Genomic DNA, 72,089 nt, shown 5'->3' with positions numbered 1-72,089 from the left:
AGAGCAAAGCACAGAGATATCCTTAATGAAAAACTGTCACAGAGTGCTCTGGATCTCAGACTGGGCTGAAGGTTCACCTTCCAACATGTGTTTCTTGATGAGGGAAAAAATTATCATAAATAATTTTAGCGCAAGGTTGAAACATAAAATTTGGAAAAGTGAGGGGGCCTGATGCCGTTCTGAATCCAATGTAGATATAAGTGGATATACTGTACAGTGCATCCGGAAAGTATTCACTTTTTCCACATTTTGTTATGTTACAGCCTTATTCCAAAATGGATTAAATTCATTTTTTTCCTCAGAATTCTACACACAACACCCCATAATGACAACGTGAAAAAAGTTTACTTGAGGTTTTTGCAAATTTATTAAAAATAAAAAAACTGAGAAATCCCATGTACATAAGTATTCACAGCCTTTGCTCAATACTTTGTCGATGCATCTTTGGCAGCAATTACAGCCTCAAGTCTTTTTGAATATGATGCCACAAGCTTGGCACACCTATCCTTGGCCAGTTTCGCCCATTCCTCTTTGCAGCACCTCTCAAGCTCGATCAGGTTGGATGGGAAGCGTCGGTGCACAGCCATTTTAAGATCTCTCCAGAGATGTTCAATCGGATTCAAGTCTGGGCTCTGGCTGGGCCACTCAAGGACATTCACAGAGTTGTCCTGAAGCCACTCCTTTGATATCTTGGCTGTGTGCTAAGGGTCGTTGTCCTGCTGAAAGATGAACCGTCGCCCCAGTTTAAGGTCAAGAGCGCTCTGGAGCAGGTTTTCATCCAGGATGTCTCTGTACATTGCTGCAGTCATCTTTCCCTTTATCCTGACTAGTCTCCCAGTTCCTGCCGCTGAAAAACATCCCCACAGCATGATGCTGCCACCACCATGCTTCACTGTAGGGATGGTGCCAGGTTTCCTCCAAACATGACTCCTGGCATTCACACCAAAGAGTTGAATCTTTGTCTCATCAGACCAGAGAATTTTCTTTCTCATGGTCTGAGAGTCCTTCAGGTGCCTTTTGGCAAACTCCAGGCGGCCTGCCATGTGCCTTTTACCTAAGGAGTGGCTTCCATCTGGTCACTCTACCATACAGGCCTGATTGGTGGATTGCTGCAGAGATGGTTGTCCTTCTGGAAGGTTCTCCTCTCTCCACAGAGGACCTCTGGAGCTCTGACAGAGTGACCATCAGGTTCTCAGTTTAGATGGCCGGCCAGCTCTAGGAAGAGTCCTGGTGGTTTCGAACTTCTTCCACTTACAGATGATGGAGGCCACTGTGCTCATTGGGGCCTTCAAAGTATCAGAAATTTTTTTGTAACCTTCCCCAGATTTGTGCCTCAAGACAATCCTGTCTCGGAGGTCTACAGACAATTCCTTTGACTTCATGCTTGGTTTGTGCTCTGACATGAACTGTCAACTGTGGGACCTTATATAGACAGGTGTGTGCCTTTCCAAATCATGTCCAGTCAACTGAATTTACCACAGGTGGACTCCAATTAAGCTGCAGAAACATCTCAAAGGATGATCAGTGGAAACAGGATGCACCTGAGCTCAATTTTGAGCTTCATTGCAAAAGCTGTGAATACTTATGTACATGTGCTTTCTCAATTTTTTTATTTTTAATAAATTTTCAAAAATCTCAAGTAAACTTTTTTCATGTTGTCATTATGGGGCGTTGTGTGTAGAATTCTGAGGAAAAAAATGAATTTAATCCATTTTGGAATAAGGCTGTAACATAACAAAATGTGAAAAAAGTGATGTGCTGTTAATACTTTCCGGATGCACTGTATATGTAGATATGAGTTTGCAAACTGTTGAATTTGCCACCATGCTGTCTTCATGGCTATGTAGTTAGCTAACTTTAAAGGTCTGATGCCCAAGTCTGATGGGACCCAAAACAGTATCAGATTTTGGTTTTCATGTACAATTTCAACCTTAAAATGGATTTGGGTTTGTTTCCTAATAAGCAAAACTAAAGTATAATTCATTTCTGCTTTACATTTATCTTTATCAGAAGAAATGTGTAATTAATTGTATGCTTGCTTGCTCCTTTGTTCCTCTTATGTAACAAACAGAGCTGTTTATAGTGGATGAAATAAAATGCACTCATGGTCTTCTGTACCTTGTTAGGATGTAGGTTGGCTACTGTTTAGTATCTCATATGAGAATATTATCATTTTTGTTTTGTTTTCGCTCTTGATAAACCTTAATACACAACACATAATATATTATCACATATGGGTGTCTGGGGACCACCTTCCTGGCTCTGACAAGGTAAGCAATACCTAAGAAATAGCTAACACTATCTTCTCCTTTCATCCCCACAGACAAGAAAAAGAGCCCAAGAGGACTGACTGACTCCACCACCCTGCCGAAAAACTCCGCCCCCTTCGGTCCTCAGAGAATAAAAACGGCTCATTCCCAGAAGGTGGCGTCAGGAGCTAACCTGACAAACACAGAAGACAAAGCTCCTATGATTCAATAGCACAGCTATTCTAGACCCTCAGACTTTTTTGTTTCGGCCGTTGTCTTTTTAGTTTTCGATTAAATGGGACTACCAGGGTGGTACCCAAACCTTTTTTCTGCATCTCTATCTTGTCTACCTACCTGGTCGCTTCTTACAATATAAGCATAACAGCATGTCCTTGTGTCCATTGGTATTAAAGCTGTAATAATGGATGGGTGCACAGCGCTTACATTGCGTAAACACAACAGATGGATGAGAAAATGGATAAAATCTTGAAATCTAACACTCTTCCATGCATATTTGAAACTTGTATGCTTAAATGCTTGTTATATATATGAGGGAAGACTCAAAATTGCCTGGAAAAGCATGGAAATAGGGTGTAGTTATTGAATAGGTTACTATGTGTGGTATGCCTACAGTTTAATCAGTGCACCGAGTAGGCACATGCGGATTTGATCTTTGACACTAGCATGTTGTTTAAAGCACATATTACAAAACTATCTAAAACGTGTTTTTTTCCAATCTTAAAAATGTTGGAAGATTAAGGCCTTATCTAAATATGACAGATACTGAGAAATTAATTCATGCATTTACTTCTAGTAAGATTGACTACTACAATGCAGTAGTCAATGGATGTTCAAATTGTTCTTTCAGTTCATTCTAAATGCCACTGAATTATTACAAGAACAAGAAAATATGACCACATAACTCCATTTCTTAAGTCCTTACACTGGCTCCCAGTTATGTTTAGGGCTGATTTCAAAATACTCCTTTTAACATGTAAAGCTTTAAATGGCCAAAGCCATATTTACCTCTCTGAACTTACCATTATATACAAACCTGAGCGTACATTAAGGTCTCAAGATGCTGGTCTGCTTATGATTCCAGGGATTAATAAAACAAAACTGGAAGGTCAAGCTTTTAGTTACAGGACCCCAAAGTTGTGGAATTATCTGCCTGTTTATAGAAGACATGCCTCATCAGTCTCATGCTGAAAACTCACTTTAGTCTAGCATACCCTGACTAGAGCTACTGAGTATCCATGTTAGTCATTTGCACAAAAACATAAGTAATATAATATTGAAAAATCATTAGTAACCCTCCTCTATTCTGTTTTTTTTTCTTGGTGCCCCGCTGTGGTGCCACTGCTCTACTGCTTTGCTGTTCTCCTTCACCTGAAATACTGGGAGCCATAGAAACATCATATTGAAAGATTCGGCCATCAGATTGGATGGCCAGCGCAGGCTCCACCACAGAATATTGGTGGAGATGGGTGGCCAGTTGGCCGAGGTCTCCAGGATTGTGACTGTGCGTAACTTTGTCTATTATAACTGACCATGGAACCCAGCAGTTTATTTTTCTCCAGGGATGTTGTCGACTGGGGAGTTTTTGTTTTAGTCCAACAATTAATTAATGGATGGGTACTGCTGGTTTCCATTTCCATTTATCAGTTTCAAATTACTTAGTTTTCCTGTGTGTTTAAGCAAATTTCTATTTTTACATGTATTTGTAATTAATAATTTGTAACATTTACACTTATAGTTTTCTTGAGAACTTGTCACATCGCCTTGTTTTTGGGCAGCAGTAAATTTTATTGGCATAAGTTAACCAATCAGGTTTCAGAATTGTAGCTATGCATTTTTTTTCCTTAATTTTCATTTTTTACACTGAAGAGACCCCCATCCACCCCAACCCCCAATTACTATATCACATAGCCATTCTCTAGTCACATTTTGGGTAAGCATATAGGGAGAGGCATTCGGCTTTATTTAGAAATTTTGTAATACATTTGATCATAAGGCAGTATATGCATATGAATTCAAATGAGGCTTGATAATGTTGCAAATCTGTAGGATATACTAAGAAAAATAAATACAAAATCATTCATTGATTAACATATTCTGGGGGTCCAAAGGCTATTCTGACAATTGATGAAAGGCAGAAATCGGATATAATTTCCCTTAAAACTGTGACATAAATAGCCACACTTTTTAAATTGGACATTAATTCTTTTTTTTTCTTTCCTTAAAAAAGTACTCAATTTATTTTATAATAGTATAATGACATTCACTGTATACAGATTTATAACTGAATCAAACTCACAACTGTAATTTGAAAATAGATGTATTTAAATATTTACATGTTCCAAATCACTTTGGTTTAGGAGATGTTGCATGGTATGACCACCAGAGGGTAGCATTGCTCCATCAGTTCAATCCATCAGCACTCACAAAGATGAGTGGTTTTTTTTTTTAGCAAGGTGATTGAGGAAGACTTTCATTTGTCTAAAGCAACTGGTTATCGACCCTTTATTTATTCTGCCTTACAAGTTTGCATCGATAAATAATATTTAAACATTTTCAACCAGCGACACAAATTGAAAAAATAAACCACAGAAAACAATTTTAAACATTTTTGCCCGTCAACACCTTTCATCACCTGAAACACTCAGGGAGCCGGCAGAGAGCAGTAGCACAACGTTGCAGAAATAATTCAGTAATAAAGAAAAAGAAACATTCTCCATAAGGCATCAAAAAGATGTATCTGCTGTGCTTATATTAGTCAGGGGTTCAAATGCATTTTGTGTCTCGAGTGTGGTTCACTATGGTAACATCTGCTCCAGATCACAAATGCCTCAGGGAGATGACTGGGTGTTTACAAGCACCAGTGATTGAGACAGGGAGACACAGAGACAGTACAGCTAGAGTCAGTGAAGTTGGGGAGCTGAAACAAATGGATACAAATAAAATATAGATAATTAAATATTAAATGCCATTGTTTTACTACTACTTTTTAAAGCCAATGCCAATGAGTGGATTTCTGGTGTCCTAAATGACTGAAGTGTCACTATGTCTCTTTTTACAAGTACACTGTTATCAGGGCAATGCCAGGTAGGCGATAAACAACATCCTGTAGAGCCAACGGCCAGCTTGAGTCAGGATACGCCACATGTGTCACATCACATACATTTGACAGCTCAGCACTGCTCTTGGACCAACATCACTCTGGCATTTACATTTGATTGGCAACACGGTGGCCCCCTAGTGGTTCAAGTGCTGTACAGCATAAAGTTGCCAGGTCAATTTCTGCACCAGATTCCCTGGATTACCCTGAGAAAAAAAATAATTTAATCATCCTGCACTCAATCTGTAGAAATAAAAGATGACATTTTACTTACAGTATGCATTCATCTATCTAATCATTTTCTGGGCCTGCTTTCTCCACTATATTATTGCAGGATGTTTCGTATCTTGATAGCTGAAGGCTGAATGGGATGTCAGTCCACTGCATAACATATTCACTCACATACACACAATATTTACAGCCAATGTTCACAATTTTTGGAATATGGAAGGTAACCAAAATACCCATTTAAACTGTGGATATGTGTACCAGCAAGCAAATCCACTACATTGGAATTCTTTTTTATGCCTGTTCACTCAGTAGAAATGAAGTTCCAGCTCTCATTCTCACCCATGGTGGAAATGTTCAAGTTGGCAAAGTGCGGGGTAATAGTGATGTTCAGAGACTCTAATGATGACCTGGGGATAACAATGAGAGCAGGCCGCCAGTGGTCAGTGACACTATGGTGACATATGAGAAATTAATTCATGCATTTATCTCTAGTAGGATTGACTACTGCAATGCGGTGTTCACTGGATGTTCAAACTGTTCTTTATACAGCCTCCAGTTAATCCAAAATGCTGCTGCAAGAATTATTACAAGAACAAGAAAATATGAACACATAACTCCAGTTCTTAAATCCTTACACTGGCTCCCATTTAAGTTTAGGGCAGATTTCAAAATCCTCCTTTTAACATATAAACCATTAAATGGCCAAGGTCCGGCTTACTTGTCTGAACTTATCATAACTTACAAACCAGAGCGCACATTAAGATCTCAAGATGCCGGTCTGCTTATGATTCCAAGGATTAATAAAATAACAGTGGGAGGTCAAGCTTTTAGTTACAGGGCCCCTAAACTGTGGAATGGTCTGCCTGCTACTATAAGAGATGCCCCTTCGGTCTCAGCTTTTAAATCCCGGCTGAAGACTCACTACTTCAGTTTAGCACACCCTGACTAGAGCTGCTGATTAACTGTACAGACTGCATCTCTGTTGTTAGTCATTAGCACTAAAACATAAGTAACATGATAGTTAGAATTTGTTACTAACCCTCACCTATTCTGTTTCTCTTCTTGGTACTCAAATGTGGTACTTAGTGCCATGGCCCACCTGTCAAGTTGTTTTGCCTGCCTAAGGTAAAGTCATCCCTGATGGAGGATCACAGGAATCGTGGGGTAGAGGGGTCCTTTCATCGGATTGGCTGGCCCAACACTGTTTCAGCTGTGGAATGGCCAAATGGGGGAGGCAGCTTGATGGCTGAGGTCTCCAGGACTCTAAACAAATCCAAATCTTATTACTTGATATCATCTACTGTTAAATTCTGCTCTGTACTTGTAAAATTTTTATTTTTATACTGAATTGAGGATTTGTTCTGTTCTGTGTATTGTATTGTATTGACCCCCTTTTTTTGACACCCACTTCCTACCTGGAAAGGAGTCTCTTTGTGAACTGCCTTTCCCAAGGTTTCTTCCATTTTTTTCCCTACAAGGGTTTTTCTTTGGGAGTTTTTTCTTGTCTTCTTAAAGAGTCAAGGCTGGGGGGCTGTCAAGAGGCAGGGCCTGTTAGAGCCCATTGTGGCACTTCTTGTGTGATTTTGGGGTATACAAAAATAAATTGTATTGTATTGTATTGTATATGCTAAAAATGCACTGAAGTTAAAGTACATCATGCATGGGAAGAGAATGGCTTGGAACCTCCTGCAATGGGGGAAAGCAGATGCAGGTGAAAGATGAGACATGGTCCAGGCCAAAATACAACACTTGGAAGAGGAAGCCCAGAGAACAACAGCAGCTGAGCTGGCATCCCAGGGAGCATGGATCAAGACGGATCTCTGGAAGAGGAAAGTCTCATCAGCTGGACTGTGGAGTCTGGAGCTGTTTCAGATTGCCTTTCTGTTAACGTCAGTGTATGATATACTTCCATCAACAGCAAACCTGCAATGTTGGGGCACTTAGTGAAAACCCACTGTGCAAGGTATGTGGGATGAAAGGCAGCCTAGCACATATCATGGCAGGCCGTGATGCTGCAAGTGCTCTCAAAGGAGATACAGGTGGTGGCACCACCAAATGCTCGTAATTCTAGCAGGCATTGTGCAGCAGGTGAGAAGGAAGCCTCAGTGAACCCTTAGGGCACAAGTATGATGAATCTAATTCAACAGCGTAAGGCAAAAGCCATCTACTGCAGGAGAGACAAAAATCAACATCCTCCAGAAGGCACAAGGTTGGCAGATGATAATGGACCTGTGAAGGATGCTGCAGTTGTCCCTGTTTTCCTAAATTCACTAAAGCATGATATTGTGTATTTGGTCAGAGCAGGTGAAGAAGGCCATCATGGTCAAACTAACTGTCCTGTGTGAAAATGGGAGTAATGAAACCCAATGAGAAAAAAGCCCCAAGTAACAGGACTTGGTCTAGAAGTGCAGGGATAAAGGGTGGCAAGCATGGCTGTTCAGTGTAGAGGGTACCCTCTCTAGGTGGGCTATAGAGGTGGGTGAAAAATATTGTGTTTTTTTCCTACCACAGCAAAACTCACAGGATAAGATGGAGTCATTTCTTGAGTACTTAAGGCCTGTTTTGATCAACTTTGTGATGTCCTCTGTCACCTGTTCAGTCTGTCAGTAAAGTTCCAGAAAGTGCCACCGCTGTTGAAAACATCCTGCATTGTTTATGTCTGAAAGAAGGCAGGTGCCTCTTCACTTATTGACTACAGACCAGTGATCCATGAAGACTTTCCAGATGATGGTTCCACCATAGTTTGCCTATCAGACAAATATTGGAGTTGAAGATACAATTATATATCTACTCCACAAAGCTTACTCTCACCAACACTGACGTTTTTCGATTTCTCCGGGGTCTTCAATACCATCCTTTAGATAAGGTAAGTTCGGGGATGTGCAGATGGATGAGCCTATGGTGTCATTGATAACGAACTATCTGTCAAGCAGTTTCTGAGACTCGAGGACTGTGTGAGTAACACCGGAGCACCACAAGGAACAGGCCTGTCACTGTTTCTCTTCACTCTCTACACCTCTGACTACAAATACAACACCAGATAATGTCACTTGAAGAAATTCTCTGATGATTCTGCACTAATTTGATGTATTGAATGGAATGATGGGATAGAACAGATAAGTCATGTGGAGAACTTTGAGATCTGTCTGCAACATAACCTCAAGCAAACCAACTATTTTCTTATTGATTTTCATACCACCAAAGAGCCTCTAAGTCTGGTTACTATTAAGGACAGGGGAGGGCAATGTTGGTCCTGGAGGGCTGTGGTGGCTGTAGATTTTTATTAATTTAACCCAATTGCTTAAATAGAAACCAATCCTTACTAATCTCTGACGTTGTTTAATTTTATGGCTTGTTAGTCAGTAAATGCTAGGTTCTTATATCGTAGATTTTTTCCTTTCCAAGGATATAATTCAAATGATTTGAAGTCTAAAACAGATAATTATCAGTGTGTCACATTTTTCTCTTAAGTGTTTTATTAAGCCAAATAGTGCATGATGAATCCACAGAGGTGTAGACGAGAGCAAGTTAGATGAGAGCTGCTGGCTCCTTTATCATTTGCATCATATTGCTAACATGGAGTCATTAAAAACAATGAATGCAGCTGTTTAAGATTAAAATAAGCAACTAAGGGTGTGGAACCTTAATTAGCGAGACCACTAAAATGAAGCATCGTAAGTAATAATTGACTTCTCATTAAGAAACTGGGTTGGAATAAAAACCAGCAGCCACTGCGGCCCTCCAGGACCGATGTTGTCCACCCCTGATTTATGGAGTGGATGTGCAGCGGTGCATTATCACAAGCACTTGGAGTTTCTACATTATGGACATCACTTCAAGAGAAGCCCACTGAATCCACAAGCTAATTTAAAAGGCAAGCTCAGTTATGGGACACACTTTGGACCCCCTGGGGTTAGTCGCTGACGAGAGAAACTTGATGAACAATATGGAACATACAGTACTCTGACTATCACACTGCAATGGAAAGTTGAATTTCAACTTGGTCATTTAATTAATTATAGCTTTACCTTCAGCAATATTGGTAATTAATTAAATAATTCAGACCTTTTTCTGTTGTAGGAGGAAGTCTCTGGCCTTTAGACTTATATCAAAGTAACTGAAGCAAGCTCATTTTAAGAAACAGAATGATACAATTGATTGATAAGCACAAGGATTACAGTATAGAAATATGAAAATTGCATATCTATATTGACATGAAAGACTAAACACAGACACACGAGACAGACAAATATACAGTTAGGTCCATAAATATTTGGACAGAGACAACTTTTTTCTACTTCAACTTTTTTCTTTTGTACATCACCACAATGAATTTTAAATGAAACAACTCTGATGCAGTTGAAGTGCAGACTTTCAGCTTTAATTCAGTGGGGTGAACAAAACAATTGCATAAAAATGTGAGGCAACTAAAGCATTTTTTTCACACAATCCCTTCATTTCAGGAGCTCAAAATTAATTGGACAATTGACTCAAAGGCTATTTCATGGGCAGGTGTGTGCAAGTCCGTCTTTATGTCCTTATCAATTAAGCAGATAAAAGGCCTGGAGTTGATTTGAGGTGTGGTGCTTGCATGTGGAAGATTTTGCTGTGAACAGACAACATGCGGTCAAAGGAGCTCTCCATGCAGGTGAAAGAAGCCATCCTTAAGCTGAGAAAACAGAAAAAACCCATCCGAGAAATTGCTACAATATTACAAGTGGCAAAATCTACAGTTTGGTACATCCTGAGAAAGAAAGCAAGCACTGGTGAACTCAGGAATGCAAAAAGACCTGGACGTCAATGGAAGACAACATTGGTGGATGATTGCAGAATCATTTCCATGGTGAAGAGAAACCCCTTCACAACAGCCAACCAAGTGAACAACACTCTCCAGGGGGTAGGCGTATCGATATCCAAGTCTACCATAAAGAGAAGACTGCATGAAAGTAAATACAGAGGGTGCACTGCAAGGTGCAAGGCACTCATAAGCCTCAAGAATAGAAAGGCTAGATCGGACTTTGCTAAAGAACATCTAAAAAAGCCAGCACAGTTCTGGAAAAAAACATTCTTTGGACAGATGAAACCAAGATCACCCTCTACCAGAATGATGGCAAGAAAAAAGTATGGAGAAGGCGTGGGAACAGCTCATTATCCAAAGCATAGCACATCATCTGTAAAACACGGTGGAGGCAGTGTGATGGCTTGGGCGTGCATGGCTGCCAGTGGCACTGGGACACTAGTGTTTATTGATGATGTGACACAGGACAGAAGCAGCTGAATGAATTCTGAGGTGTTCAGAGACATAGTGTCTGCTCAAATCCAGCTAAATGCAGTCAAATTGATTGGGCGGCGTTTCACGATACAGATGGACAATGACCCAATACATACAGCCAAAGCAACCCAGGAGTTTATTAAAGCAAAGAAGTGGAAAATTGTTGAACAGCCAAGTTAGTGACCTGATCTTAACCCAATTGAGCAGGCATTTCACTTGTTGAAGACTAAACTTCAGACAGAAAGGCCCACAAACAAACAGCAACTGAAAGCCGCTGCAGTAAAGGCCTGGCAGAGCATTGAAAAGAAGGAAACCCAACATCTGGTGATGTCCAGGAGGTCAAGAATTCAGGCTGTCATTACCAGCAAAGGGTTTTCAACCAAGTAATAGAAATGAACATTTGATTTCCAGTTATTTAATTTGTCCAATTACTTTTGAGCCCCTGAAATGAAGGGATTGTGTTCAAGAAATGCTTTAGTTGCCTCACATTTTTATGCAATCGTTTTGTTCACCCCACTGAATTAAAGCTGAAAGTCTGCACTTCAACTGCACCTGAGTTGTTTCATTTAAAATTCATTGTGGTAATGTCCATCCATCCATTGTCCAACCCACTGAATCCGAACACAGGGTCACGGAGGTCTGCTGGAGCCAATCCCAGCCAACACTGGGCACAAGGCAGGAACCAATCCCAGGCAGGGTGCCAACACAATTGTGGTAATGTACAGAACCAAAATGAGAAAAAAGTTGTCTCTGTCCAAATATTTATGGACCTAACTGTATAACATGGAAACAGCTGGCTGTTTACTGGATATTTAGAGTTCTGCTTTATCTTGGCACTGGCCTTTAAAAGTGATGTCCAATGTTATGTGGAGACTGATGTTATTGTTGCTTTGTTCTTGTTCCAGGTTCAAGTGGAGGATTATCCAAAATATCCATGAGAAGTTTCAGTATATTTCTTTACGGGGTGTTTGCCATGGCTATAACAATGTTGATTCTTGTGAAAGTATGGCTGTGGATCATATAATGTTAAATAAATGTGTCTGTTATCTGGATTAACTTCCATTCAGTTTGTGTGTCTCGGTCGTTCCATCTTGGTAATGTATGATTCTTCTATGAATTGGCAACAACAGGTTAGTGCAATATCCTACTTTATTGTATTTTCTTCTTCTTCTCCTACAATTTTGAATATTATTATTAATATTATCTTTACAGAAAAGCCTTGGCGATGGTATTAGAAAACTACAAAACATTGTCATGAATGCCAAATTCCAGCTCAATGGATGTAAAATCGTGACATCATTCATTCTCAAATGTGGCCTCCTACATTTCACTGGGAGTGAGAGTAGGATACTGCATAGCTACTGTACTTCTCATGTCCTGCTATGGGGAAGGACAAATTCTTATCTTTAGTCAGACTTTTAGTCCAATTCCTAGGAGTAATTCTAAGACGGTTGATGAATACGAACACAGCGCCGTCATTTTACTATCCTAGCCTAGAGCTTTCACATTGCATCTGATTAATTACTTACAATGAAAAAGGCAATTTGGTATTTCTTGGTTTTACTGGCAACCCAGATGGTCACAACTGATTTATTATTAATTGTCAAATCATTTACATCCTTTGTATCCTAAAAGTTTACTTCTGTGTGTTTTACATTGTTACCTTGAAATGAACTTTGGTTTGTTTTGAGGAGTGCCTGGTGATGGTTTGCTTTCTTAAAGGGGCTATATAAAGAATCCTTGTTAATTGAATTCTATTGCCATTACAAATGAGATCATTCATTATATCACGATTAAAATGAAGTAATTTATGGCGATAGTTTACTCTTTATGCATCAGTCAGATAAGCCGATGCATTCCAAACAACAAAGAACGGAAATAATTCAAAATGAAAAGTTACAGATTCTACCTTTTGGCAGTGGAAACTGCCAGGATTAATAATAAAATGTGATTTACTCAAACTGGCAGGCACCTGTGTAAAACTGTCACGTTTAGGGAAAACAAATTGAACATCCTGAACATTATTGTGCTTTGGCACTCTTTCTTTCACTCCTGGCAATATGACATACATATTGATAGCTTTCTGATTAAGCAAATCAAATTTTTCAGTTGTGTTATTTGTGAAACATAATCATAATAATGTTTACAGGCAATACAAAGGCAGATGATGAAACCTACAATGTTTTATATTAAAGCATCAAAAAATATTATGAGAAACATTGCTACTATATCGACAATCACTGTAGACAGTGAAACAAAGTGATCAGAATCTGACAAACTTTGAAATAAAATGGCTTTCTTGATTCTATCGAGGTTTATGCTAAGGCAGAAAGCACAAAGAAGGGTAGCCAGAAAATGGAGTGTCCATTTCCTCCATGAGGTGCCGGTCAAGCTACTACACAAAAAGGAAACGAATTGTGTGAATATATATGTATATATATATAGTGGTTTGGTTGTAAATATTCATCCTCTATTCTTTACAAAAAAGAAAAGTTCAAAATGGGCAAGTAGGAACACCACTGCTGGACCCACTAGGCAGATCATTTCAGTTCTTGTTAGGTGCAGATTCACTTACATTGGGCAACAAAGATTGAGTTTCCTGATCATTTTTGGGTATGAATCTTGACCTGCTGATCACAAATGTCACCTTTAATTTTTTTATTATGTACCAATTTTTTGCAAACACCTGTTTTTATGATTTCCTCTCATATGCATTACAGAGTACTGAGACCCCTTCACTGTTTGCACATTTTGTTATGTTGCACCCTTGTGCTAAAATCACTTAAATACATTTTTTCCCTCATCAGGTTACATCTACTTCCTCATAATAACAAAGTAAAATTTTGGTAATTTTTGCAAATGTTCACAAATATTCAAACGCTTTACTCACTTCTTCTTTTGACTGCTCCCGTTATGGGTTGCCAAAGCAGATCATCTTCTTCCATATCTTTCTGTCCTCTGCCTCTTGTTCTGTTACACCCATCACTTGCATGTCCCCACTCACCACATTCATAAACCTTATCTTAGGCCTTCCTCTTTTCCTCTTCCCTGGCAGCTCTATTCTTAACATCCTTCTCCCAATATACCCAGCATCTCTCCTCTGCACTTGTCCAAACTAACACAATCTCGCCTCTCTGACTTTGTCTCCCAAAGCCTCTCTAACTTGAGCTGACCCTCTAATGTCCTCATTTCTAATCCTGTCCATCCTCATCACTCCCAGTGCAAATCTTAGCATCTTTAACTCTGCCACCTCCAGCTCTGTCTCCTGCTTTCTGGTCAGTGCCACGGTCTCCAACCCATATAACATAGCTGGTCTCACTACCATCCTGTAGACCTTCCCTTTCACTCTTGCTGATACCTGTCTGTCACAAATCACTCCTGACACTCTTCTCCACCCACTCCACCCTGCCTGCACTCTCTTCTTCATGTCTCTTCCACAATCCCCATTACTCTGTACCATTGATCACCAAGTATTTAAACTCATCCACCTTCGCCAGCTCTACTCCTTGCATCCTCACCATTCCACTGACCTCCCTCTCATTCACACACGTGTTCTGTCTTGTTCCTACTGACCTTCATTCCTTTCCTCTCTAGAGCATATCTCCACCTCTCCAGGGTCTCCTCAACCTGCTCCCTACTCTCACTACAGATCATAATGTCATCAGCAAACATCATAGTCCATGGGGACTCCTGTCTAATCTTGTCTGTCAACCTTTGCAAATAAGAAAGGGCTCATGGTGATGGAAGTATGCAGGCACTTTACTCACTACTTATTTGAAACCCATTTGGCAGAGATCACAGTCTGGACTCTTCTTGGGTTTGATGGAACAACCATCACACACCTGGATATGGATGTCAAGATTAAGGATGGCATTTTTGTTGGTCCACACATAATATACATTATCAATTACAGGCAGTTCAAAAGATCTGCTAGTGTGGTTGGAGGCATTCAAGAATATTACGAAAATTTTTCTTGACAACTACAGAGCACCAAAGTAAGTCCAGCTGGTTGACAACATGCTTCAAGAGTACAAAACCATGAAGTGCAGCATGTCGCTAAAGATTAATATTCTGAATTTACACTGGGACTTCCTGTGACGGTGAGTGTCTGGCTCCATGCTCCCTGTTCTCATTTTGGGAGCCTTTTGAACCCGACACTGTCGATAACGTAAACTGATGAACATGGCAGATGGGGACAAAACACTCCAGGCAATGGGATGGTGCAAGTGTCCAAGTGCTTTTATTAAACAATAAACAAAATCATAGTAGTTTGCATCCAAAAATAGTGTGCTTCTAATAAAGGTTCAATAAATAATCCATAAAAACAGTAAAAAAAAAGAGTTTCAAAAGAAGACTAAAATCAATGTCACAGCAGGCGGGTTTTTATTTTTCTCCCGACTTGGACAAGTCCAACACTACACTCTCTTCATCTCCCCAGCTCACCCATAACTCACATAACTGGTGGAGACTTCAGCAGCCACAGTCCTCTCCATCCGGACCTCTGTCTTGGCTGCCTCCGTTGGCATCTATCAGACCGCTCAAGGTTGGTTGTCCTTCCGTCTTCCTTCACGCACGCACGTCCCTCGGATCCCTTGGGAGGATGGCACCTCGATTGTATTTGTTCTTCAAAGAACAGTCAGTGGGCATGATCCACTCCTAGAGCACCAAATCCTTGCTACTACATGGGGCAAATGACCATGCTACCTTTCACCATACTGGCTGGCTGCTGTTCTCACAACTCTTTTGCCCCGTTTCTTCCCTGTTCTTCCTTTTTTCCTGTGCTGGCCCATACATGTACGGCTCCGTGGGTGCAGCGTCTCAATCACTCACCACAGGAAGCCGATGAAGCAATTGAGAAAGATTGCACCCTCACATGCAGGTGCCTCTCGTCCCAATTACTTCACCAACTCCCTACAGCTGTGTGAGTGTGTCCATGGAGACTGACACGGCCAATGGATTATTTAAGAAAATAGCCGTAAACATGCTATACCACACTTCCTCCATGCTAATCTTGGTGCAGTCAATGACAAACACAGTGAAAGGTTTCATCAAGACATTGCAATGATGGAAAAGTGGAGTCAGGGCAAGTGGGATCCATGAATGCTGGTCAACTATTTTTGGACACTGAAACAAGATGCAAAATAAATACAAATGAAAATTAACAGCAAAACATTTTAGCCTGCAGTGGCCTTGCGCCCTGTGTTAGCTGGGATTGGCTCCAGCAGACCCCCGTGACCTTGTGTTAGGATATTGCGGGTTGGATAATGACTGACTGACTGACATTTTTAGCTTAACTGAGTTATTGTGATTTGTTAGACTCCTTAGCAATCAGATAGATAGATAGATAGATAGATAGATAGATAGATAGATAGATAGATAGATAGATAGATAGATAGATAGATAGATAGATAGACTTCATGGTGAGTAATTTGTTGGCTGGAAGTCCTCAGTGTTGGTATGTCAGAGAGAGGATGTGCACCATTGTTCATAATGGCACTCAGTTTTGTTTTAATTCTCCCCATTGGTGTGGTGAAAGTCAATAACCGGCTCCTTAGTTTTGCTGATGTTAAGATGCAGACAATTCTCTTTGCACCAAAAAGCAAAGTTCTCCTCCTTACTCCTCTCCTCTGTCTCATCCCCTTCATCAGTACGCACCAGAAGAGCAGAATCATCTGATAATTTCTGCAAGTGACATGACAGCTGCCAGCTTTGTCCAGGTGAGAATAAGCCTTGTGGAGCAGACAGTTAATTGCCTCCACCACTCCAATCTTTGTCCGACAGGCAAACTGCAGTGGGTCTAGGTGGTCATATAGTCCAGGACCAGCCTATCAAAGCTTCTCTCTTCACGAAGTGTCACTGGTCTGATGTCATTAGGTGAAGAGGCGCGCCAGCCTTCTTTGGAATAGAAACAAAGCAGGATGTATTGAACAGCAGTAGCACTTTTTGAAGTCCTACAAATTAAACACACTAAATTCAATAAACGTTAACTTCATGTTTCTCCAAATTCCCTTGTGATATAGTCAATCTGGAATTATATTTATGTTCAGCTTGAAGCTATCTATCATAATCACAAAACATTTTTTACAGGAATCAAAAAAATTGTTCTCCAGTGTTATGAGCTCAGCATGTTATGCAATAATTATAAAAATAGTATGAAAAAAGGGACATAATGTTGAATCTTAAAGAGAGAAACAGCAAGAATAACATACAAAAATAGACACATACAAAAATCAAGTAATGGCTATTTCCAGACTGGAAAAAAAATCAGAAAAGAAGGTTACATGCCTAAACATTTGTCTTTAAACCTTTTGCAGTGGCTCGTTGAGGGAGTCCTTCGCAAATACCAATGGAGTAGATGCAGAAACTATTCAGACCCCTTAACTTTGTGCACACTTTTTTGTAAAAGGCTTTTGTGTTCACGTTGGACCTTTTACCTTCACTTAAACGTGTAAGAATAGAATGGGTATTTTTTTACAATTTATAAAAACTGCTTCACTTTAGAATACAATTTAATGTAGCAAATTGATATAGGCCAAAATCGTAAAAAAATAAGTTTGACTTGAAAAATACAGAATTTATCTTTTAATTTTCTCGACCTGCTTATTCCAAACATGATAACTGGAGTTTATTGCATGTCATGCATGCACATCTGAGGTCTGTCTTCCAGGCTCATCTGAGGTAAGCACTACCACTCCAAGACATGAGGGGGTGCGGTCACTGTACGTAAAATCTCCTTTTTCTCTCACACACCTCAGAACCTGCCTATGGCCTAACCCTAATCCTAATCCTACCCATAACCTTAATTTCTAATTCTGCCTCCCCGGCTCTCCCTCCACTGTAAAAGTGAGACACCCTCGGCAATGTATCTCATTGTCTCTGGTCTTCCTTTCTTCTACCACTTAAGTGCTTCTCCACTGTCATCTTAATTCTAGACTCTGGAGTCCAACATGGCATGACTTTAAGCCCATCAAGCAATTGCCTATGGTGTCAGGGTTAGTTACAACATTTCCCTAGGCCACTAAGCTACAGTGCCCACTGGTAGACCCTCAAAGCTGTGCATTGCCATGTTTTCCTCAGCTGTTAAACACCCAGGTCTCCTAGGCAGCTCTGATGCTGACATTGTTTAAGGAGGGTCCTCCTAGGACTGTGTGCCCACAGCAGCTCAGAGTTGTCCGTATCACCTAATACTCTTCAAGGGCTCCCAGCACAATTGAAGAGCATAATGTGCCTGGTGGTGTCTTTTCTTGTTTCCTTACAATAACAATGCCATGGCCTTCTTCACCCATGCTTTTAGCACTTTGCAGGACTCTCTTGTCCCTCTCCTACCATTTCAATCCCCTTGGGAATCCCCTTCTATAGGGGACAATCACAAATGTCCACACTCACTCATACTGGAATGGGCCAATTAAGTGCTGTCAATCAAAAAAAACATCTTATAGGGATTTAGGAAGTAAACCTGAGCACCTAGAGAAAATCCTGGAAAATATGCAACCTCTGCAGTGAGACTCTAGAGCTATGATGCCACTTACTGAAGTCCCATTCAGTGGTTATTTAACTGTGTTTCATTTCCCATTTCCTTGCTCATTTAAACACTTTGACGTGTGTAAAATTCTGAGCCAAGTGTGAAGAAGCAGATGCTAGCTGTTGCCAGAAGCACAGCTGTATCTAAGTGGAGGTGATAATCAAAAATTCCATTTCTGCGTTGATGTGTTCAGGCCAACATTCCAACAGAAGCCTGGCACTCCTGTGTAGGAAGCCAAACTTTGAATTACTTACTTACTTATGAAATATTTAACTAGAGTTATATATATATATAAATTTAAATAGAGTTAAATATATATATATTTAATGTGGCAGGCAGCTGGCGTTCATGCCCAGCCGGTACGCCCCTGCACACTATATTCAGGGGGAGCAGCCCTGGACAGTGCAATACCTCCCCCTGGATGCTAGATGGCCGCCCCCCTGGGGTGGAGCAGTGCCTCGGTTTCCAAAAGGGCTCCCTGGGAATTGGAGTTGGGTGCAGCCCTGTTGGGTCCCACAGGCACCGCCAGGGGGTGCTGTGTTTGGGACTCCTGAGTCCGTGTGGGCAGCAGATTCATCACACCCGGAAGTGCAGCCGGAACTCGGTGTTCAAGCACCTGGAGCACTTCCGGGTGAACTATAAAAGGAGCCAGCGGCCACCATTCTGTGGCCAGAGTCGGGTGGAGGAGGACAAGGTTGCCTGGGAGGAGTGGTGGTGCCAGACGAAGGGTTGGTTGTTTTGATTAAGTGCTTGGGACTGTGTATTGCCTGTGGGGTTCACGGGGAAGATGTGCCCCACGGGTGAAGAAAATTAAAAGTCTTGTGGGTTTGACACGTGCCTCTGTGTGAATCTGTGCTGGGTCGGGTGCCTATATAGCACCTTAATTAACTATATATATATATATATATATATATATATATATATATATATATATATATACACAGTATAAATTAATAATTTGGAAATCTTTTAAATTCAACTTTAGAATATTTTATAAATAAGGTGAAAAGGATGGGTGAGCTTGTTGGACTGAATAGTCTGTTTTTGCTAAAGTTGTAATGTTCTTATAAACATCTATAATGAATTGAACTCTGCTACAATAAAACTTTTATCATGATTATATACAGTATGACTATCATATTAGTTATTTTAATTTTGTTAAATTAACTTAATTAAAAGGACAAATTCCCCGCTGAGAACAAATACACTTCTATCTATCTATCTATCTATCTATCTATCTATCTATCTATCTATCTATCTATCTATCTATCTATCTATCTATCTATCTATCTATCTATCTATCTATCTATCTATCTATCTATCCTGCTGACTATACTAAAATTAATATCTATCTATCTATCTATCTATCTATCTATCTATCTATCTATCTATCTATCTATCTATCTATCTATCTATCTATCTATCTATCTATCTATCTATCTATTTGGCTTTTGTTATTCACTTTCCATTCATAAATTCGTTTAGTAAACAGACATTTCTTATTACTTTATACAGACTGTTTTTTTATTTAATTTAAGCTGTGCTATTAACATATGCAATTTCATAGGTAATAGTGATTGTGAAGGGCAGACTACCCGTAAATTCCTGACATGTCACACAAATCCAGTCAACTGAGACAAAAAATTAAAAAATAAAACAATGCAGAGTTCATAATCGGATTTATTTGGAACAAAATGACTGGATGTGAGTTATGTCAGCTATCACTTACACTCTTGTAATCCTCAATATCCACCTGAGCGAGTACCAAGAGTACTTTCCTGATTGAGTTACTCAGGAACAGAAGAGCACTAATAGGCACTCCATACATCATAAGTAGTGTTCTAAACAACTATAGAGTTTAGGGTTATAAAAAGGTTTAAAATATTGAAATATCCTAATCAGCAGAAAAAAGCTGAAATATGGTCGATAACCTGCTCTATCAGTTACAGAGTAGCTGGTATATCTCTCTATAATAAATGAAAATTGTGAGACAAGACGAGACTATTTCCAAGAGATTTTATCAAGTCCCGCCCTCCTCTCAACCATTTCCGGTTAACGGCCCACGCCCGCGGTCCTCTCCCCTCTTATTCATGTGAATGCTTTTGTCAGACACAGTTCTGCGCTCTCAGCTCTTATAAATTTTTAACATTTTCCTCACCTTAAGTTCCCAATAAAAGAAGACCAATTATGTCCAAATCTTATTGAAGAAGGGTTATCAACAGAAGAAATGAGTACACGGGCAATCCTAGCACTGAGAAATGATGAAGCCAGACGAATTAATGTGAAAATTGTCGTTCGGTTACATGGCAAATTGATTAAATGCGTATCAATACACTATGTTGAAACAGTTGGTGGTGATGGTGCGCAAGATGAAAACATCAACTTACAATATCTCGTAGACTATCTACAACCGTCGGGTCTTCCACTGGCCGAATTACTGTTGAAAGAAGAATTTATCATAATTTTATTGCATAATTTATGTATGAATGATGGGCTATGCAATAGAACAAGGTTAGCTGTATTCAAAATTGGTCAAACAATTCTAACAAGTAAAATTTTAACAAGCGACAAGAAAGGTAATGTAGTACATCTTCTACAGATAACATTAGACACCAAAGAGGATCTTGATATGCCATTCGTATTAAAATGTTTACAGTTTCCCGTTAGTATAGCTTTTGCTATGACAATTAATAAAGTCACAGGGACAAACATTCGAAAAAGTCAGTTTATTTATTAGAGAGGAACAAACAATATTCACTCATGGGCAGTTATATGTTGTGTTGTCACGATGTAAGTCCAAACACAGAATCAAAATTCAATGCAATATTAATGAAAAGTTAATTCCAAATCTTGTTTGTACTGAAGTTTTACAGTAAAAGTATAAGTTTAAAAAGTATTTGCGTGTTAATTTCAAAGCCAAACAGAACGAAAACATATAAGGAAACGAATACCTCTGATGCAACATGAAACAATTTTCTTTCAATTTATTACATTTTACTAGTTTTTGCTATTGTTAATTACTCAATGTAATGTAAAATAGTTAGTTCTATTAGGCATATGCAACAATTCCCATGAAAATAAAAATCTGTTTAAATTGCACATCCGCATCCCCATATGCAGAGACTGCGAAGTGGCTAGTGCATAGCGCCCGCACGGGAGTTGGAAAGCAAAGCGAGCGGTCTTTAAGTCTTTAAAAATATTGTGCAAAACATTGTCCAAGCTGAAACAATAAAATGCACTAACAATGATAGAAACGTTGCTTTATGCTTTGTTGTGATGTGCTGGGCCCTGATAACATCATTTCAGGAGAGGTCCACCGAATTAACAAGCTTATTAAACGGGCAGAATCAGTTACAGGACACACTCTGGACTTCCTGGAGATCGTAGTGAAGGAGAGAATAAAGTCAAAACTGAGTGCCATTATGAACACTGCTGCACATCCTCTCTCTGACACACCAACACTGAGGACTTCCAGCCAACAAATTACTTACCATGAAGTGTGTCAAGCTGCACTACTCGGGATCCTTTATACCAACAGCAATAGGCCTGTATAATGTCTCACTGGGACTGGCAAGTCAGACGTTTCCTTTCTTTTTCAATTTTTTCCCTTTCTAATCTTTCCAATGTGTGTAGAGCAAATACTGTGTGTATGTATATATATATTTACTTATCTCTTTATGTATTTATTTATTTAAAGAGCTCCTGTAAAATGGCAAATTTATCCCTGGGGATAAATAAAGTTCTGTCATCATCATCATCATCCTTATCATTTAAAGATGTATACCAGTTAATTTAAAGCTTTGTCAGATTAAATATTTTGTGATGTGACTTTTGCTTCCAAGTCATTTTTGGGTTTAAACCTGCTGAGACTCACCAGGTTATGTCACTTACAGAAATTCTTAGATGATTCTGCATTAATTAGGATAAATTGACAAGAGGTTTGAGACAGAGGAGAGGAGTCAGGGGGAGAACTTTGAGAACTGTCTGCAAATCAACATCAGCAAAACCAAAGAACTTGTTAGAGACTTTTGCTGCTCCAAAGATGCTGTTATTTAGTGAGTGGATGTAGAGGTGGTGCATTTCTACAAGTACTTGGGGGTCCACAGCAATGACAGGCTGGTCTGATCTAATAACACAGAGGAACTAGAGAAGAAAGGGCAGAGTAGGCTCTTTTTCCTTAAGGGACTGTGTTCCTTTTAATGTGAGAAGTGACATCCTTCACATGTTCTAACATTCTGTGATAGTTAGTGCGAATGTTCTGGCAAGATCACTTCAAGAGAGACCCACCAAATCAACAGTCTAATTAAAAAGGGATGCATTTTGGACTCCCTGAAGGTTGTAGCAAAGAAGAGAATTAAAACAAACCTCAGTGCCATTATGAACCATGCTGCACATCCTTTCTCTGTGACACACAAACACTGAGAACTTTCAGCCAACAAATTATTCATCAGATGTGTGTCAAGAAACGCAACTGGAGGTCCTTTATACCAACAGCAATACGTCTACAAAATGCCTCACTGGGGCTGCTAAGTCAGAAGTTTTTCTTACCTCTCTTTGCTACATTAATAGTGAGAACTTTCTGCCAATAAAGTGTGTAATGAAGTGCTACTGACAGTATTTATCTTTCTAATGCATTTTCTATCTATCTAACTATCTGTCCTCATATGTGAACAAAATGACAGCATTAGAAGATCAGTTCTCTTGAGCAAACTGATTTGTCTGATCAGGTCCAAAGTTTTGTGTCTGCATTGACAGCACTTTTATTACAAATACTGATGAGCGAAACAGACAAGTTTTAATTGGCAAACAGTTTTGCAAAACTGACACTAACATTTGTTAAATGCAAAACTCTATAAAGAGTATTTTTGGGGATTTAAGGGTTATTTTTGGGATGGTAACCAATAAATAGCACTCCCTGAAGACTTGTTCACACTTCCGTGGGTATCTGTTTTCTTTTCTGTATCTGCGTAAAGCATACAATCTGGTAAACTACACTGGAAAATTAGTTCTTCTTGTGTTTCTGCCTCTGGTAAACATCTCCAAGAGTGCTGTACATTTTTAAAAAAATGTGATATATTGCATATTTTCTACATGACGATGTACTAAAACACACCATTATGCACATTACAGTCTTTTCTCAACAGAAAAATTCACTACATAGAAAGTTGAATTCCCATTAACTGTTACCCAGCAACTGCCTTATTCTAGCTCTGGATATACACACCTCCAGTAAATTTTTTCATCTTTGTCAAGGAGATGTTTATTTGAATAGTGATGAAAGGCAAACTTATGTGGAATTAATGCATGAAAATGATTCCAGACAGGCACTTAATGCTTTTCTTCATTTGTGAATGGCTCAGTTGTCACTGGAAGCAAAACAAAAATGCATTTTTTGAGGTTTTTTTTCTGTCATCAATAATTCTGGGTAATTCCCATACAATCCCAATCTAGCTGAAGCTTATATAGGGAACAAGGCTATAACTATGTACCACATCTGAGCGCTCAACACATTTCTGATGGTGTGAATATCATGTGCAAGGCAAACAAAATGTTGAGTTTCATTGCAAATTCAATTTCATGTTAATTGTTTTCCTTAAAATTTGTTAGAAACAACACTCATATTGTAAGGTTTCTAAACTCTTTTTGGACTCCCACAAAATGGGATGACACGCAGAAGAGCGTCCTGAAGCGCGATCGCCAATTATGAATCAGTGGTTGCTTGTACTGTAAAGCTGTCCCTCTGTATCCATAGAGGATTGGTAATACCAAAATTCATGGTTGCTCAAGTCCCTTATATAAAATGTTGAATTATTTGCATACTAGTCATTTAGCCCGTTACAATAACGGGCGCTAGAACAGTACTGCATAAACATTAGCAGGAACAGTCTATATTAAATGGCAAGGGACTTTGACCTCATTCTTTTTGTTGGTCGTATTTTTCTTTGTCTTTCAGCCTTTCTTTTGTTGATGTTTACTTGCTGAGCTGACCGTTCTTCGTGGGCTGCTGCCGTGTATTGTGTGTCTTTAATTTTCTGTGACAGTAATACTGTCTTGTACGTCCGCTGGCTTGAACATCCATAATATACCTTTAATTTTCTCTGCCGGTAATACAAGCGTACGTGTCGGTAATGTGCCTTTAATCTCCTCTGACAGTAATACTGGCTTGTATGTGGCTGTAATATGCGTCACTGTATTGTGTACCTTTAATTTCCTCTCGCAGTAATACTGGTTTGTATTTCCGTAAAATGCTTGTAACTTTCTCTGACAGTAATATCGCGCATCGCACCGTGCCCCACGCATGCGCACTTCACCAGAAGACACACACGGACACCTGGACGCACACAGGGATTTTATTAAAGAGGATAAACTTACTGCTTCTCCCCGTATCTCCATGGGTTTCCTCTGGGTGCTCCGGTTTCCTCCCACAGTCCAAAGACATGCAGGTTAGGTGCATTGGTGATTCTAAATTGTCCCTAGTGTGCTTGGTGTGTGGGTGTGTGCGTATGTATGTGTGTCTGCGTGCATGCCCTGCGGTGGGCTGTCGCCCTGCCCAGGGTTTGTTTCCTGCCTTGCGCTTTGCGTTTACTGGGATTGGTTCCAGCAGACCCCCGTGACCTTGTAGTTAGGATATAGTGGGTTGGATAATGGATGGTTAAACTTACGCATATCGTCCCATATCATATCAATACTTACAATACTGTGAGGTTTCTGAACTCTAGCACCCCCGCCAACGGGACGACATGCCAAAGCGTGATTGCTGTGTCTGTAGAAGACAGTTTATCCTTTGCCGGGGCAACCACAGGCTCCCAGCGCGGCAGCGGCTTGCCACAAAAGCAAATCCGAGCCGACTGTGGTCATGCTATAATAAGCGGCTGTAGCCGATGGGTGATGCAAGGAACATTATAAATGCAGGGAACAGGATTACCTGGCCACTAACCTGGTCACGACCCTGCCTGATTGCTGTGTCAGTGTATCAGAGAGTGGTAGATCACACTCCAATAAATAACCGTGCTGTTCCTGTTTCATGCCGAATAAAGCTAGTTGTGCTAAAGTACTGAGACTCAGTCTCGTGTTTTGGGGTGCAAGACAGGGACACATGCGACACAATATAAACAAACAGAAATGCACATAAGGAAACTATACAGCACCCACAGATTCTAAAATGAATTCTAGTATGAAAAGACAATTAATTTACATGTATTTCTAAGCATGGCCGCTTCATGTCTGCTCAGAAATATGGATGACTTTAGTCTGGTAGTTTTGGTGCCATGAATTGCTGACCTTTACTGCTAGTGTGTGAGCTGCCTCGGAGGTATGAAGATGACTAGTTTGCACTAGCGAAAAACAGAGAAGTGCTGTGTGACTTGTGCTGAAGGTGCCTGGACTTCACACCTACTCAAATGCTGTCTATGTGGAAAATGCTTTACCTTGGAAAAAATGTCTATATAAATGGATAGAGATGTTCAAAAATAGTGGGAGAAGTGTAACAGAATCCAAATGCTCAAGGCAGCTGTCAACATCACGGTGTTGTGTTTATTCTGTGCATGATATGCATGTGTTTTAATTGTTTGCTCAGTCCTTTCCATGGCTATTAATTAGGTTCACCAAACCCTTTAAAACAACAGAGAGAATATTCAGAATTTGACTTTAGCCTGTTTTATATGGAGATGTTATCATCAGTTACCTACAGCCAGCACAACCAGCATTACTCCACTGGGAACTACAGGACAAAGACAGCTGGGAAACAGGGCTGAAGGGAGGTGTACATGTCAGGATAGGACCCCACAGTCCTGGCCAATGGTCATTTGCTGGATGATAAACTTGATCACATTAGAGCAAGACTGCCTTCACTTCTTCTTCTTCTTTTGGCTGCTCCCGTTAGGAGTTGCCACAGCGGATCATCTTCTTCCATACCTTTCTGTCCTCTGCATCTTGTTCTGTTACACCCATCACCTGCATGTCCTCTCTCCCATTCTCTTTACTTTCCTCCTCTCCTCCTGCCTTCCGGACACGTCTCCCCCCCTCGTCTTCTCCTTCTTCAACCCAATTTCCGCCAGCACCCTGTTGGCTAACAGTACTGGTGGCGGTCGTTGTTAACCTGGGACTCGACCAATCCGGTATGGAAATTTGTATTGTTGTCTGCATATTGATTTGGCAAAATTTTACACCGGATGCCCTTCCTGACGTAACCCTCCCCATTTATCTGGGCTTGGGACTGGCACAAAGAAACACACTGGTTTGTGCATCCCCTGTGGCTGGGTTTACTAGGAGACATCAAATACTGCCATGTTTTATGTTTCTCAGCAACTGCTGACATTATCAAAAGTGAGATCTCCTTCATATCTGTTTGGTTTTCTTCTAGACAACAATGCGATCAGAAAGACATGAAACAGAGACATTTTCTTTTGTCTCGTGCTTCTCAGATTTTTCTCCAGAGGAAAAAATCCCCTGATATTCTCATAAGTGTATCGTTTTGAGTTTCAGTGAAGAACTCAGCAAAGTCACACAATGGGCTTAAGATTATCCAAGTCGTGCCTTGATATTCATTTGAATTTGAAAAGTATTTGCATTGTGTGCTCAGTGATATATGGTGAAATGTATGGACAGTTGTTTCTGGTAATAAAAGACTGTATTATGATTACAAAACTGTAGTATTTCCTTCTGAAAAATACTGTTTGTCTATAGAAGAAAAGATGGGCAGTGTGGCATAGTATTTAAGACTCCAGACTTCAAACCCTGCAGTTGTAGGTTCAAATCCCACTTCTAACACCACTGTGTCATCACAAGCAAGTCACTTGGAACCACTAGAAAAATAAACGAAATGTAACATATGTTAAATGTTATAAGCCACCTTGGATAAAAGCATCAGTCTAATAATAAGTAAAAAAAAATGAAGCGTTGAAAGAGATTAAAATAAGACTATAAAGAGACCTCACAAAATACACCTTACTTTTCACACCAAATTCTCAATTTTGTCTTATTTTTACCTTAGTTGTATCTCATGTCTCCTTTTCTGTCTACAGCATTTTCTCCTAAGGAATTTTAAGAGAAACATCTGTGACAAAGCTGATTCCTAACTGAAACATAAAGGAGAATCTCATTTCTCAGTCACCAAAGATCAAAGGTTCAGCAGTAAAATTGTCCTATTGGTGGACCCAGTAAGACGGCTGGTCTGTTTACTGTTTGAACTGGAGAGAGTCGGCAGAAATAACAAGAAGATGTGGGGGGTATTTTTCGTATATGGATTACTCGTTTAGCCGGATGTAATTGTTGACGATTTGGCCTGATCCTGGATCTGTCGGTTTTTCAAAACTCTTGCTGGATGTGTTATCATAGCAACACATCCTAATCCTCAAACCTGCTCGGAGCAGGTTTGTTTGATGTAAACAAGGATTAGCTCACACACTTAATCAGTGTCCGTGCGTGGACTTCATTCAGTCATGACTTCGCCGTTCATGAATGAGCGACCAATTGATATCGGTACACAAAACATAAGAAGAGAATTTTATATAGAGAGGGGTTTGCGCGATCGGCAAGATCCTTTATTGCTCCCGGAGGAAATTCTTTTCAAAAGATACCGCTTTAGCTGAGGGGGAATATTGTACCTCAAAAATTTATTAGGACCTTATATTCGAAGTCAAACTCGGGCTCTCACAACCACACAGACAGTAGGCATTGCTTTGAGGTTTTTTGCAAGCTGCACTTTTTTATATACTATAGGTGATGCAAAAAATCTAACTAAAAGTGCAGTTTGCCAGGCAATTTGTAAAGTCTGCTTGGCACTGAAATAATTCCTTCGGGTTTTCATAGTGTTTCCTGGACACCTGCATGTGCAGACAAAAGAGGCGTTTCATGCCATTGCAGGTAGGTAATACACAGGCTAAAACACCCACAGTTCCATGAAGAATCTCACAATCAGCCTAACATTCTCATTACCAGGATTTCCAAATGTGATTGGGGCACATGGGACTGATCAGAGTGGAGTATGATCAATTATTATTTGGAAAATGTACCTCTCCTCCTGATGAATAATCAGACACAGTGTCTTCATCAAATATTTGACCTTTGTCAATATCTCGTTGGTCAGACACAGGTTCTAGGGATATGACATTCCCTGCAACTGACCAGAAAAAGAGGGCTATATGGAACATACCTATGGCACACATGGAGGACAAATTTATGCAATGACCATCCTTTACCTGAAATCAAGTGAGCACTGCATCCTGCCACTGGTTCTGAGGAGGAGCTTCCCCCTGGAATGCCCTCAAAAACAGGGTGATGGGCATTTTGCTAGAGAGCCAACTCTTCTGCAGGGGTTAGGTCTGGACCGCGTGGGCCTCCACCTGTTTTTTGCTTGTCTGCCTTCTTATTAGCTTTAAAATTAATGTTTTTTATATTATATATGATTCTTTATGTCAACAATTCTTTAAATAGTTATATACCAATATTTACCAGTTTGAAGTATATTCTTGTACTTCACTTTAACCTGTTCCCATGTTCTCCTTGTGCTCATGTTTGATCTGGAATTATGACATATTAAATAATAATTAATCTGACACATAGGAAATGAAACGCTGCTTTCAGTAAGTACAATGCACAGTACTTAGTGTTTAATTTGTCGGCCACTTTTTGCCAGCCGTCTTTTCTGGTTTGGGCTGCTTTTGCAGTGTTACCCCTTGTGCATATTAAATCTTGAAATTCTTCATGTCCTTCGAATAAAAGGTCTTGCTCCACTTGTGTGAAAAAAATGCGCCTGTTCTTTTGTCATTTTGTTGCAGCCAATCAAAGACTTGCTGATCGTGTTTTCTAGACTCAATATATATGGGCTTTTCACTCAGTGCGGGCACGCGCATTCATCTCGGATGATTAGATCCAGCTCGATTAATCTAATACACCACTGCGTTTGAAAAACCGACCTATCCCGGATGAGTGTCACCGGCATTAACTCATCCAAGATGAGGCATCTGATCTCGGATGATTTAAGCGACATACGGAAAATACCCCCATGGTGTGAATTTTATGTTAAACAAAGCCTGGCACACAAATGTTAAACTTAGTTTTAAAAAACTGCACTAAACTTATCAGGAATATATAACTTATAATAATACTTATAAAAACTTTTAATAATTTTTAATCTGGAATATTTAACTTTATGGATGGATAAAGTGCCGACCATTTTACCTTCTGAGAGATTTCTCCAATGTTTTTCTGACTAATGTTAATATCCCTTGTCAATAACATTTCTCTGAACTATGACAAATTTACATCTTGAGAAGTTATGTATTATGCTTAGGGACTTCAGCAGAACACATTTAGAGAATTTTACCCTAAATCTCATCAAATACTGCCATCCCATGAGGAGTGCTTGCAAAAATAATCTGCATATCTCTTACACAGGATCACCAGGAACATCCAAAATTTACTGAAGATTCACAATGTAATGCAGTTCTGGTCCACCAACAGAAAACAGGTACACAAAGCAATTACATTGGTTAAACATCAGCTTATAGATAGATGGGTTAGAAACTGAAAATTACCAGGAGTTGTGATGTATGTAAAATATGTCAAGGGTTATGGATGACAAACAAAAGTCTAAATTCTCTCTTGGGTGGTTTTCCTGCCCATTTTGTTAGGGATAACTTTCTGTGGAAGTACCTGCAGGACCACATGATGTATCATTCTGTGTTTCTCTGGATGACATTAGGCAGATTTTTTTTAACTAATATTAATTAAATCTTTAATTTGACATTGACAGAATCTTTAATCTCCACTTACTCCAAAAGGCAACAATTTGTTTTTGCAAAAAATAATGTGTGTTTTTGTTTTTTTCCTCCAACCATCATGGCAGATTTTTAAAATACAATGATGATTGCATTTTTTGAATGCAAAACTAATATAATCAAATAACTGAAATGCTAGAATTTTCACAACATGATGTGCCTCTCACCAGTGTTTAATTTCTTTAATTACACTATTGCCCATCTAAAAACACTCACACCTGATCACAAAATGGTAACCCTTCAAAAAACAAACTGGTGTTGTGATAGCAGATTCATAACATAAATAAAAATAACTCAAGCAATTAATATGAATTCTTTAGATTTCACAATTCTAGTTTAAATGCATATATTATTTAAAGACAAAAGAAAACTGAGTAGGGTGGCACGGTGGCACAGTGGGTAGCGCTGCTGCCTCACAGTTAGGAGACCTGGGTTTGCTTCCCGGGTCCTCCCTGTGTGGAGTTTGCATGTTCTCCCCGTGTCTGCTTGGGTTTCCTCCCACAGTCCAAAGACATGCAGGTTAGATGCATTGACGATCCTAAATTGTCCCTAGTGTGTGTGCTTGGTGTGTATACTATACTATATAATATAATTAACCCTGAGCCACTACAGACAACAGACCGGTGCACTCACTCCCATCAAGAGGAGATGCCTTGAGAGATGGTGCTGGGACAGACTCAATGTACAGTACATCCAGAAAGTATTCACAGCGCATCACTTTTTCCACATTTTGTTATGTTACAACCTTATTCCAAAATGGATTCAATTCATTTTTTTCCTCAGAATTCTACACACAACACCCCATAATGACAACGTGAAAAAAGTTTACTTGAGGTTTTTGCAAATTTATTAAAAATAAAAAAACTGAGAAATCCCATGTACATAAGTATTCACCGCCTTTGCTCAATACTTTGTCGATGCACCTTTGGCAGCAATTACAGCCTCAAGTCTTTTTGAATATGATGCCACAAGCTTGGCACACCTATCCTTGGCCAGTTTCGCCCATTCCTATTTGCAGCACCTCTCAAGCTCCATCAGGTTGGATGGGAAGCGTTGGTGCACAGCCATTTTAAGATCTCTCCAGAGATGTTCAATCGGATTCAAGTCTGGGCTCTGGCTGGGCCACTAAAGGACATTCACAGAGTTGACCTGAAGCCACTCCTTTGATATCTTGGCTGTGTGCTTAGGGTCGTTGTCCTGCTGAAAGATGAACCGTCGCCCCAGTCTGAGGTCAAGAGCGCTCTGGAGCAGGTTTTCATCCAGGATGTCTCTGTACATTGCTGCAGTCATCTTTCCCTTTATCCTGACTAGTCTCCCAGTCCCTGCCGCTGAAAAACATCCCCACAGCATGATGCTGCCACCACCACCACGCTTCACTGTAGGGATGGTATTTGCCTGGTGATGAGCGGTGCCAGGTTTCCTCCAAACGTGACCTGGCATTCACACCAAAGAGTTCAATCTTTGTCTCATCAGACCAGAGAATTTTCTTTCTCATGGTCTGAGAGTCCTTCAGGTGCCTTTTGGCAAACTCCAGGCGGGCTGCCGTGTGCCTTTTACTAAGGAGTGGCTTCCATCTGGCCATTCTACCATACAGGCCTGATTGGTGGATTGCTGCAGAGATGGTTGTCCTTCTGGAAGGTTCTCCTCTCTCCACAGAGGACCTCTGGAGCTCTGACAGAGTGACCATCGGGTTCTTGGTCACCAACCTGACTAAGGCCCTTCTTCCCCGATTGCTTAGTTTAGATGGCCGGCCAGCTCTAGGAAGAGTCCTGGTGGTTTCGAACTTCTTCCACTTACGGATGATGGAGGCCACTGTGCTCATTGGGACCTTCAAAGCAGCAGAAATTTTTCTGTAACCTTCCCCAGATTTGTGCCTCGAGACAATCCTGTCTCGGAGGTCTACAGACAATTCCTTTGACTTCATGCTTGGTTTGTGCTCTGACATGAACTGTCAACTGTGGGACCTTATATAGACAGGTGTGTGCCTTTCTAAATCATGTCCAGTCAACTGAATTTACCACAGGTGGACTCCAGTTAAACTGCAGAAACATCTCAAGGATGATCAGAGGAAACAGGATGCACCTGAGCTCAATTTTGAGCTTCATGGCAAAGGCTGTGAATACTTATGTACATGTGCTTTCTCAATTTTTTTATTTTTAATAAATTTGCAAAAATCTCAAGTAAACTTTTTTCATGTTGTCATTATGGGGTGTTGTGTGTAGAATTCTGAGGAAAAAAATGAATTTAATCCATTTTGGAATAAGGCTGTAACATAACAAAATGTGGAAAAAGTGATGCACTGTGAATACTTTCTGGATGCACTGTAGATGCCTGTTAAATGCAGGTACTGCTATGGAGTTTGCAGTGTGCTCTCCTTGCCAACTGTGAATTATTTTTTCAGATGCTACAGATTCTAAAGATTATTCTAGATTGGGTGTGTGCTTGAGTGAGGCCTCCGATGGACTGCAATCCATGGTTTGTTCAATCCTTCTGCTTAATTACATCGGATTAGGCTCCAGTGCCCATATTTATCAAGCACCTCATAATTACTCCTTTGAATTGAATAAAATGTCTGCCTAGGATAAAAGCTTGTGTGACGATTTGCTGTCAGTAAACCATCCAGCCCCAATTATCTTCACGGTGCTATGCTGGCTACAATAAAGTTTGTATCCATGACCACATGTGTGCTAATTCTGTGATCTTGCTTGATCTCACATCTGCGTACTCATCCACACTTGGGACAATGATCTTGATGTGCATGCCAGTTTGCATGATTATAGCTTGCTTCAACATTACATCACATGGAGTGTGGGGGAAATGTGTTCAATATGTGTGTTAGGTCACTTATTGTAAGGGTGTTCAAAGTTTGGTGCATAATTCCACAAATGACTGGTGGTGACATAGTCAAATCATCGCTATTGCAAAGCTGCATTTTCACCTTGGGCAAAAAACATAACATTACCAGCACTTTATTTTCATCTGACACTGCATGGCTTCTTTGAGTAGATGGAGCAATGACGTGATGTATAAGATTTGTTACACATATTATTCCATCACTGTTGAATTGATATACTTTATGAGTTCATTATTGTCCAAATTTGTTAGATTTATGTTGTTAAATTTATGTGCAGTGTTTGACACCATTGACCATTCTGTTTTACACTAGAAAATGACATTGGGCTCTAAGGCACTGTGCTTGCCTGGTTTAGTTCTTATTTATCAAATCAATACCAGAACATACAGAAATGTGCTGACAGTATGCCATCATTATACCCAGAAGTTAAATATGGTGTCCCGCAGGGCTCAGTACTGGGACCTTTACTGTTTTCACTTTACATCCTTACATTAGGAACTATCATTAGAAAACAATTTTTACTTGTACAATGATGACACCCAGATATACCTGTCCTTAATTAATAGTGCTAGTGAGTTAAAGGAGAGGATTGATGTGAACTACACTACTTGTCTCTGAGTACAGAAAAAATAAAAAAGTTAATTATTGGAGGTAATGATGCTGACTGAAACAACATTCTGTCCCTCTTTAACAAAGTTGGAATCAACATTATTATCTTTGACACTAGCATGTCAGTTAAAACACACATTATACAACTACTTTCTAAATATGCAGGATAATGAGAAATTAATTCTAGCATTTGTATCTGGTAGAATGGTCTACTGCAATGTGGTGTTAACTGGCTGTTCTAATCATTCTTTATTCAGCTTTCATTTAATTCAAAATGCTGTTACAAGAATTATTTATACAAACCAGAAAATGCAAAAATATCACTCCAGTTCTCAAGTCCTTACACTGGCTCCCAGTTAAGTTTAGGGCAGATTGCAAAATCATTTTTTTAAACATAAAAAGCCATAAACAGCCAGGGTCCTGCTTATTCATCTGAACTTATTATTGCTTACAAAGCAGAGCACACATTGAGATCTGAAGATTCCAGTCTGAGTTTGATTTCAGTGATTAATAAAATAACAGTGGGGGGTTGAGCTTTTAGGTACAGGGCCCCAAAGCTGTGGAATGATCTGCCCGCTATTATAAGAGATGCCCCTTCTGTCTTAGTTTTTAAATTCAGGGTGAAGATTCAGTACTTTAGTCCGGCATACCCTGACTAGAGCTGCTGATTATCACTGCATACTGTACCTCTGTTTGTTTTGTACAGAAATATAAATATCATAAGATTTTTAAACCATTAATAACCTCAATTCTGTTTCTCTTCTGGGTATCTGTATGTGGCACTTGGTGCTACTGCACTGCTGCCAGGCTGCTGTACCGTGTAAGGAAAGGTCATTTTGGATAAAGAGCATTGAAATCATTAGATAGAAAGATTCTTTCATCATATTAGATGGCCAGCACACACTCCATTATAGAAAATCCAGTAGGGGGTAGGTGGCCAGTGGGCTGAGCTTTCCAAGACTCTGACTTTGTTTTTGACATTTCTTTTACAATTTTAATATCCTCTGTTATCAGCTTGCCATATTTCATCAATTGATTAATTGACAAATATTGTTGGTTTCCATGTTTGTTTAATCAGTCTCTACCTTGTTCTCTCTGTGTTTTAACAAATCTGCATTTATAGTTGTACCAGTTCTGTCTTTAGTAATTAGTATAATCTATACTTGTATTTTAACTGAGAATTGTTCACAGTGCTCTGTGCTTGCACTCACTGACGAGTGCTGTACCAAAACATGAGACTGAAGTTGTTGTAGTTGTCCAGTAGTTCCAAAACATGCCGCCTTTCTTGAAATGTGTCTGCTGATTTCTCCTAGTGAGTTAGGACAGCTCACAAGGTCTCCTAAATCCTGGTGAAGTTGGGAGTAGTTTACTGGGTTTGGGGGCGAGTGACCGAAGCAAGCAGGGGGCAAAGCCCCCTAGTTTTGTATAAATATTGTAAATGACATTGTTTTTGGCCTTGATTGAATGTGGATTGCTTTTTACAGTTTTACTTTTTAAATGTTTGGTTGTTAAAAAAATAATTTAAAGAATGTTAAGTATGATCATTCTGGGCAGCACACTGCACCAGAGATTAATGCTGTATCCTCATAGCTCTAGCACCTCGGCCTCTTTTTTCCATCCAGGTCAGTGTCTGTATCGGAGTTTGTGGATTTCTTCCTGGGTTCCTGCCTAAAGTATGTGTACAGCTAATTGGTAACAGTACATTATTCTAATGAGAGTGTTGGTGTGAATGGTGGCTTTCACATCCAGATTTGGTTCTACTTTGTACCAGATGCTGACAGACGAGGATTTAATGCCCTTCTACTCTGTAATGGAAATAGTCGGCTCATAAAATAAATACCTGTACAGTTACAGTATATTTTAGGAATAACATTTTGATCTGTTATTTCAAGCTTAAGGCTGCAGTTGAATCTTATTGCTTAGCAACATGCTAATGACAAAAATATTATCCATTTACCTTGCTTCTACCTTACAATGTGGAGTAACTGTAATTTTAGATAAGATGGCTCTCACTCTCCTGTGTCTGACAATGAAATTTGCATATCTTATTAACCCTTGAGTGCTGATCCTCATTTAAATGCTAAGAGGATTTATCTCATTAATTTACTTAGTGCAGTGGAAGATGCCCCCCTCTGTTCTCGGCCCTTTGAAGCTGTTTATTGTTTTCCAGTGCAATACTGATAAAATATATTTTTTACTGCCTTAAAACTAAAGAATGCTCATTTAAATATTTTGAAAAGCACATATTGGTGACCTTCTCATATTTTGTTTTTAGTATTGCATTAATGGAAGACTAATTGAGCTCTGCTTTAGTTGCACCTAAGCAGGAGGTCTCATTCATCTAAATCATAAATTTGAAATTACATAAATAAGCACAGTATACTTAACTCGTGCTGCCAGATGTTTTTTGTAATTGTTTATATTACAAAATGTAGCTTTTTTGTTGCTTTTTTATGTCAGTAGTATTAGTTGTAGTAGTGGTAATTAGCACATGGCTTCCCCACCAGAAGGAGCGACATAGTTATTCATCCCAACACAACATGTAGCTGATGATTTTCCTTATAATACCTTAAAATTATGGCTTGGTTTTCTGTCTCGATGGCCTTAATGGTGTATTTCTCTAACAGGTACAGGATAGTTGCCTCGCATATTTGTAACTCTTCTTCTAAATCGATAAAATTGCCATCACCTTCCAAATTATTAATTCTTGTCAGGAAAGATGAGTCCTCAAACAGCATGTATTTTTTAGTTGGTTATCACTCAGAAACAAAAAATCATTAAGGGCATCACAATAGTCTTGAAAATAACCATTCACAAGATCCAGGGATTTCTTCAAATAATGCAGCTCGGCTTATACAGAGCTGCTACAAAAGGGACAAGAATTTAAAAAGCACAAGCTCTTCAAAAACTGTATATAACAGCCCCAACAAATGCAAGGATTCATCAACTTTCAACTTAAGGGAAAACAAAGAATATTTATAAATAAAGATATTTATTTCACAAAAATGCTCAATGAAGCTATGAAGAGCACAAAAGACCCAGGAGGAGCTATATAAACAATAAAGGCAATCTATGGCAGACTAGTTCCAAAAAACACAAAACCAAAACCAGCAACCGAATTCAATGAACCGCAAAGGACTGCTAGTTTCCTTGGCCTTTATAGAGTTTAAGGCAGTTTCTTGATCGACATGGACAGGTGGCCCCACCTTTTGTGGAACCACCCACAAAAAATATGATGCATAATAACACATAGATAAATAGAAATAAAATTATGCACAAAATAATAATACAAATAAGAATAATGTAAAGCAGAACTTTTCCTGTTGACCTCAGATGAGCTCTCTGTCTCACTCAGCACCTCCCTTACTGCATACCCTGCACACACCATCCCTCCATTGTGCTAAGGCTGCCAGCTACAATAAGTTTATTGTTGTGGAGTCACACAAAACACATGCACATTTGAACTTTGATAACAGACAAATAGCCAGCCACAAACCCACAACGTCTGGATTAAAACCTTCCTCAGAAGTACCCCTGCTTTCAGCATTTTGAGCTAAAGGAGAACTCCAGCAAGTGTTCACACATGGATGGGGCTGTGAGCAATTTGAAGTGGAATGCTTCCTTGTGTCTGACGTGACAAGCTTTGTACACTTGGATTTTGGGATTTTCTGCCGTTATTCTCTACAGATCTTGTCAAGCTCTGTCAAGTTGGATGGAGATCATCTGTGAACAGCTATGTTCAGGTCTCTTCAGAGAAGTATGATTGGGTTCAAGTCTGGGCTCTAGCTGTGCAACTCAGCACAATTCCTAGAGCTGTCTCTAAGCCAGTCCTGTGTTTTTGGTTATGAGCTTATGGTCACTGGCCTGTTGTCCTGTTGAACCATCTGTCCAGCATGAGATCTAGAGCTTTTTTGGAGGATGTTTTTATTAATGATATCTCTGTACTTTGCTTCCTTCAGCTTTCCCTCTACTCTGTTTAGTTTTTCAGTGCCCACCACTTAAATAAAACCCCACTACATGATGCTGCCACCACCATGCTTCACCAGTGGAATGGGATTGCACAGGTGATGAGTGGTGCTTAGTTACCTCCACACACGTGGATAATCTTGGTTTAATCAGACCAGAGAATCTTGTTTCTCACAGTCTTAAGAGTCCTTTAGGTATCTTTTCCAAACTCCAGTAAAAAACTGCATTTATCTTCTATAGAAGAGATACTTCTGTCTGGCCCCTCTATCATAAATTCCAAATCAGTGGTGTGCTGCAGTAATAATTGATCTTCTGAAAGGTTCTCCTGTCTCCACACCAGTTCTCTGAAGCTCATCCAGAGTGACCACTGGGTTCTTGGCCACATCTCTTACCAAGGCCCTTCACCCATGACTGTTCAGTGTGGCCATTCTACAAAGAATCATTGTTGCACCAAACTTCTTTCAATTAAAATTTTTGAAGGCCATTGTGTTCTTGGGAACCTTCAGTGCTGCAGAAATTGTTTGTAGCCTTCCCCAGATCTGTGGCTAAACACAATCCTGTCTCTAAGCTCTATAGAAAATTATTTTGATCTCATGGCTTGGGGTCAGTTAAGCATAGGTGGACTCCAAACAAGGTGTTGAAACATCTCAACATGTACCTGAGGCAAATTTTAAGTGTCAAAACAAAATGTTTATGTGGTTTTTCAGGTTTTTTTTTTTCTTTTTTTTTAACATTTTATTGAATTTATTAAAAGCAAGTAACATTCCATAAAAGTAAGTCAAACTTTACAAAACCAAGTTCAAATCAACTTATTTGTAATAAATTAGTGAAACGTTTTTTAAAACCTGTTTCTGTTTTGTCATTCTAGGGTATTGAGTGTTATTTGATGTGGAAAGAATGAATTTAAATGATTTTAGCGCAAGGCTGAAACATAAACAAATGTGTAAAAAGTGAAGGGGTTTGAAAACTTTCTGAAGGCATGGTACATTGTTTTTGGGGTCTTGTATACTTGTTTCAGTCCACTGTATAATAATAATAATAATAATAATAATAATAATAATAATAATAATAATAATAATTAATTACTCAGATTGAGTTAGCTTTTCGTTTGAGGAACATCTTTTGAGACATAGTTTGTGTATGTTTGTATTACATTTATACCCCAAAATGTAGTTTATGAACAGAATGGATACTGTAATTGGACCTTTCTCAAAGAAATCTGCAAGAGCAACTTGAAATATTAATCAAGTTAGAAAATGTCTGCATGGTGTAACCTTCAGGTGCGTTCAGGGACTTAGTCACCTGCAGCATTTTACACTTTTTAGTTACTTCGTCCAAAAGTCCATTATCACATTTCTTTTTTATTATTGTAACAATAAGTCATATTCAAAAATATCAGTGCCAATAGAATGTAATTACACGTGTTACTAAGCTACAATAAATGTGTGCTTTCTAACAGCACATTACAATATCACTTAGTTAAAAAGGAGCACAAATTAGGCTTATGGTTGCTCAATAGCTTTCATACACAGAATACTCCACTTCAAGTGATATGTGAAAATGGCATTGACTGATGTGCTGTTAATAGTTGTGGAGAGTCTGTGAGTAATTGTGTTTTTTTTTATTTATTTGGTTTTTTTTTTAATAATGGATAGAAAAAGTGATAAAAACCCCAACTACCATGCAGCAGTTATTTACTGCAGTAAATCCTGTGGGTGACGAAGAGGAAGGACAGCCATCCTGGCCAGGTTTCATACCTGGCCAGGAGGCTATACTGGAAGGAACAGGAGAATGGACTTACCAGGAGCAGGTCATTTCCACACACAGCATGTGGCAGTGTTCCTTAGTGCTAAATTCAATTTTGACAGGATTGCATGGGAGATGAAATTTGGAAGCGCAACCCTGTCAGGGTCTTTGAGGTTCGCCGGGGGGCGCTGTTGGGGGAGGACTGCCCTGGTTCTACACAACCCAGAAGTGCTGCGGATGACTTGGACAAGAAACCAGAAGCAATTCCCGGGTCAGGCTTAAAAGAAAGCCCATTGCCTCATTTGGATGGAGTCAGAGTCGGGAGGCAGTGGGCTATGCTCTCGGAGGATTAGGAAGAAGGAGGATTCTGCTTGGTGCTTTATTTTGTTAATTATTCTTGTGAAGGAGGGGTTGCAGTTCAATAAAGCCCTTTATTTGAGTTGAAAGTGTGTCTTGGCATGACTGTGTCTGAGGTATGGGGCTCTCTGGTACCCCTTTTTGGTTACAATCCAAACTTCTCTTTCTCAGCCTTAGTAGTAACAGCACACCATTCAGTTACTCACTAAATTCCAACTCATAGTGCATCAACAATAACATGAAATTGACAAAAAAGAAAAATAACTATAAATGTAATGAATTATTATTATTATTATTATTATTATAAAAAGAAAATGAACAATAACAGTGAAAAATCACAATTGATATTGTTCCATGATAGAAGAAAAACACCTGGAATAAGTTAACCATTTGGCTATTAACATTTGTTAAGACACAGTAATTTATTAAAACTATCTAAACAACTAAGAACTTGGAAACAAGCTGATTTATTTTATAATGGAAATACCAAAGTTGGCACTTATCTTAAAATTTTTAAGTTCAGTGTGTGATGGACAGCCTGCAGCTCAACCCGGCTGAGAAGCCCATGGAATGGAAGGATGTGGGAAGGCACATACTTAGCAACACTGCTTCCCCCAAAACACTAGATGGCAGCTCCCCTGCACTGTGGAGGTGCCCCGGATTCCCGCAGGGCATCTTGGGACTTGGAGTTCTGAAATGAACTGATGATGGTTTGTAAAGATGGTGGTTTTAAATTTTCAGACTGGAAGTGATGTAGGAGAGCCGGAGTGACCTTCTTCTGACATCAATTGCTGCACTGGAACCAGAAGTGATGTTAGTCAAGCTGCTGGGGCCGGAAGTGATGTCGTCCTCACCACCGGAAACCGGATGTGACGTCATCCTAGGCGCAGGAACTGGAAGTGATGTCTTCAAGGTTGAGTCAGACAGGTTTTCCTGCAGTTGGTCGGCAGAGATAACAGGAGAAGATTTAGCACACCCTGGCACCCCCTGGCCTGGCGTGGAATTACCTTGGTCCATACAACGTCCTCCTACTCAAACGTGCATGACAAGTGTCAAAATACATATAAGGAAAAACGACTCTTCAGACCACTGAATGGTTACCAAAATACTGTTAATTCAGTCTAAGCTTATTGAGTGGCTTTTCTTCTTCTTTTAATACAATTGAACCACACCTATTAATCAGAAGGCTCTTTGGACAATTTAATTTGGCCGGTAACATTGTGGGCTGGCTACACAATTTTTTAACAAACAGGACACAGAAAGTAAGGGTAAATGGCATTTTGTCCAATCCGGTCTACTCTTCATCTGGCACTCCACAAAGACGTGTGTTTTTGCCATATTTATTTATCCTACTTTATATACGAATAAGTGTCAGAGCAGATGGGAGAACAGGATTACTTTAAAGTATGCAGACGATTCAGTTATTTTGAGTCTACTCCAGCAAAATGACTCAGATCAAAGCCCGATAGTGCAGGAGTTTGTTGAGTGGTGTGAGCAGTCCCAGCTTCAGTTAAATGTATCTGAAACTAAGGATATGATCATTCATTTCAGGAAAAATGGTAGTAATCATGAAGATGTATGTATTAACGGTCATCTTGTAGAGCGTGTGATGTTGTATAAATATTTAGGCACAATAATTGATTCTAAATTAAATTTTGAGGCAAATTGTGAAGCTGTATGCAACAAGGTACACCAGAATTTACACCGTCTACAACAGCAACAACAACATTTATTTCTATAACACATTTTCATACAAATTATGTAGTTCAAAGTGCTTTACAAGATGAAGAAAGAAAAAAGAAAAATATAAAAATAAGATTAGGCAATACCAAGTAACAAAGAATAAAGTAAGGTCCGAAGGCCCCAGGGGGAGAAAAAAAAACAAACAAACAAATAAAACACTCCAGAGGGCTGGAGAAAAAAAAAAACAAAATCTGCAGGGGTTCTGAGGCCACAAGACCACCCGGCCCCCACTGGGTATGGGAACTAGGGAAACTGTTTTATTTCCAGCCATCCATCCATCCAACCATCCATTTTCCAACCCGCTGAATCCGAACCCTGTTAAAACTATTTTACCATACTTTTATTGAATCTGTTGTTATCTTTCCCTCTTGTATCTTGGTTTAGAAATCTTCATTTTAAACACAGAAGCAAAATGGATCAAATTGTTAAATGGTCAAGTAGGATGATTGGGGACTCGCAACTCAGCCCATCATTTCTGTGCTGTAGGCCAGGGGTTCTCAACATCGGTCCTGGGGGCCCACTGTGGTTTCAGGTTTTTGTTCCAACCAGATTCATAATCAGTGACAACACCCGATAACACTGATCTCAATTAATTAGCTGATATTTTTTTCTCCTCTTATTCTACATTAAGAAAGCACCGCAGCATGTTTTACATTTATAAGACATTTAGGAATATTTCTGCTTTTGCTATAGATTTAAATGCTTAACAACCTTTTGTGGATTTCATTCTATTTTGCCATTTCTCTGTGCAGTTTGCTCCCTTCATTGTATCTTAATAATGACAACCAGCAGAGCAGACAGCCAGACAAACAGAACTGAATCATGAAAGGCTGCAACTACTTCAGCGTTAAACCCACTAATTAGAAAATAATGAATTAGATAGATAGATAGATAGATAGATAGATAGATAGATAGATAGATAGATAGATAGATAGATAGATAGATAGATAGATAGACTAATTAAACAATTAGAACACCCGGCAAAAAACTGAGTGAAAATCAAGATGAAAATATTGTTAAAAAGAAAACAAAAATACATTATTCCCATATAACTGCTTGGTACATTTTAATATACTGTATATACATATATATATATATATATATATATATATATATATATATATATATATATATATATATAAATTTTTTTTTTTACCAAACTTAGTTTTCTAATTTCTATATTTGTCCCACAACACAGAATCTGGCAAATAACAATTCACTTAATTAGACCCAGGAGTCCAATTAAAAACTGAAGCTGGTTGGAACAAAAACCTGCAGCCACAGTGGGCCCCCAGGACCGATGTTGAGAACCCATGCTCTAGGCAGTTTAAAGCACATGTGAATTTCCCTTTGGGATTAATAAATTATCTATCTATCTATCTATCTATCTATCTATCTATCTATCTATCTATCTATCTATCTATCTATCTATCTATCTATCTATCTATCTGTCTATGACAAGCGCTAAATTATGTAATGTCTCCCATTCTTTGCATTCTGAATTTCAGTTACTTCCCTCTGGAAAAAGTTGTACTGTTCCCAAAAGCAGAACAAAAAGATATAAAAATAGCTTTGTTCCAGCAGCAGTCATACATCTCCATAAATCTTCAGGATTCAGGATGTATTCATTATTAGATTTTTTATTATTTTGTGTTTTTCATGAAACCTTTTTTTTTAGCACGTTTTTATTGTATACAATACAATACAATGTATTTTTGTATAGCCCAAAAATCACACTTGAAGTGCCGCAATGGGCTTTAACAGGTCCTGCCTCTTGACAGCCCCCCGAGCCTTGACTCTCTAAAAAGACAAGAAAAAACTCCCAAAAAAAAACCCTTGTAGGGAAAAAATGGAAGAAACCTTGGGAAAGGCAATTCAGAGAGAGACCCCTTTCCAGGTAATATGGGCATGAAGTGGGTGTCAAAAAGAAGGGGGTCAATACAATACAACACACAGAACAGAACAAATCCTCAATCCATCCACCCATCCATTCTCCAACCCGCTGAATCCGAACGCAGGGTCACGGGGGTCTGCTGGAGCCAATCCCAGCCAACACAGGGCACAAGGCACGAACCAATCCTGGGCAGGGTGCCAACCCACCGCAGGACACACACAAACACACCCACACACCAAGCACACACTAGGGCCAATTTAGAATCACCAATCCACCTAACCTGCGTGTCTTTGGACTGTGGGAGGAAACCGGAGCGACCGGAGGAAACCCACGGAGACACGGGGAGAACATGCAAACTCCACGCAGGGAGGACCCGGGAAGCGAACCCAGGTCTCCTAACTGCAAGGCAGCAGCGCTACCACTGCGCCACCGTGCCGCCCCCAAATCCTCAATACAGTATAAAAATAAAAATTTTATAAGTACGAAGCAAAATTTAACAGTAGATAATATCAGATGTGAATGGAATTCTGTGTGTGTGTGTCTGCTTTTATTCATTTGTTCTTAACAGGACAGCCAATCTCTTGTACTGCAACACAATTTTACCTGTGGTACTAATAAAGTAAACCTTACCCTGAACCCGAACCTTACAGAGTTTATTTCCTCTCCCGCTCATTTCTAGACTTTCTGGATGACTTTTTGTGTGTTTCTGTTCGAGTGGCTTGAGCTCACACCCCCTGTGGAGTTTTGACTAATTTGTACTGGAGATCCAAGCGGCTGTCAGACGAGTAAAAGAGGAAAATATACAAATTGGTGTAAAGTAACATTGAAATTGTAGCACTGCCACATAAATTCTCTATGGGTATACTATACATACTGTATGTGTCATGTGTGACAGATAGGGGGTGCTGTCGTCCCCTTAAACCCTCAGACCACTCGTCAGACACCAGATAAAAGTCCAAATATTAATTTTATTATAATAATAAAGTGCACAAAGCACCCTCCACTCCACCATACACCAATGAATCAATCACAGTAAATCAATACAATCCTCCACTCCCAGCAGCTCAGTCACCCTTCCTCCCAAGTTGGCTCGACTTGCTGGGGTTTCCCACAGTCCTTTATAGTACTTGACCCGGAATTGCTTCTATCCCTTAATCCATGTGATTGATTTCCCAGCACTTCCGGGTCAGATGAAAACTCCTTCTTTTCTTCAGCCCAGAACTACATCATTTCTTCCATTCCCATGACTGGGAAGTACTTCCGGGCTATATGGAAAGTATAAGTCCCTGAGCCTCTCTGCAGCGTTCCCTGGCGGCCCTCACGGTATCCAGCAGGGCTGTGAATTGAAACTCCAAAGTCCATAATGCCCTGCTGGAATTCGGGGCACCTCCATGTTGCAGAGAGGGCTCCATCTGGTGGCTTGGGGGTATTGGCCAGGATCAACTGCCGGCCATATACTACACATGTTTTGTACAATGTCTGTCTTTTGTGTACTGGTCATCTCTTCCCAGTCTTCCACACGTTTAAATAAAGGTGGTACAGTTTTTCTTATGACAGGACTGTGAGCCACAAAGTGGTGATCAACAGCCTTGCACTTCATGGGTGGGATTTTGAAGCATCAACGAGAAACTGTTCTGGTCAGTAGGCAACGAGGGGTCAGACCATCAGACTCAAAAGAGGAGAATCCACAAGAGAATGCCCAGGCTTCATTTTCTGTTACAGGAAGAATTAAAGAGATGGACTCTTATCAACACCGAACCAAATAGGTATAACAGAATCACCCACGGTATCGTGGACAAGATTAGTGAAGTGACCCCCAGTATGCCCTTTTTAAGACTACCTTTGCTTTCTCATCAGAAGAGGGTGAGAAATTAACCTTTTTTGTCTTTTGGATAGTATTATCTCTTCCTTCCTTTTCAATATTTGCATTGTTATCTTTCTACGAACACATTCAGACAATACCCCATTTAATCTTACTATCATGTCTGGAGTCTCATGTACATTAAGTTTTCACCAAGTGTTTTTTGATTATATTTATGTATAATAGGGGGCTTTCCCCCCTCCTGGCTGCTTCTCCGGTAGGCGCCATTGTAAAGAGGGGGGCTGAGTGCACCCCAAGGAGATGCGGCCGCTCCTCCGAAACCCCTCTTAAACAGTGATACATTGGGAAACAAGTAACAGGTGTTTTTTTCACCTCCTCTTTGCTCGAGAAGCTGTTGGCTTGCTGCTGCTGCATGCCGTGTGATCTCCATTTCGTATGACTCTTCAAACGTTTAAAAGCCTGTACAGCACCTGAATATTCAATCTCTTTTCGCTGTTTCGTTATTTCCCCGAGTAATATTTTCAGTTTATTTGCGCTAATGTGATCTTAATTCTCATTTTTTGAGACTTTCGAATTTTCCTACTTCCAATATTCCAGACCAGTGTATCACGGGACTTGCACCTGAAGGTTGTAAGTATGACGTGACTTGTCCGTCTTGCAGGAAGTGAAAGTGTCTCTGTCTCTCTTCAAAAGATCGCATCTCGTCTCGTCACAAGTTTTACTTTTTTTATAATAGAGAGATGACAGTATGTGGGGTTGATTGAGTGTGTCTTTCGTAGATTAAATTTGTATTGACTGTGTGTTATTTTTGCTATTTTTGCATATATCAAGTTACGTAATCAGGTGTAGATAACTATTTGTATTGAGTACTTCTGTGATTATTTATGTATTGTCACAAACTCGACACAGAGTTATATAAAGGTTTGGGGCAGCCACCCATGTAATTGCTTTCCTGGCTGCAAAAGTTGCTTTCAAATGAAATAGTGCACTGATGTGCATACAACCGAGTCCAAGACGGAACTGAGGGAATAGGGAAAAGGTGCAGGCTTTTAAAGGGGAAGACAGGAAGTGAGGTCATAGGGATCGGGCTCATGTTCTTCAGCCATTGGTTCGAGCCTGGACGTGGTATCACAGGGGCCGGAGCCGGCAAGGTTTCGTTCCATAGTCTCGGTCCCGGAAGTGACGTCAAGAGAGCCAGGTGGAATCTCTCGTGAATGGTCTACAGGAAAGAGAGAAAAAGAGTCAGTGCACTCTGCCACATCCCAGCATGCCTCGGAACTGCCCTTACTCAAGCCCTTTAGCTGTCTCCCATGCGCACGTGTGTGACAGTATATATGGGTGGGATAAATTAAATGGGATGAAAGCGGAATTTGTTTTACAGTCTGTGCTCTATGTAAAATCAATATACAGTATTTAAAAGTATGTGAATGATTCTGTATGTTATTTTGGAAGGCTGTACATAGACATTCAGCTAATATATAAATATTTTTTTGTCTTTTGGATATTGCAATTGTTACCTTTATTGTATTTATGTGACTGCAGACTTTGGGAGTGGAAAGTCAGAATGATCCATCATTCCAAAAATAACTTCAGTTAACGACTCAACTAAGAGTCTAGGAAATGAAGTCCACTGTTATCAAATCAACTTCAATTAAGACTCAACCGAGAGTATTGCATATCTGGCCTTGAGTTTAGGATGATAGTTACAAAACAGTAAACAATTTCATAGTTGAGGATGTACTGAATGTTTCTCTGTTTTAAGACAGACGAGTTCATAGATTTGCCAATATATTTCAAAGCGAGATTTAGAAATTTCAAAACTTTGTTCATTGCTATCTTTGAGATGCTTCAACATAAAATTGAGCCGCCTCGACAAATTAATCCTTCAAGAATAAGCGGGCCAAATCTCAACAAAATTTGGTTTGAGTTTTTTCATGTGAACAGATGGACAGAGAGACAGACAGGCAGACATGGCCACCACAATAGGTGCTTCACGCATTATATGTGAATGGAGATTTTGAGGTAACCCACAGCCTTTTTCATTGAATTGATCGAGTGAGTTTTTTTGTGAGTGAGAAAAAAAAATGTATCTTCAGAGCTCAAAATGGAGCAGCACTTTACCCGACTGGAGGAAGAATTGATTAAAATAAAGAATAAAACCTGAAATTAAAATAATTGTTGGTGTTTTATTGAGGAAGTGTTTGTTCCTGCTTCCTGCAAAGAACAGATTGGACCCAAGTTATCTTTTTACGTAGGATGAAATTGGCAGGTGTACTTTATTTGTGTTTTACATATGGTTCCTATTACTCACACTCATAAAATATAATAATTAAAACCAAGTGAACTCCTCCAGTATGAGTGACTTTTAGTCTGTGTGTGAGTGACAACTGACACACGATCCAGAGATCACTCCTACCTTTAGCCCTGACATACTTGAATGTGCTCCCCTTCAACCAATGAACATAATTAAATGTATGAAACCTGTAGACACACCTAAGTGATTTGTTACACATGATCCATTATAGCTTTATTCAGATCAGTAGCTTTTTCATTCTTGTTCACCATTTAATAATTTCCTAAACTAGAGCTGCCTACATTATATATTTGAAAAGAAGATGTAGAACAGCTGTTCTGCCTTTCTATCGTATAAGCTATCATAAATCAAACGATTAGAACTCATTTTATGAGCAATTACCTTTGCTGCAGGCTATAAAAGAATATCATAAAATGGTTTATCATTATGCTTACATTTTCTACACTTACAGGACATAATATAGACTCACACACGGCATATATCACTGGGTCATTTACAGAAACGTCAATTGTCTCTTGATGTAGACTTTCTTTGGATTGCTGTATTACATTCCAGATTATTCTAAATATTACTATCAATTTAGATATGTTCGGTAAATATATTGGAAGCAACTCCTGTCTTAAAGGTGCATTGTACTTCACATGTTCCAAGTTATGGTTTGAGGTAATGAGGACTCACCTCAGGTGACACTTTGGTCAGAGGGGGAAATTTCATGTAACTTTTTTTTTTTTACCATCACAAACTAACAATACAAAAAGTTAAGTATGAACTTTAAGTATGGCATACACATCCACTACCATATTTATGTGGTGCCTTAAAAACTTGTGAGAAATATTCTCATTTGAAAAGTTACAAATTTCACAACACCTTTGTACACTGCAAGTGTCTGAAAGTTAAAATGGCACATGCATGTTTCTAAGCCACATGCCAGTACTTGGTATTCAAGTCATGTCAAGTTGGACAGCATGCACTGGCAGTTTTTACTTGGTATTGGCATTCATATTCTTGATTTTTACCATATCGCTAAAGGTAACATCTGTGAAGGTGCAATCATACTGGAGTGATGTTAGACAATAGCTACAATAGTAAAGAGTCTGAATTAGCTTAAGCCGCTAATTTGGGATGTTCATAAGAAATGTAATGATATACTGCATGATGTACAAGTACATAATGATCAAGGATAGTTGTGTCAAATATTTGAAATATTAAAATGTGTGTTTAAAGTCTAAATATTCTCAATTGTAATAGGAACTTGTCCCTTTTCATCCACTTGTCCTGCTCCACTGACAGACTGAGGAGATTGTTCCTCCCCCACACTATGCGACTCTTCTATCTATCTATCTATCTATCTATCTATCTATCTATCTATCTATCTATCTATCTATCTATCTATCTATCTATCTATCTATCTATCTATCTAATTATAGAGGTCCCTAGAGGGCTAGATTCCTAGTCAAGGATGAAAACTCAGAAATAACCTCATATTCACAATCACTGACCTGCTTCTTCTCCTTCTTTTTTCTTTCCCCCTGTTAGGGGTCGCTACAGCGGATCATCTTCTTCCATATCTTTCTGTCCTCGTCACTTTGCTCTGTCACCCCCATCACCTGCATGTCCTCTCTCACCACATCCATAAACCTTCTCTTAGGCCTTCCTCTTTTTCTCTTGCCTGGCAGCTCTATCCTTAGCATCCTTCTACCAATATAATAATTAATAATAATAATTCTTTGCATTTATGTAGCACTTATCTCACTACTCAAAGCGTTCGGCAAATGCAGGTTAAGGGCCTTGCTCAAGGGCCCAACAGAGCAGAGTCCCTATTGGCATTTACGGGATTCAAACCGGCAACCTTCCGATTGCCAGTGCAGATCCCTAGCCTCAGAGCCACTACTCCACCTGATAAATACCCATCATATACCATATATATATATATATATATATATATATATACAGTATATATATACATATATAGATATATATATATATACCCAGCATCTCTCCTCTGCACATGTCCAGACCAACGCAATCTTGCCTCTCTGACTTTGTCTCCCAACCATCCAACTTGAGCTGACCCTCTAATGTCCTCATATCTAATCATGTCCATTTCGTCACACCCCGTGCAAATCCTAGCATCTTTAACTCTTCTACCTCCAGCTCTGTCTCCTGTTTTCTGGTCAGTGCCACCGTCTCCAACCCAAATAACATAGCTGGTCTCACTATCGTCCTGTAGACCTTCCCTTTCAATCTTGCTGATATCCATCTCTCACAAATCACTCCTGACACTCTTCTCCACCCATTCCACCCTGCCTGCACTCTCTTCTCCATCTCTCTTCCACAATCCCCATTACTCTGTACTGTTGATCCTAAGTATTTAAACTCATCCACCTTCACCCAGTCTACTCCCTGCATCCTCACCATTCCACTGACCTCCCTCTCATTTACAATCACTGACTTGTAACCACACACCTGCTTGGTGTGTGGGTGTGTTTGTGTGTGTCCTGCGGTGGGTTGGCACCCTGCCCGGGATTGGTTCCTGCCTTGTGCCCTGTGTTGGCTGGGATTGGCTCCAGCAGACCCCCGTGACCCTGTGTTCGGATTCAGCAGGTTGGAAAATGGATGGATGGATGGACCTGCAAATAGTCTAAAACAATATGCTTATGTTTGAAATTTGTCATTTAATACTTTCTGAGAGCAGCTCTTAGACCATTGTGAGAAATTGTGAGCAAAATACATTTTTGTGTCAGTTTTCTGAAAGGGTATGTGAATTGAAAGATCCATGTTACACTCAATTATTATTCAGAATTATTCTGGTGTGTTAATCTGTCCAACTCAGAGTGTAGCCACCATGGATTATATTTAAATTTGCAGCCAGGGAGTATTTCTTCACTGAAAGAGTTCTAGGAATCTGGAAAAAAACTATCAAGTCATGTAATTGAAGCAGAAACCTTGACCATGTGATGCTTTATGTGATGCCCCATGTACTGGGACCCTACACAATCTCTCAGGCTCCGGCATCTAGAGTCATACTCAAGTGGATCAGTGGTGAATGAAATGAAAGCACAGACCAAAATACTGTATTTGTCCAAAAACCAATTTATGACAGTGGCAGAAACAATGTTTAAGTGTCATGTACTCAAACGTATATGCAGTCTTCTGCAATGAAACAAAATTATATTTATATATACACTCACCAACCACTTTATTAGGTTCACCTGTTCAACTGCTCATTAATGCAAATATCTAATCAGCCAATCACATGGCAGCACCTCAATGCATTATGGCCTGTAGACGTTGTCAAGACCACCTGCTGAAGTTCAAACTGAGCAACAGAATGGGGAAGAAAGGTGACTGAAGTGACTCTGAATGTGGCATGGCTGTTGGTGACAGACAGGCTGGTCTGAGTATTTCAGAAACTGCTGATCTGCTGGGATTTTCACGTACAGCCATCTCTAGGATTTACAGAGAATGATTTGAAGAAGGGAAAATAGGCAGTGGGTGCAAATGCCTTGTTGATGTCAGAGGTCAGAGGAGAATGGCCAGACTGGTCTGAGCTGATAGAAAGGCAACAGTGACTCAAATAAGCACTCGTTACAACCGAGGTATGGAGAAGAGCATCTCTGAACACACAACACCATAAAGCAGTTGGGCTACAGCAACAGGAGACCACACCGGGTGCCACTCTTGTTAGCTAAGAACAGGCAACTGTGGCTACAATTCACACGAGCTCACCAAAATTGGACAACAGATGATTGGAAAAAAACGTTGCCTGGTCTGATGAGTCCCAATTTCTGCTGCAACATTCGGATGGTAGAGTCAGAATTTGGTGTCAACAACATGAAAGCATAGATCCATCTTGCCATGTATCAACAGTTCAGGCTTGTGGTAAGGGTGTAATGGTGTGGGCGATATTTTCTTGGCCCACTTTGGGCCCCTTAGTATCAATTCAACCTTGTTCATCCCTTTGTGACTGTAGTGTACTCATCTTCTGATGAATGTCACAATGTCAATGTCGCCATGTCACAAAGCTCAAATCATCTCAAACTGGTTTATTGAACATGACAATGAGTTCACTGGACTCAAATGGCCTCCACTGTTACCAGATCTCAATCCAAGAGAGCACTTTTGGGATGTGGTGGAATAGGAGATTTGCATCATGGATGTGCAGCCGACAAATCTGCAGCAATCGTGTGATCCTATCATGATAATTAGAGACCAGAATTATGTTTCCAGCACCTTGTTGAATTTGTATCATGAAGAATTATGGCAGTTCTGAGGGAAAAAGGGGGTCCAACCCGGCACTAGCAAGGTGCACCTAATGAAGTGGCCAGTGAGTGTATATGCCCCTTATTTTACAGCGTCTACATGTCACACACAAAAGCAATGCCACCAGCATGTATACATGCACCTGCCTTGGTCTTTCAGGTAATTTCCTGAACATTTTCCCTGAGAACTTAACTCTCTTACGAAGTAATGGTGTAATATCAGCATGTCAGCTCTCAAGGGTACAAGCTTTTGGACGAATTGTACATGCGTCCTGTGGTGTGACTATGTGTTGGTGCCCATTTCCTTTCAAAGCCTTCTTAAACCTACCACCCAAATAAACACACCTGTATAACTATTTATACAAAGATAAGTAAAGCTATAAGTAATTATGCTATACAACAAAATCAAATCCTGTCATACGGCTTATTATGGACAAATTTTTACTAAGAATCTGGATAAGATATTGGAACTGCTAGGAAATTTTCTACAACAACAACATTTGTTTCTATAGCACATTTTCATACAAATGATGTAGCTCAAAGTGGTTTACAAGATGAAAAAAGAAAAATATAAAAATAAGATTAGGCAATGCTAAGTAACAAAGAATAAAGTAAGGTCCGACGGCCAGGAGGATAGAAAAAACAAAAAAAACAAAACAAAATCTGCAGAGGGTCCGAGGCCACGAGACCACCCAGCCCCTACTGGGAATTCTACCTAACATCAATGATCTCAATCAGTCCTAATGGTTTTCAGGCTTCACATGGAAGAATTTGATGATGATGGTCAATCTAGCCTTCAATCCATCAATGTAGGGACTGCAGGGTGCCCTGATCAGGTGGTGGTGGTGCAGATCACACAGAAAACTGGAAAAAGAACAGCAGAGAAAGTAGGGGTTAGTATGGATTGTGGAGTCATGATAAAAATGATAATTAAATGCATATACAGAATATCAAGGTTACACTAACATGAAGCTATGAGAAAGCCATGTTAAAATAATGAGTTTTAGCCTGCCGTGTTTCTATCAGTAAGCTATTCCAGATTTTAGGTGCATAACAACAGAAGGTCGCCTCTCCGCTTCTTTTAAATTTAGCTCTTGGAATTATAAGCAGACACTCATTTGAAGATCTAAGGTTACGATTTGGAGTGTAAGGTGAAAGGTATTCCAAAATATAGGACGGAAAGAGATTATTTAAGACTTTGTAAACCATAAGCAGTATTTTAAAGTCAATTCTAATCACACAAACTTGATGGACTGAATGGTCACCTCTCGTTTGTTAAATTTCCTATGACCACTGTCACGGGCGGCTGGGTGCCATACCCTCCCGGGATGCCTGGAAGGACCAGGGGCCTCATGTATAACGCCGTGCGTAGAACTCACACTATAATATGGCATAAGCACAAAAGCGGGAATGTGCGTACGCACAGAAAAATCCATATGCAGGAATCTATATGTACGCAAACTTTCACGTTCTTCCACTACATAAATCCCGATCAGCGTGAAAAGTAACGTACGTGCACGCGCCTTCTGTCCCGCCCCAACTCCTCCCAGAATTTCGCCTCTTTGAATATGCAAATCAATATAAATAGCCTTCTGTGAAAAGACAATGGGAAAAGCACGGGGGGAAATATAAGAATTTCAGCGAATACCAAGTGGAGGCAAAGGAAAAACGTACTCTTTGTTGGTTTAAACAGTGGTATAATCAACAAAAGGAAGTTGATCGAGTGACAGAGTGTCGGAGAAACTCGAAGGCTCAAGTTCACAAAGTCGCACAGTGCCCGAAATAAAAAAGAAATCGCATATCAAAGTCGCCGTGAAAAGGCGAATCGTAGCCCACCGTCTGAGTGTCATATGAAAGCTTATTAGGGTACAGACAAAAAAAATATGCACACAGTGGGAAAAATGCATGAAATGTCAACTTTAATATCGAAATTTCCACTTTAATCACGTAGTTTATTTTGCCCTTAAAGTAGAACATCATAAACTTCATCTTAAAATCGTTTAATTTACTAGTTTCTCAAATCCCATTGTAACTAAAGTGGCACATTAAATGCTTTGTTCTGTATTTGATCTTCTTTGTGCTCTGTATGTGAATCACTACCTGCTTCTTAAACGGGCTTTCTCTTTCTCCGACAGGACACGTAATCCATTACATTCGTGATATTACAGCTCTCTGAATAATTAAAATGCTGAGATGTATATGTGATATCTTTTTCATGATGATAGGAATGAAAGCATGTTATTAAACATGGGAACACGGTGGCGCAGTGCTTGTTCATGTCTCACGCAAGAGGCTTGCGGCGCCATGCGCAACCTTCGATGAAATAATTTATTGCAGCAGTACTGTCTCTTTCAGACGTACTAACCTCCAATTCCTGTCCTTACTTTTCTTTCTCCAAAAACCCAATCGCCACACAATCAGCTATATAGACGTGAAGCCATCTGTAAGCTTAAAACGCCGATTCTTCAAAATTTTTAAGGAACATTGAAATATCTTCGTAGTACATGTTTAATTATTCTATCCGTCTATCCTTCCAGTGTCCAGCAAGAATACAACAAAATGCAGGAACAATCCCTGAACTAGCTAGCGCTGCGGCACCGTGTCCTCACATCTTTAATTATTAACAATAAAGATTATTTAAATGAAGTTAAAGTTTTATCTGTATAATATAATCAACATATTTTGCTGCATTTCATCTTTAAAATGATATCGTCATCATATGTAAATATGCGCTTCATAAAGTGGCACAGGTTGTGCAATATTATAACTGTAGTGCAAGTTTACAGTGAGGTAATTGTACTTATAAGTCCAAACAGTTCTACAAGGAGCACTTGATGGACTGACTGAGTGCGTTTATAGTTCTTGGGATGAAACTTTTTCTAAACCGTGAAGTCCGTACAGGAAAGTCTCTGAAGCATTTTGCCTTGGCTCAGGCAGTGTCTGCTTCATGCTGTGTACCGATAATTCTCTTTCCGATCAGCTGCTGCTGTGATTACCCACTCAGATACAGTGATATAAATACTCTGAGTGGTGCAGTGAGAGTAATATGGAAAAAGATGATCTGCTGTGGCAACCCTTAACGGGAGCAGCTGAAAGAAGAAGAAGATGCAGTGAGAGTTACAACACTAAAGCAGTTATGGTATTTGGAATACTATGGCTATTCCCTGGCCCATTATATTGCTGCAGGTTAATTACAATCAGATGCATTACACTAATAAACAATATGCAGTTAGTTTCAGTGTATTTATAAAGCCGCGTCAGGAATGTGGATCTAAGAAAGAAAGGGTGACCACACAGGAACAGTCGCACTGCTTTGACGCTGGGTGCCACCAGTCTGCAAAACCGAGCGGAGAAATTGCGTACGCCAAGGTATGAGGTACCATGGAAAAGTGCATGGCTTTACGCCAAGTTTAGGTTTTATACATCGCGATTTGAGCGTGGAAACGTTCGTACGCAACATTTCTGTGCGTACGCACCGTTTATACATGAGGCCCCAGGAGAGGGATTATACCTCCCCCGGGCCATGAGAGGACAGCCACCCTGGTTGCTAAGGGGGTCACGGGAACCGAGCTGGTGGCCCATGGCCACCACCAGGGGGCATTTACTGAATCCTAGAGCCCTGGAAGCCAGGACTTCCGCCACACCAGTAAGTGCTGGCGGAAGGAATTCCAGGGTCATCCGGAGTGCTTCCGGGTGCTCATGCGGCATTTCCGCCACACCAGGAAGTGCCGGCGGAAGTTCATCAAAGGGCACCTGGAGCATATCCGGGCATGTATTAAAGGGGCGGCCTTCCAACAGTCAGAGAGCTGGTGTCAGGTGGAGGAAGGCAAGGCTTCAGAGAGTGGAGAGAAGGCAGCCTGAAGAGGACCATTGTGAGGCCATAGAGAAGGGTGATTGTTACTGGAGCAAAGTGTGCGGTCAAGGACTTTTTATAGACTTGTAAATAGTTTAATAAACGTGTGTGGCATTCGACTTTCGGTGTCTGTCTGTCTGTGGTCGGGCTGGCTATCACACCCTGTATTTCCATGTATTGGCAGAAACGGCCCTGTTTCACTTACTTTGTTACTACTCAATATTACTATGGTGGGCTCGTGTATCCAGCACAGAACATTGTCACCATGTAGCCTTATTAGTGAAAGTGAATAAAATCAAGTGAATAGTGAAATTTATAATGTACTAGAGAGACCTCATCTGGTTACGATGCTGTAAAAATGAAAGCCAGCCATGACACTGTGCTGAAAAGAGAATCCAAATGCATTCCAAGACTAAAAGGCACATGTCCCACTGTAACAGGCTCAGGGAATTAAAAATGATTTAGTCTTGAGCAGAGAAAGCTGAACTTTAAAAGGCACTATATAGAACTAAAATGAAATGTCCAATTATTTTCTGTCATTGTACAAGTATAGGCCAATGCTGTGTCTCAGGTGATGACCATCACTACAAAGAACCACTCATGATGAAGTCATATTTTCTCAGGGTGTGGAAAGCAGCACGGACACAGACAGGCAGACACAGATGGTTTATATCCAAGCACACGTTTATTCATATTTCTATTTATAAAGTGCGCACGCACAACCCAGTGCCCCTACACCAAATCACCCTCAGTCCAGGCCTCTCTCTGTAATGTCTCTTCTCCTGACTGCCTCCGCTCTTCTTCTCTAAGCTCTGTCCTTTTCCACCTGATTCCAGCTGACGAATGGAGGGAAGCGGCCCCTTTTATGTTCACCCAGACGTGCTCCAGGTGCCTCCTGATAAACTTCCGCCGGCACTTCCTGGTGTGGCGGAAGTGCCGGCTGAGCACCCAGAAGCACTCCGGGTGTCCCTGGTAATCTTTCCGCCTGCACCTCGGGGCGTAGTGGAAGTGCTGACAGCCACGGCTCTTCAGGCGGTGACCATGGGCTCCTGTAGGGTTGAGTGTTCCATGATCTGTTCCCGTGGTCCCCATACCAACCAGGGTGGCTGCTCTCTTGTGGTCCGGAGGAGGCGTAGTCCCTCTACTGGTCCTTCCAGACGTAGTAAGGGATAGTGTCCTTCTGTGCTCTGCTAAGCTCCATTAATTTCATTCATTTCCCTTAAAATTGCTTATTATTATCCTGTATGGCAGTTTTGTTCTGAACATTTTGTACATAATGTTGTTTGTCCAACTAACTACACAATACAAGCGAAACACAACAGAATAAGCGTAAAGTGAGGAGAAAATCAGTACTGACATAAAGATTCAAGTTGACTATAGGCAAAAAAAGACATAGCAGCACATGAAGCTGTGCAGAGGAGAACAGTCAGGAGTTTCCCACGATTTAAGGACATGTCCTACAATGACAGTCTCAGAGAATTAAACCTGTAGAAGAGACTCTGTGTGTTAAGCTGAGCTTAAATGTTGTTATTTAATACGTTTGAAAAAAAGAAAAAAAAAAAAAAGACAATCGATCTTGTGGATGTTTATTTAAATAAAGATTGAGTGTGAAGAGGGTTAGAGACTGCTTCCTGAAATCAGGGTCAGCGTAGTGCTGCACGGAAGAGACGTTCAGTTGTTAAAAGAAGGCGTGGAGAAGGCAATTGTGAACAAACAAAAGAAAAAAAAGGGTCACGGAGGAAAGCTTAATGTGTTAGCTGATTTTGGAGTTGTCACTGGTTTGTTAATAATTCCCTTTTTTAATGTGAAATGTTTCTGACTAGTGACAGCTATGGCAAGCCGAATTAACATTTAGAGATATCTCAAAATGAATTACAAATATCTAAAACTGCATCTCTTTTAAGATATCTAAAAAGCATTTTATGATATCTCAAATAGATTTCAAGATATCTTGAAATGATATGCTGTACATTTTGAGATATCTGAAATGCAATTTGAGATATCTCGAAATAGGTTCCTGTGCATTTTGAGATATCACAAATACATTCCGAGATATCTTAAAATAACTTCCATGTGCATTTCAAGATATCTCAAATACATTTTGAGATATCTCGAAATAACTTCCTGTAAAATTTCCTATTTGTTCAATGGGACTTCCTGTCTATTTTAAGATATTTCAAAATGTATTTGAGATATCTTGAAATGTGCAGGAAGTTATGTTGAGATATCTGAGAATGCATTTCAGATATCTCAAAATGAATTTGAGATATCTTAAAATGAGTGGGAAGTTATTTTAGGATATCTCAAAATATAATGAAGATATCTTAAAAAGCATTTAAGATAACTTAAAATTCACTGTTGTTTGAGATATCTAAAATACATTTTTAAATATGTAAAATACATTTCAAGATATCTTAAAAAGGGTCTCTGCTCCAGTTCAGATATCTTACAATATATTTCTAAATATCTCAAGTTGTATTTCAAGATATTTAAAATACATTTTATGATATCTTTAAAAAGACACTTAATTATTTCAAGATATCTCAAAAGCATTTTCAGATATCTACAATACAATGTAAGCTATCTGAAATACATTTCCAGATATCTCAAAACAGCTTCCTGTCCATTTTCAGATATCCCAAATACATTTTCAGATATCTCAAAATCACTTCCAGCTGATTTAAAGATACAGTATCTGAAATACATTTTAAGATATCTTATAATAAACAGGAAATTCCATTGAAAGAATAGGCATTTTTATAGGAAATGGTTTTGAGATACCTTAAAATACATGATAGGTCAATTTAAGATATCTGAAAATTCATTTGAAGATATCTAGAAGTGCAGGCACGGTTATTTTGAGATATTTGAAAATGTAATTCGAGATGTCTTGAAATCCAATTGAGATATCTCAAAATGTAATGCAGATATCTTAAAATGTAAAGGAAATTATTTTAAGATATCTCAGAGCGAGTTTCAGATATCTTAAAAAATAAATTACATTTTAAGATATCTGAAATTCATTTTGAGATATCTCTAAATGTTAATTTGGCTTGCCATAGACAGCTTTTATTTATGTAAAAGATTAAGTAAGTTAAGTTAATGCGTGATAGCATGGAAGCGTGTTTATTTTTAGTATTTTTAGTAGTATTTTTAGTATGTATATACAAAATTGTTATAGCATGAATGAAAATATGAGTTTTCTTGTATTTTCTTTGATTATTTAAGGTTATCAGTCTACTCCTAATTCAATCCTGTTCCAGTTGTTACTATTGCTCTTACAACCTGTTTATTATTAAACAACATCAAATAACAAAAAGGAAGAGTTGTTCCATGCATCCTCTTTAATCAGCTAAAGGCCTTTTTCAAGTCCGGGTCAACATTGATGTAGTAAACCTAAATAATGTGACAGTGTGGGCACCTAATCCTGGTGTTCAGAATTCTCAAAGGCATTGATAAAGTGGTTTGAATTGAATTCTTTCACCTTAAGTGTGAATTATGTACTCAAGAACACCATTGGAAATAAAGGGGAGGGAAGTGCATTTAGGACTGAAGCTAGGAAGCACTTCTGAACTCAGAGAGTTGGGGGAACCTGGAACAAACTACTGAGACATGAAGTTGAAGAACAAAATAGTGACCACCTTCAAGGACAGTCTAGAAGACTTTTTGGAACAGCTTAGCTATTTGCTAAACAAAAAAGCCAGATGGACTGAAGGGTTGCCTCTCATTTGTCAAATTTCCTATGTTCTTCTGTTCCTATGTCTTGGCAGGAGATAGTCCAGGATGATGTACTTTTCACTCTTGAGTGCAGCTAACCATAAAATGTTTTGGGGTACCTTTGTCAGGTAGAAAGCCTCTGCTGACATCTTCCACGTTGGTTGAATTGTGGAATCCTATAAATCTTCCATGACAGACAACTTAAAATAAAGAGTGTATCCCATTAGAATTCTCTTCATGGGACCACCACTGTCTCCCAATACTCCTGTTTACCCTCATGGGCTTTTAGATGGAATTCTGAGTCACCTGTGTCCATTTCTCTAGGTAAATAATGATAACTATAAAGAGAAAATTCATAAGAATGAAACTTTTTAAGTTAGTTGATGCCTGTTTGATATGTAATACCACTTTGGAGACTTGAATTTCAACAACAGAAGGTGAAATGGGAAACAGACTGTGGAAAAAATATTTGAAGCAAGAGGCGGACCCTAGCCAGGTGGCCAGCATGAGATCTGAGAGGCAATGCGGAGAAAAGTAGATTTCAAGGCGTGCAGAAGTCAAGGAGAAAGCTATAAAAAGGAAATACACTGCAGGTTGCCTAAGAACACAGGAATGAACTTGAAATGAGAGGCAATATCTGGCCGTGAAGAGAATAACATTAAGTGTCAGACTTTGTGAGTTTCTTATACAAGAAGGCCAGCAAAACTTTGGTGTTTTATGTCTGTACCTATTGAATAAAGGGAACTGTCATTGATGTAGGCTGTTAAAGTATATGAAATTGTTAGATGGGATTTCATAATGGTGGCCCTAATGGTGCCTGAAGTTTTTAAACTTTATTATGGCTGCTATCTTACTGAGATTGTAATACAGTACACTTTTTATTTCATTCTATTTTTATACTTTTCATTCTATTTTTAGATTTTAGTCTTAACTGGATATTGAATTGAATGTACTTGACACCTGATTTCTGTCTGCACCAAAAGCAAAAGAATTTCCTAAAGCTTTCGACAACCTGATCAGTTAGGAACTTAAGAAGAATCTGGATGGGCTATCGGGGCAGCTAACAAACAAACTTGATGGACTGAATGGTCTCCTCTTGTTTGTCACATTTCCTATGATAGATAGATAGATAGATAGATAGATAGATAGATAGATAGATAGATAGATAGATAGATAGATAGATAGATAGATAGATAGATAGATAGATAGATAGATACTTTATTAATCCCAATGGGAAATTCACATTATCCAGCAGCAGCATACTGATACAATAAATAATATTAAATTAAAGATTGATAATAATGCAGGTGAAAAACAGACAATAACTATGTATAATGTTAAATGTTAACGTTTAACCCCCCCCCTACGGGTGGAATTGAAGAGTTGCATAGTTTGGGGGAGGAACGATCTCCTCAGTCTGTCAGTGGAGCAGGACAGTGACAGCAGTCTGTCGCTGAAGCTGCTCTTCTGTCTGGAGATGATACTGTTTAGTGGATGCAGTGGATTCTCCATAATTGATAGGAGCCTGCTGAGCGCCCTTCGCTCTGCCACAGATGTTAAACTGTCCAGCTCCATGCCAACAATAGAGCCTGCCTTCCCCACCAGTTTGTCCAGGCGTGAGGTGTCCTTCTTCTTAATGCTGCCTCCCCAGCACACCACCTCGTAGAAGAGGGCGCTCACCACAACTGTCTGATAGAACATCTGCAGCATCTTATTGCAGATGTTGAAGGACGCCAGCCTTCTAAGGAAATATAGTCAGCTCTGTCCTTTCTTGCACAGAGCATCAGTATTGGCAGTCCAGTCTAATTTATCATCCAGCTGCACTCCCAGGTATTTATAGGTCTGCACCATCTGCACACAGTCACCTTTGATGATCACGGGGTCCATGAGGGGTATGGGCCTCCTAAAATCCACCACCAAGCTCCTTGGTTTTGCTGGTGTTCAGTTGTAGGTGGTTTGAGTCGCACCATTTAACAAAGTCATTGATTAGGTCCCTATACTTCTCCTCCAGCCCATTTCTGATGCAGCCCACGATAGCAGTGTCATCAGCGAACCTTTGCACGTGGCAGGACTCCGAGTTGTGTTGGAAGTCCGATGTATATAGGCTGAACAGGACCAGAGAAAGTACAGTCCCTTGTGGCGCTCCTGTGTTGCTGACCACAATGTGAGACGTGCAGTTCCCAAGACGCACATACTGAGGTCTGTCTTTAAGATAGTCCACGATCCATGCCACTAGGTATGAATCTACTCCCATCTCTGTCAGCTTGTCCCTAAGGAGCAGAGGTTGGATTGTGTTGAAGGCACTAGACAAGTCTAGAAACATAATTCTTACAGTACCACTGCCTCTGTCTAAGTGGGAGAGGGATAGGTGTAGCATATAGATGATGGCAACCTCCGCTCCCACCTTCTCCTGATATGCAAACTGCAGAAGGTCAAGGGCATGTTGAACCTGTGGCCTCAGGTGGTGAAGCAGCAGCCTCTCCATGGTCTTCATCACATGTGATGTTAGAGCAACAGGCCGGAAGTCATTCAGCTCACTAGGACGTGATACTTTTGGGACTGGAGTGATGCAAGATGTTTTCCAAAGCCTCGGGACTCTACCCTGTTCAAGGCTCAGGTTGAAGATGCGCTGTAGAGGACTCCCCAGCTCCGATGCACAGACCTTCAGCAGTCGTGGCAATACTCCATCTGGACCTGCTGCTTTGCTGGCACGAAGTCTCCTCAGCTCTCTGCTCACCTGCGCTGTTGTAATTATGGGTGGGGATGTCTCTCCTATGCTGGTATCAGCAGAAGGATGTGTGGAGGGTGCAGTACTCCGAGGTGAGAGTGAGAGTGGGTTAGGGTGGTCAAACCTGTTAAAGAAGTTGTTCATTTGGTTTGCTCTCTTCACGTTTCTCTCAATGGTGGTACCCTGCTTCGAGCTGCAACCAGTGATGATCTTCATCCCATCCCACACTTCCTTCATGCTGTTATTCTGCAACTTCTGCTCCAGCTTTATCCTGTACTGTTCCTTCGCCACCCTGAGCTGGACTCGGAGTTCCTTCTGCACGCGCTGAATGTTCTCTTGTATGTAATCAGCTGGCACAGAAAATTGTGCTGTGTTGAGAAGACAAGCCACTGTGGCTCACTAGCAGTGGTTTAGCCATTTTCACATTTACTTATTTGGCTAATCCCAGTATCCAAGCATTTATGATACAACTGGTTCCATTTCTTTTGGTTTTTCAATTGGAGCACAGGCAGGTCAAGTGACTTGCTCACAGCATCATTAGGGGGATTTGAACCCAAAACCTCAGGGTTTGAAGGCCAAAGCCTTAACCACTACACCACACCATGAGTGTGTTATGAATGGACCAGCAATACTCGAAGGATAAAATAAATTTTAACATACAGCCTTTGGTTAGTTCAATTAGGTGATTTCAAAACCAAGCAAGAGTTTGCTGAGCATAAAGATCAAGAAATTTCCAGGAGTTGGCCTGAACAAAATATAAAAAACACAAGCATAAGGTCCACTTCTATGGCCTATTTAAGAGACCATTTGAACTGAGATGTGCTATGATTGAAGATTTTCTTTCTAAAATACCTGATTAAATAATAAATATATTCATTTTTTTAAAGTAATTGCATTGTAACCCTTTTGTAACTAAACTTAAGTTAAGAGACAAGGGCATGTAATTCTAAAGGCAAGGAAGTGTACTGCATGCATTGAATATGCTTTACATATCCATAAATGCTGGAAATATAAATACAGTATAGCAAATGCTATAAATATAAAGTATAAAGTATAAATATAAATATATAATATAAGTATATAAATATAGCAAATGCTATGCTGGATGGACTGGCATCCCAATTGGGATGGAAGGTGGATCTTTGCCAACTTGGGAAGCCAGCAATGAGAGGTGGCATAACATGGCCAGGATGGGGTTTGATTATTATCTTAGTCGGCATGAAAGTTTAATGGATGAACTAGGGGTGGATGTTTATCAAGAGCAGTTCCTTACCTAGTACAATAGATGGCAATGGTCTTCTGGCATGGACCCAGTATAGACACCCGCAGGCATCCATGGGATTTATAGTCCTGAGGAACAAACCTGTTGGGGTCCTTGGATGCCACAAGAGGGTTCTGTATAGAGAAGGGTTCCCTGTTTTGTTGGGCTTCTGTGTGACCCAGAAGTGCTTCCACCATTCAGTGCTATGGCATCAGAAGTACTCCTGGGTCCAACATAAAAGAATCAGCTTGACCTCATCCATGTGAATTGGGAGGTTGAGGGCAAAGCTCACCTGGAGGAGAAGGAGATTTTGTGAATTGAAGGTTGTGGTGTGCACTGTGAAATAAGTGTTTGTAAATAATAAATGTTTATTTGCACCTGGGGCTGTTTTGGTGTGGTTGTGTCTGGGGTTTGGAAACTTAGTGATGCTCCCCAAGGTCACTACATATATAGTCAAATGAAAACATCTCTTGGTATGATGCAATTGTTTGGCTGCCAACCCAGCCACAACCCAATTTAATAATAAACAGATCAGAAACAAAAGTTCCATCCAGAAGGACACAAAATAAAGCTAATATGTGCTCTGTACACTTAGTAACCACAGAGAACTCCATTTCCTGGCTTGGGTCATTAGACAACTTCCATTTCTCAACTTCCCATTTATATTGGCCTACTTATGGATGGGGCAGGGCTCATGATGCCCAGCGGAGGCAAGGCTAGGTGGCAAGTTCTTGTTGCTGCTCCATACTGTGGATGAAACAAAACAGATGTTTAGTAACAGTGCCCCCTCCTGCCTGGAGGTGGTGTTACTCATCTTACCAGAGCCATCTGGGAGGTCCCCAGGCATGCATGCATAACTATATATATGTGGTACCTAAAAAAACTATTCAATCCCTTTTACTATTATACCATACTTACTGTCCCCCGCAGCTCTACCCACATAGTAGTGAAACAGTACAAACGTTAAAAATTAATAAAAGAATAATCAAAAATGTAATTTTTAATTTCAGGAGGGGGTGGGTGGAGGTGACTAAGTCCGTATGATCAAAAAGGGGGGGGGGGGGGGTTATCGTTAAATTAAAGTGCATATGTCCTTCTTAAGTTGGCATATGCTGGGTTTATGTCCAAGTGTCTGTTGATGGCATTTTCATCTGATAGCCAAGACTCGGCCAACTCTCTGGCGCTTTTTGTACTGGCCGGACTTAGTCACCTCCACCCACCCCCCCCGAATGTGCTGCTATATATTGCCTTTGATTCTTGTAAGTCTAAGCATTATCCTCTGATGAAGACCCCTGATAGGGGTTGAAAGCTCAGGAATAAAACTATTTTATGATACGTGATTCGTTTTTTCTCCCTTTGTGGATCTCCAACTGCAAATATGCAAACCGTATCACAGACCTTCTCTTCCATATATATATATATATATATATATATATATATATATATATATATATATATAAAATCCTAACCCTAAATGTGCAACAATTTTGTGCAATGATTTAATGTGACTTATTTGTCATGCTTTAAATCGGGCTTATTTTAAAACCTACATATATATGTTTGGTATCATTCTTTTCAGAATTTATCGAACTTTAATGTGATGTTGTTAGATTTTTAGATTCTTATTCTGTTTTTAAATTCTAAACTAAAATATCAAGAAAGTTGTGGTTTATAAGAATGTCAGTTAAAACAAATGGATTGTTTATTTAGTCTCTTATAAATACTCATCAAGCATAGTTATAGTCATCAATACATAGTTATTGTCTGTTTTTCTGTTTTTCACCTGCATTGTTATCATTCTTTAATTTAATATTATTTATTGTATCAGTATGCTGCTGCTGAAGAATGTGAATTTCCCATTGGGATTAATAAAGTATCTATCTATCTATCTATCTATCTATCTATCTATCTATCTATCTATCTATCTATCTATCTATCTATCTATCTATCTATCTATCTATCTATCTATCTATCTATCTATCTAGTGGACCTCAGTTTAACGGGAATACTCCAATCGATAAGAGAGTAAATATTTTATTCTCATGTCATGATTTTTACTCTGTTAAATAATAATTAATTTTTCTTTTACATATTTATAGAATTTTGTGATTCCAATTAATAATAATTTTCTTTTGTACATTTACAGATTTTACTAATATTCTGGCCGCAACTGTGGGTTGGGGGCCAAAGGTGCCAGGTGGGCATGCCCCCCTAGTATATATATATATATACAGTAATCCCTCCTCCATCGCGGGGGTTGCGTTCCAGAGCCACCCGCGAAATAAGAAAATCCCCGAAGTAGAAACCATATGTTTATATGGTTATTTTTATATTGCCATGCTTGGGTCACAGATTTGCGCAGAAACACAGGAGGTTGTAGAGAGACAGGAACGTTATACAAAAACTGCAAACAAACATTTGTCTCTTTTTCAAAAGTTTAAACTGTGCTCCATGACAAGACAGAGATGACAGTTCCGTCTCACAATTAAAAGAATGCAAACATATTTTCCTCTTCAAAGGAGTGCGCATCAGGAGCAGAGTCTGTCAGAAAGACACAGGAAAGCAAACAAATCAATAGGGCTGTTTGCTTTTAAGTATGCGAAGCACCGCGGCACAAAGCTGTTGAAGGCGGCAGCTCACACCCCCTCTGTCAGGAGCAGAGAGAGAGAGAGAGAGAGAGAGAGCCAGAGAAAAACAAAACAGTGAAAAATCAATACGTGCCCTTCGAGCTTTTAAGTATGCGAAGCACCGTTCAGCATGTCCTTTCAGGAAGCAGCTGCACAAAAGATAGCAACGTGAAGATAATCTTTCAGCATTTTTAGATGAGCGTCCGTATCGTCTAGGTGTGTGAACAGCCCCCCTGCTCAATCCCCCTACGTCAGGATCAGAGAAAGTCAGCGCAAGAGAAAGAGAAAAGTAAGCCGGGTAGCTTCTCAGCCATCTGCCAATAGCGTCCCTTGTATGAAATCAACTGGGCAAACCAACTGAGGAAGCATGTACCAGAAATTAAAAGACCCATTGTCCGCAGAAACCTGCGAAGCAGTGAAAAATCCGCGATATATATTTAAATATGCTTACATATAAAATCCGCGATGGAGTGAAGCCGCGAAAGGCGAAGCACGATATAGCGAGGGATTACTGTATAGATTGAATGCTAATGGATTTAATGATTTCATTTGATTTTTTTTGACACGCCAGAGTGGTAAGATTTTGCTGATTGCTGATTTTGACTCTGCACTTTTATTCTTGATTTTAGTGCATCTATTGGATTTATTGCTTTATCTTGAATAATTTCATTAAGCACTTTGCACAAGATTTTGTTGTTTGTGTCCTCATTGTTCTCGTCCGTCCGGTTATGACTATCTGTGCACACAGATTATGCTATTTTCTCTCTTGTGCTTTTGCTGCAACGGAAATAATAGCACTTGTTTTCAACTCTGTGTTTATTAATAAAAAACACTTCTTTTATTAGTAATATTACATCGCCTTTTTTTCCCCATCATGACACAAAATAATTGGCATTTTAAAAACAATCTGACATGTTCATTAAATAAAAGATATTTTTTGCTGGTGCCTAAATTGCTTAATCATAACATACAATGCGTCTGCATTTCTGAGTCATAAATAATAAGTAAGAATTTGTCACTACAGACAGTCTTCATAACCTAACAACAAAATCAACTTACTGCTCACTCAACTTATTTATTAACTTTAAAGGAAAAGATAAAATGAATAAATATTTCTGAAGAATGAAAAAAATCAAAAGTAATTATTAAAATACAGAATTTGTCACTGCCAATGTTTTTGACACTCGGTGTGAAGAGTGTTGCTGAGGTTTGTGAATAATGTCGTCAATGCATGGAGAGGTTTTTGACAAGGCAGCCCACATCCTCAAGGGTCACTTAAGGTCTGTGTTTAGTTTTGAGAGCTGTAATGGCTGAAAACCCAGACCTACATACATAGGTGGTGCTTAATGGTATCAAGACCTTCGTTGGTGTACCATAATACTCCAGGCACTCTGAAGCAATCTCGCACTAGAATATCTGCGAGAGGACTTCACTGAAATGAACTCTCGAGGTGCCATTGGATGACATGTCTATGAGTTTTGATTAGGACGTGTAAGTTTTGCTGGAAATTTCTCAGTCTGTTAGAGCTGTGAGCTCTGGAGTGCTGGGCTGGGGTAGGGACTTAGGCCAGAGAATATGAGATGGAGAATTACACAATATGGACAAAAGTATGTAGGCATCCCTTCAAATTGCTGAGTTCAGATGTTTTGTTAAATACAATCAAGCATGGACTGTAAGAAACGAGAGTCTCCAGTCTCATGAAACTGAGATTAGCGTCATGACTGGAAAAATCACCTGTGTAGCATCATGTTGACACACGGGAGGGTATGGCTGAATAATCCCTCTTTAGAGGTCCGGAAGGGTGACCTTCCTGCGGTGAAGTGTCCAGGTGGCGCAATGAGGGACCGGGAGACTAGCGGAGTTGAGGGACAGCAGAGTGGAGCAAAGCACAGAGAGAATCCTTAATGAAGATCTCAGACTGGGCCTGAGGACAATGACCTGTGGACAGTAGGGGCATCACTGAGCCTCAAGCCTGAACACAGTCACCGGTTCAAATACAACATTTTTTATTTCTCCCAGATACCTTGGTGGGTCCATCAGAAAGGTTTCCCTTCAGCACAACATAACATAGGGATGGTGAATCCTTCGTCTTTCTCTTCTTCCTCACAGCAGGTGTTGTCCTCTTCCTCTCGACTTCAACTCCCCAAGGTGAGGCAGAGAGTTCCCTTTTCAGTACTCTTTCAGCAAAGTCCGGGGGAGGTACTACTGAGTCAGGCTTAAGCTAAGCGCCTTGAGCGTGGGAAAGGTCCTATATAAATGCAATTTATTATTATTATTATTACATAGCTAATCTCCACTGGTATTATAATGGATAGTTTCTTATTCTCCCATTTTTTGTTACTGCACACATCCATCTCAACATTTTCCTTTCTGCCACATTTAACATCTTCTCCTGAACTCCCTTTACTGCCCATGTCTCAGCTCCATACATCACTGCTGGTCTTACCACTATCTTAAAAACCTGACCTTTCACCTTTGCCTTAATTCTTTGATCATATAACACTCCTTATACTTTCTTCCAATTGTTCCACCTGCACTGCACTCTATGGGTTATCTCTGCATGTAATTCTCCATTTTGGGCTACCACTGATCCTAGATATTTAAATTTAGACACTTTTTTCTCTCCCTGCAGGCTAACTTCTGAAACCTGATCATCATTAAACCTCATATATTGTGGTAGAAATTATCATATTAATTAAACAAACTTGATGGGCTGAATGGTGTCCTCTCATTTGTCAAATTTCCTATGTTCTCTCATATGTAATCATCTGGCACAGAAAATTGTGTTGTGTTAAGAAGACAAGCCACCTTGGCCCACTAGCAGTGGTTTGGCCTTTTAGACATTTACTTATTTGGCTAAACCCAGTATCCTCTCTCCATTGCGTCTTTTATTCACTCTTACAGAGAATGCCGAAGAGGGAGCACTCATCACAGCAGTCTGTTACAGCATGGTCAGAATGCTCGAAAAGTGCAGGTAGAGGGTTATATTTATAGACAATTGAATTTGCATAACAGTGCTGAATTAATGCTTACACGTCTACTCTGATTGGTTAAAAGACATCAGGTGTTTTTGCATAGAGCACAATCAGCATAAAATAAATATCTTTCTCAATTATATCCCTGTTCTTCAATCTCTCCTGAATTCAGCTCTTATTTTGTTATGAGAACTGCATCCGTGTGTCATATCTTCTAGGGGGTGAATAGCCATAACAAACACCCACTGCTTGTCTTATTACTGAATTATCTATATATATAATTCACTAAGTCCATGGCAAGCAAGACGCACGCAAGACATTGCAAGCAAGACACATGCAAGACAGAGCCACGCCCGCCAACTCACAGAGCCCCGCCCACCAACTCTAAGATCATGGGATACGCACGACACAGTCTCGCCCGCCAACTCTAGCCCTCCTCCCGAGTCCACCCTCGCTCTCAAGGCACGCAGCACCTCAACAAACACCGCCTCAGTCGCTTTCGTCTCTGCTACAGTCCACATGCACCTCTGAGCCACATTGACTTTTCATTGTTCTTTTCGGTTCCGGCTGCTTTTCTATATATAATCCACCAAGTCGCTCGACCATGGAATACGCACGACAGAGCCCCGCCCACCAACTCTAGCACTTACTGTCGCCGGTTGCATTAACAAGCAACCTTTGTGGTGTCACATGCATGTACTTACACTGACAACAAATATGACAGCTCTTGCTCACGAACAAGATTTCGCAAGACGGGAAAAATGGAACACCTGCAACATTACCTTCACATTGTTTTCCTTTTATTTCTGATCCCATTGAACAACTATGTGGCGACATCGACTTCTCAACTGTGACTCCGGAACAACTCAGTACGCGAGCTATATTAAGCGTCACCAACGAAGAATCGCTACACCTTAATGAACAGGTACTGAAACTTATCCCTACCAACGAAGTAACTTTCACTAGCGTTGACTCCATCGTCACAGACGATCCCACACATCAACTTTCATTCCCCGAAGAATTTTTTAGCAGTCTTACTCCCACTGGCATGCCTCCGCATAAACTCAAACTTAAAATTGGTTCAATCGTCATGCTTCTCAGAAACCTCATGCCAGCAAGAAGTCTCTGTAAAGGCACTAGACTTTCTGTTACCAGCATTCACCGCAATGTACTAGAGTGTAAAATAATCGCAGCTGCTACCTCACAAACTGTCCATATTCCCTGGATTTCCCTGACCCCATCAGATTCAAATTTGCCTTTTACTTTTACACGCAGAAAATTTCCTGTTAGATTGGCCTTTGCAATGACAATTAATAAGGCGCAGGGACAAACTTTCAAAAAGATATGCCTGTATCTGCCAAAACCAGTTTTCAGTCACGGACAATTGTATGTTGCTCTCTCCAGAGTTCCATCTTTTCATTCACTCACAGTCGTATCCTCAAACCCACCCCATTTGGACAACTGTGTCTTTCAGGAAGTGTTCACCCATCAATAAATAATTATGCGGCGTATGCTACGCCGCGGGTTGGCTAGTTTTATTAAATCCAATAACATGTGAACAAGGTCTTAATCTCTTACAGTGCATGCCTTCATTAGAACATTCTGTCTCTTATATCTTACAAATTATCACAAACTCCCAGGATAACCCTGCTTCAGATTACTAATGTGACGTGTGAGTCTCTGTCTTGCATCCCAAAACACGAGATTGAGTCTCATTACTTTAGCAAAACCAGCTTTATTCCGCTTGAAACAGGAACAGTATGGTTATTTATTGTAGTGTGATCTACTACTCTCCTATACACAGACACAGCAGTCAGGCAGGGTCGTGGCTAAGTGATACTGTCCCCTGCATTTATAATGTCCCTTGCATCACCCATCGACAACTGCTGCATATAGCGTGACTGCGGTCAGCTCGGATTTCCTTTTGCCGCGAGCCACTGCAGTGCTGGGACCCTGCAGCTGCCCTAGCAAAGGATAAGCTGTCTTCCAGAGATGTGGTGATTGCACTTCGGGACACTTTTTGGCGTGTCATCCCAAAAGAGTTTAGAATCCTCACAATAGCAATACCCTTACTAATATCAGCTGGGACTGCAGATGGTTAATGTGGCTTACTTAAGTCTGTCCAAGATACTACAATGTGCCAATTAGCAAATCTCACTAGGTGCATGATAGAACATCAGCCAGTTTCTCGAATGTTCTGGAATGTTCTGCTTGTTTACCTGACCATTTCAGCAGTCTTTTTATGACATTAGGAAACAAATGCTTACATATTTCACTGTGCATTACAAACCAAAATACATAACTACTGTTACCTCTGCATTATTCTCTCACAATCTTCCAAAGCCCTTCTCCATTTTTCCAACTTCCTCTCCATTTCCTCCTTTCTGGTGCTACACAATACAATGAGAGAATTTACATGTACTACACAAAAGTGGAATAAAATGAATAATGTCACTAAGGCAGAACCCATCGTTTACATGCCCAAGTCCACTGGTGGAGTTCCGATAGGCTCCAGCATCATTAAACTGAGTCAAATTATTTTAACGTCATCATCGGCTGCCGTTCATGTGAAAACAAGCATGAAGTTTGCGATAATTTTCTTGTGTTTTATAAATATGTTTAGCCTTTCATGTGCTGTGAAATAAATACCGCCCTTCCCTTCTGTACATTCTCAACATGAGCACCCAGAGCGTTGTGGTATGAACACTGCCTTACACATCACTGTTCAAACATGTTTGTAGCACATAGCGGGATTAAAACTAAACTCTCATATGTAATTCATATGCTTCTGTTAGTGGATTGCATGCAGCACCCTCTTTTGAGCCCTGCAAATAGCCAACATACCAGTATATGTGCTTTTTGCCTTTGTGAACGCTAGGTGGCACTGTTGCCCCTTAAACCTAACAAAAAGACATGCAGGACACAGGTTAACAGCACCAAGAAGTATTTGAATTCTTTTTCTCTTCTTATATAGTGCCCCTAAGCACCACAACCACCAATAAACAATAGTTATTGTTAAAGTAATCAAATAACAAACACAGATCGATCTATCTATCTATCTATCTATCTATCTATCTATCTATCTATCTATCTATCTATCTATCTATCTATCTATCTATCTATCTATCTATCTTTCTTCCACCTCCACCTGACTCTGGCTTGCTTGCTGGTTTCACTGCAGTCCTTTAT

This window comes from Erpetoichthys calabaricus, chromosome 4 (assembly GCF_900747795.2).
Source record: "Erpetoichthys calabaricus chromosome 4, fErpCal1.3, whole genome shotgun sequence".
Classification (NCBI taxonomy): Eukaryota; Metazoa; Chordata; class Cladistia; order Polypteriformes; family Polypteridae; genus Erpetoichthys; species Erpetoichthys calabaricus.
The sequence above is the reverse complement of the archived record's forward strand: the minus strand, read 5'-3'. Positions refer to the sequence as shown.